The 70,743-nt window shown below is 39.3% G+C and overlaps 5 protein-coding genes, 1 long non-coding RNA gene and 1 other non-coding gene across 15 annotated transcripts in view; 4 read left to right on the forward strand and 3 right to left on the reverse strand.

Annotated features, from left to right (window-relative positions):
• LOC137128235 (keratin, type II cytoskeletal 8-like) overlaps nt 1-3,545 on the reverse strand; it is a 5,225-nt gene extending 1,680 nt beyond the window's left edge. The window contains exons 1-6 of the mRNA XM_067506065.1: nt 2,991-3,545; nt 1,399-1,607; nt 969-1,029; nt 743-838; nt 430-594; nt 21-146 (exon numbers count right to left, since the gene is read on the reverse strand). Coding sequence (XP_067362166.1) covers nt 21-146; nt 430-594; nt 743-838; nt 969-1,029; nt 1,399-1,607; nt 2,991-3,434 — 1,101 coding nt within the window. The 5' untranslated portion in view covers nt 3,435-3,545. The remainder of the gene's footprint in view (nt 1-20; nt 147-429; nt 595-742; nt 839-968; nt 1,030-1,398; nt 1,608-2,990) is intronic.
• A 4,903-nt stretch (nt 3,546-8,448) lies between these two features.
• Nucleotides 8,449-12,190, forward strand: LOC137128238 (keratin, type I cytoskeletal 18-like). The gene is made up of 7 exons (XM_067506074.1): nt 8,449-9,010; nt 10,188-10,270; nt 10,589-10,745; nt 10,851-11,015; nt 11,139-11,264; nt 11,515-11,735; nt 11,932-12,190. Exons 1-7 carry the CDS (start codon nt 8,546-8,548, stop codon nt 11,969-11,971), a joined length of 1,257 nt encoding a protein of 418 aa, XP_067362175.1. The 5' UTR covers nt 8,449-8,545; the 3' UTR covers nt 11,972-12,190.
• A 1,200-nt stretch (nt 12,191-13,390) lies between these two features.
• On the forward strand, nt 13,391-24,097 carry eif4ba (eukaryotic translation initiation factor 4Ba). Of its 2 annotated transcripts, XM_067506071.1 has the most exons (15): nt 13,391-13,515; nt 15,475-15,615; nt 16,909-17,114; nt 17,757-17,873; nt 18,070-18,124; nt 18,235-18,387; nt 18,761-18,919; nt 19,160-19,303; nt 19,860-20,124; nt 20,217-20,305; nt 20,580-20,859; nt 20,979-21,016; nt 22,292-22,421; nt 22,763-22,835; nt 23,099-24,097. In XM_067506071.1, the coding sequence occupies exons 1-15, from the start codon at nt 13,503-13,505 to the stop codon at nt 23,174-23,176; spliced, it is 1,941 nt and encodes a 646-aa protein (XP_067362172.1). In that variant the 5' UTR covers nt 13,391-13,502; the 3' UTR covers nt 23,177-24,097. The 2 variants fall into 2 exon arrangements, with proteins under 2 accessions (XP_067362172.1, XP_067362174.1); XM_067506073.1 differs by lacking the exon at nt 22,292-22,421.
• A 147-nt stretch (nt 24,098-24,244) lies between these two features.
• Nucleotides 24,245-52,472, forward strand: LOC137128236 (tensin-2-like). 5 transcript variants are annotated; one of them, XM_067506066.1, is made up of 26 exons: nt 24,245-26,462; nt 33,002-33,107; nt 33,273-33,310; nt 41,495-41,527; nt 41,613-41,662; nt 41,802-41,985; nt 42,089-42,139; nt 42,249-42,371; nt 42,479-42,543; nt 43,083-43,166; nt 43,253-43,365; nt 43,550-43,610; nt 43,826-43,901; nt 44,390-44,519; nt 45,112-45,177; nt 45,272-45,388; nt 45,491-46,885; nt 47,029-47,179; nt 47,291-48,147; nt 48,237-48,368; nt 49,459-49,551; nt 49,927-50,004; nt 50,204-50,281; nt 50,420-50,588; nt 51,219-51,287; nt 51,693-52,472. In XM_067506066.1, the coding sequence occupies exons 1-26, from the start codon at nt 26,340-26,342 to the stop codon at nt 51,835-51,837; spliced, it is 4,587 nt and encodes a 1,528-aa protein (XP_067362167.1). In that variant the 5' UTR covers nt 24,245-26,339; the 3' UTR covers nt 51,838-52,472. The 5 variants fall into 5 exon arrangements, with proteins under 5 accessions (XP_067362167.1, XP_067362169.1, XP_067362170.1 ...); XM_067506068.1 differs by lacking the exons at nt 24,245-26,462; nt 33,002-33,107; nt 33,273-33,310 and adding an exon at nt 33,333-35,325; XM_067506069.1 differs by lacking the exons at nt 24,245-26,462; nt 33,002-33,107; nt 33,273-33,310 and adding an exon at nt 33,333-35,325 and having other exon boundaries at nt 41,618-41,662.
• LOC137128239 (uncharacterized) lies at nt 50,820-53,649 on the reverse strand. The gene is made up of 3 exons (XR_010914525.1): nt 53,601-53,649; nt 51,748-51,860; nt 50,820-50,951 (listed from the first exon to the last, which is right to left on the reverse strand). It is a non-coding gene; the product is annotated as an uncharacterized lncRNA (long non-coding RNA).
• On the reverse strand, nt 53,124-53,195 carry trnaq-uug (transfer RNA glutamine (anticodon UUG)). The gene has a single exon. It is a non-coding gene; the product is annotated as a tRNA-Gln (tRNA).
• Nucleotides 53,650-58,104: 4,455 nt separating the features above from the next.
• LOC137127303 (vitamin D3 receptor B) overlaps nt 58,105-70,743 on the forward strand; it is a 28,254-nt gene continuing 15,615 nt past the window's right edge. For 2 of the 4 annotated variants that reach the window (XM_067504116.1, XM_067504118.1), the window contains exons 1-2: nt 58,105-58,647; nt 58,911-58,983. The gene's annotated coding sequence lies outside the window, so the exon portion shown is untranslated. The remainder of the gene's footprint in view (nt 58,648-58,910; nt 58,984-70,743) is intronic. The other 2 variants (XM_067504115.1, XM_067504117.1) reach the window with 1 other exon arrangement.

Genomic DNA, 70,743 nt, shown 5'->3' on the forward strand with positions numbered 1-70,743 from the left:
CTGGCATCCAAAAACTTCACCTGTGCTTTAACTAGGTCAATTTCAGAGTGGAGCCTCATTATCCTGCGGTTGATGTCAGCAATCTCAGCCTTGGTTGACTTCAGGTCATCGCCGTATCTACCTGCTGACTGCTGCATCTCTGCATACTGACACAGAAAGAATTATGTCAGACATACACTTTATAGAGAAAATTAAAGTTATGGTATAGCCAGGTCAGGTGAAATGAGGAGAAGGAGTAAAAAAATTATGACAAAACATAAAAAAAGAAATAAGGGACATATTAAATCATTTTACATTTACAAAAGTCACCTATGAAAAATCACGTATTGTGCAGCTGAGAACAAAAGCACTAACATTTTTCATCCTCACACATGATGGCATGCTTATGTAGTAGGTTTTATGTTTAAATAACACAAAATGTAGTCCTGCCTTAGTCTGATACCAGGACTCCGCCTCTGCCCTGCTGCGGTTAGCAATGTCTTCATACTGGGCACGGACTTCTGCAACAATGGCGTCCATGTCAAGGTTCCGGCTGTTGTCCATCTCTACAACAACAGATGTGTCCTTGATCTGGTCCTGCAACTCATGAATTTCCTACACAAGATAAAACCAGAAACAGAGGATAAATAAACATGTAAACATGCATTTTGAATAATTTTTATATTTTGCTTATAAGGTCTAAATAGCTAGATAAATTATTCAGGACTAATGAATAATGTATTTATTGAAGCATTCTTATTACTGCATCATAAATCTGCCTCATGAACTCGATCTCATCAGAGAGCCCATCCAGCTTGGCCTCCAGCTCAGCTTTTATGATGTAGGCTGCATCCGTGTCCTGCAAAGGTAAAATTAGTACAGAGAATATTCATTGTTACATGCAGTATACCTCTAACCCCGGGGTGAAAATGGCCATTGTCCTGGCTATAGTTTCTATATTTTATAGTTTCAGTTGAATCTGCACAGACCTTCTTTATGAGAACAAAGTTGTTCTCACACTCATTGCGCTTGTTGATCTCATCTTCATACCTAAAGAAAATAAAGTTTTGAGTTGCCTGTATGTCTTTAGCACCACAAGGCTCAAGTGGCTATGTTTAGTAACACATAAACTCATAACATACTTTTGTTAATTTAATTTCTTCATATGTACTGTAGAAGACAGAAAACTGCTTATTGTAATAAATGGTTTAATGTATGTGGTGCTCACAGTCATATACAGTACATTAAAATCCAACAAAGTTTAGATTTTTTTATAGCTGCAGCATGAAATAGTTAAGGTGAGCTAAGCTGCATTTTATGAGAAGTTCCCCATGGCATTTGAAAATACGGAACTGAACCACTGGCATTACCATTATTACTTCGAGTATGAAAGATATGAAAAAGCTCAGCCCCACTCACTTGGTTTTGTAGTCCTCAACTAGGCCCGTCATGTGATGCAGGTCAGATTCCAGTTTGATTTTTTCGTGACCCAAGTTGTCTAGCTGCTTACGCAAGTTGGCAATGTAGGCTTCGAACATTGCATCGATATTGGAATGAGATGTGGTCTGTTCCTTCAGAAGTTTCCACTTGGTTTCCAGCATTTTGTTCTGCTGCTCCAGGAAGCGAACCTGGAGAAAGAAAGTCAGACATCAGTAAACAAAGAGATAAATAAATATTTCTTTATGCTGAACATTGACAAGTTCATTTTTTTACATGATAAATATATGTATGAGTGTGGATCTGATCTATATGATACCATAGGTAACCCAATCCACATTTTCCCAGGAAGCAATGTAGTGTTGCAAAGAGTGGGAAGTGACACTAAAAGCATGAAAGCCTTTACATTGTTGGTGGACAAAAAAACTGCATGAACACAAACTAGCAGAGAAATGACTACTTGAACTTCTCCCACCCCTAACATCCTCTGAATGTCACATAAATTATCCGTCACTGCGTTCTATGCCAAGTTTCAACACAAAGTATTTACCAATGGTTACACCTTTTCTATTCATCACTCTGACCCTGGGTGGGGTCCCACTACCACTCACCAAGCATGATGAAAAGGACTCTGTATTTGTATGTACCTATGATATGTAGAGGGGTTGGTTTGTTGAAGTGTTTTGTTGTAGGATCAGTATGATTGATTTACAACTTAACTTTTCTCCTACATTACTGCTGCATGCTTCCCTAAACAAGACCACCCATTTTGGAGACACAAAACAGATAGTATTCAATCAATCTCAGGTGGAGAACAGTGGCAAACGCCTGGCATTTAGCTGAACTCTGACAATGGTTGCATAACAGATGTATTCTGTCAAGAAAATGTATTCCTCGCCTTTTACACAAGGGTCATAAAGTGGGCATAACCCACACTCTTTAGAGTCTTCTATAGATATTTTTACACAGCCTGTATCATGCAAACGCTTAATCTAGCACTCCCACTCACTTTTCTTTTCTAAGATCGCAAGCTGTAAATATTCAACTAATGAAACTAACAAAATACATAGAAACCAGAATGTAAGAAGGGTTAAACTTGTAAATGCAAGAGTGCAAGAAGACACCTGGTTTCTTTCATAAACAATCTCCAGCAGGATATTTCTTACATGAGGATGTTCTGTTCTCCGTTTCAGGCCTGTGTGTCCAGGTTGATCCTCTAATCTGAGGTCTCAGGAAGTGAAGCCATTACCCAAAACAGCCAGAATCCCCCACAGAATCACTTTCCTTGGCTTTTAGGAAATGGCATATTGTTATATATAACGTTTTTTTAAAGAATGCCTCACGATAATCTCTACTGTGAATTCACCTTGAACTATTTTGGTTTGTACTACACCAATTTCATCTGCACTGTTGTTCTATACTGGATGATGAATTTAGAGTAGATGGATGCTACGTATGGAACAAACGGAGTGCTGTGTGCTGTTTGTTGCTGTTGCAACTAGAGTGACATGAAAGTCAGATTTAACTGCTGGGACAAAGACTTATTATTTTATTTTAACTTTGAGCAGACTGACCTTGTCAATGAAAGAAGCAAAGCGGTTGTTCAGGGTCTTGATCTGCTCCTTCTCCTGGGTGCGAATTGCCTGGATGGTGGGGTCTATCTCCACGTTCAGGGGGGCCAGCAGGCTCTTATTCACAGTCACCGCTGTGATGGGGGCCACCAATTCATTCGCCACGCCACCTCCTACACCTCCACCGAAGCCCACATAGCCAAACTCTAAACCCCCTCCTCTTTGTCCAGATCCTCCAGCAACATAACCACTGACCACCTTAAACCCCCCAGCACCCACAGCAGCACCACTGCTGCCCACTCCCCCATAGGGGCTGCGCACAGCATGGCTCTGCCTGGCACCACCCATGCCATAGCCCGAGAACGAGCGGCTGCTAAAGCCCTGGGTTGGGCCCCTGGAGGACGATCGAGTGGAGTAAGTGGTGGTCTTCACAGCTCTGACAGACATGGTCACAAAATGAGTGTGTTGCACTGATGTGGTGGGAAAGAACTCTGCTGAAGGAAGGAGAGTCAGGCAGTAGACCCTTCCTCCTAATCAGTGCTATTTATCAGAGCAGGGGAGGGACCCTGTTGAGCTGCAATTGGCTGGTGTCCTCAGCAGCTTGGGGGTGGGGGTGTTGAGGATGAGGAGAGAGGAGCCAGCTGTAAAAAGTCATATTCCAACTTAAAACGTTGCATCAAACTACATTATAGTGACAAAAACTCCCAGCATATTTACGCAGGCTGTACTTCAAACATCCTCTATCCTCTGTACCCAAACATACCCACATGCACACATAAGGCACCAAAATAATGAACAGGCATATGATGTTATGACCTCGTCTTCTCCTTTACAACAGTTCTCATAGATGTGATATATTGCAGTGTAAATTCTGGTTGCCTGGTGTGATGTGCTTTACATGTTTGTGGGCAGGGACTGCATGGGTCATCATTATGGGACAGTCAGATTTACTGACTGAGTATCTATATATCTTAGAAATATTGTACTAAATCCTTGGGTAAAAATATCAAAAGCTTTACAAAAAACAAAAACTAAGAGTTATAAAAATATTTTACTGCAAATACAAGGAAAAACCTGTAAAACTGTTTACAGTGACCAGATTACATGAATGTTTGCTACAGTGTGGTAGTTGTTTCCTTTATCAGCTATGATCAATGGATGAAATCCACACAAACACGCACTCACACACACCTACAGAGACAACTGACATTGCTTTTTATCAGCCAGTTGGAGAGCAAACAGAGCTTGTCTTTCTCTTTTGCTCTGAACTTCATCTTGGTCTTAAAGCTTTCCCCACCCATACTAACAATTACACATAAAACCACTGCATAAAAACCCTAAGACCACACTGTAAAGATGGATGGCAGGACTGATATAGATAGTTAAATAGGTAAACAGATCAATGCCTTTATGTATAATTTAGTTTCCATGGTTGCAAACATTAAAAATCTCATTTCTGGTAAAGCCTTATCATTTTCATGACAGATATTCGAAACATTTACCTCCACCATCATCTCAAGCAATGGAAATCATGACTCGTTTATCACTCACATGCTGATTTATGACTCATGATCTTTTCTGAGCAGTTCAAGGACTGTTGCCTAATTTGTACCAGAACAAACCCCCCTACTCCCTCAACCAACATTTTCACCATACCCCTGCTCTTTTGTTTCCTATATTTTATGTCGCTTCACAAAAAAATTACCTACCAGTTAATTAATTTAAAAAATGAAATCCTCTGTTATGCTGTGTTGGATGTGGAAAACCATGGGAATGAGAAGAAGTGGGTCATTTGTTGTGGAATGTGCTACAACCTGAATGACTTTCAAGCTTTCCTTTGTTCAAAGATGCATGTTTTACTCTGTTTATATCAGTATTCCTAACACTGGAGATGATTTGCAAAACTTGAATGCGAAAGTACAAGTCAACTGGTTTTTGTTGTTTCATCAACTCAGCCTATGTGGCAAATACATCAACTCATGAATAGATGTTGTATTTGCTGAGTGACAGCTTGACCATTATCATTCTTTCTGAATTAGGAGAGTAAGAGGATAATTTAAAAAGCAAAACCCCTGACCTTATTCTCTTCAGATGCCGGGGATGTTTTGGTTTGTATGAAGCTGCTATATGACACGTCAAGTCAGGAATGTGCTGAGAGAGACACCTACATGCTACAAGGCAAAGAGGAGGGGTAGAGAGAAGATGAGTGCGGGGCATGAGAAGACAATTAACAAAGACAAGAAAATCTATTTTACAACCACAGACAGATTAACAGAGATGTTCGATAAGGACAGGGATACATGATATTTTACGGCTATTTAAAATAGACTAAAAGCAATCAGTCATGTCAGCATGCATTTTATATTATAATGCTTTTGATAATGAACTTGAAATGCAGTACTGAACAAGTACATAAATTAAAACTAAGAAATGTAATAGAATAATTATAGGGCAATGAAAGAAGGTATAAAATAATGCTGTGACAACTTTCTTACCATATTAACATGAAATAAGAAATTATATTATGAGTATGAGTTTAAGCTAATTTGTAGGGCTGAGGAGGGTCCTGCCAGCCTTTAAAGTTCTCAGTGACGACAGCTATAAAAGTCACCTCCTGCTTCCACCCTTATGACAAGGGGGGAAGCGGACCCTCAAACACAGAACCTCCACAACAGTCACAAATGAAATCTACACTCAGGCATTGATGGCATAGTTAAACATACTCAATGCACAAGTAAAGGGCGTGGATACGGAAGATGCAGTTGTGATTGGTAAAACCCCTTTATGGTTTGCTTTGAGTCTCATGCCCCCTTGTGCCTTGAACGTAGAAGTGTACGTTTTCTGCCCAGGATTCTGCAGAGGAGGAGGGGAATCATGTGGTATCATAAGGTGTCATAACCATTTCTCACTGACAACCATGAAACACAGTCCACAATGGAGAATATTTTTTAGCAGCACTGCATTGGTCGATAGGTTCTTCAACCATTTTGGTCCAAGCTGAAAATGTTTAATTCTGCATTGATATTTGGTACAAGCCATGATACAAGCCATTATAATTCACAAAGATTGTTGCTGGTTTTGCAATAATTGCACTGATTTGCATTTATTCCAAGTAGAAATTGTAGCAAATTTGATGATCTCGAGAGTTTTATTCAGTGTCAAAATTAGTCCTAAGTATGCCGACATACAGGCAAAAACACTTCAGCTGCACTGTGTTTAAAGCTATTCAGAAAACCAAGGTGTTGTTTAAACAGTTTTGTGCATATAACTTTATTCTAGTTTGAAATTAAATTAAGTAATTTCTCTCCATATGAGAACAAGGAGTGTGGGTGACTCTGTAGTGTATCACTTCTAACTCACTGCTATTTTTATGTCTTCCTGTGATACAACTTTGTATTAGAAATGAACATGACTTCCCAGAGAATCAACCCTGTAATGTGTGACCCAGACACGCTGTATGAGTACATTAAAGTCCTTCTGACATTTGTCTTGTTGCACATATTCACATGCATAAAGATGTATATGCATCTATGCAAAAAGTTGTTCTTGACTTTAAAAACAAGTATATGAGGGTTGTCATTCTGCATTGAAAATACACTGAAGCCACAGAGGGAGGAAAGTGAGGTTCATTCAAGGCCACACAAACTGAGAGCGTAAATAATCTGACAGTTGTCCAAGATTTGTTAAGCAAATAAATTCCTACATTGGCTTCCAGATCCCAGCTGTAGTATTAAGAGTTACAGACTTCAGCTTCTCCTCTTATGTCTGACATTTCTGTTGAAAATGTGTACGATTCAGAATCATTTATATATATACACACACATATATGTACACATATATATATATATATATATATATATAGAGAGAGAGAGAGAGAGAGAGAGAGAGATAGATACACGTATATATGTACATATGTATATATGTGTGTATGTGTGTGTGTGTGTGTGTGTGTATGTGTGTGTATACACACACACATACACACACATATGTATATACGTGCATGTATATATAAAACCGTTGTCAAGGTAAGTTCCTGTTTGTATTTCCTGGTCCTGACAGGCGAGGCAGAATGTTGCCAACACACTTTCAAACAAATAATAAGACATTGTACACACTGTCATGAGGTATGAATCATACAATTATAGTTCCTCTTTATATCTGCCCGCCCTCATCAGAGACCAGACTCATTGGTTTTTTCTTTGCTTTTTCTGTTGTTTGTCTCTATGTGATGTCTTTCGTTTTTTGAGTATCTCTAAAATAGATCCCTAAACCACTGCACACTGAGGGACTGGTTTGACATGGTGAGAAGTGTGAAGTGTGAGAAACAGTGCAACTTGATCACCCATGAAGGTGAAGTAAGCTCGGAAAAGAAAAGACCTATATGGGAGCACAAGAAGCTGTTTGCCATTTTACCCTTGGGGTGGTTCGTTTGGTTTTGTTATGCAGTTCTCTGGTGGCCAATGTGAAAATCTGCTCTGAGCATGTTTTTACAGATAGTATCAGGTAAATCCTAAACAAACCCAAAAAGGTTATAGTAGACATAACTGATCACAATGTACAGACAAAATTAGTAGAGCAAAAGAAATTAAAGACATGATTTTGTGCTGGTGGCTTTTGTTGTTCTCTGTGTTTAACAACGAAGTTTTATTCACAGTGACATGTCAAAGGTAGTGAAAATGTCAGGTACCACAAGATGATGAGAGGGGATTTGTGAAGATAATGGCCTATTATAAAAGTGGTAAATGAGGGCAGCTATTCTTTCCATTCCATTGTACTCTGGTGTAGCTATCAGATAACTTTTGTTTTTTGGTGTCATTAGGTTTTTTTATTTTTACCTGGGTGATTTCATTGTTAATACTTTTGACAGTATTAACACTCTATAGTTTTGAAGTGTGAATGCAATTGTTACTGTATATAAGTTTGACTTTCATTCCCAACAGCTTTCTGATTTCTGACAATTTTGTTTTGCTGTAAATACTCTTCCTAATTATTTCACTTTTAGCTACAACTAAAAATATCTGTTATTGTTGCATATCTTGCTTTCAGTTAAGTCTAAAGAGGAAGGTTAAAAAAATCTGTTTATTTTAGAACATGGCTGACCACAAACTGACAAACTATGCAGGCTGCCTTTTATAGACAAACCAAAGGAATTTTGTTGTAGGCTTACAAAGTCTCTCTAATCTCATTTTGAAAAGAACAATCTGCCTTTTAACTTTTTTATTGAGCATTTACACTGTCTTTGGTTTGTGTAATCTCTTTAATCCTGTCAATTAAAGTGTTACTCTGGTTGCTCAGCTGTAATTGCTTTTTTAAGTGTTTTCACAACAGAAAATGCCTCATACTTCCTTAGAGACGGAAAACACAATGTAGGTTTAGAAAAAAGGAACATGTGGGTAAAAGAGAGCAGAGAGAGCAGGGAGGGGGAGCAGATGTGGGCAGGGTCTGAGTATAAGTTCTCCACTTTCCGTAGTCTGCGTCACTTTCTGAGCCGGCCAGCAGTGAGCTTCCATATCTCTTTTTATTTACTCTGTTATCTGCCGAGACTACATTTCTCCAAAATGAGCAGAAGATCTAACTTCCAGATGATACCTTCTGCCCACATCTCCTTGACCCGCTCTACACCCAACTACCGTGCTGCCAGCATTTATGGTGGTGCTGGTGGAAAGGATGTCCGCTCATCCCAAATGTCCATGTCTAGTCTGCGCTCCAGTGCCCCAATCACCTCTTCTTCAACTGCCTTCAAGCTGAGCAGTGGAATAGGTGGTGGTATGGGTGCAGGTTTTGGTGGTGCCGGTGCATCTGTGGGAACTGGTGGTAGTATTAATACTGGCATCCTGGGCAATGAGAAGGGAGCCATGCAAAACCTGAATGACCGCCTGGCCAGCTATCTGGAAACAGTGAGGAACCTGGAGCAGGCAAACAGGGAGTTGGAGATGAATATCAGAGAGGCCCTGGAGAGGGGAGGGCCTGAATTGAGAGACTACAGCAAGTATGAGAACATCGTTGATGACCTACGGAATCAGGTATGAAAATAAATGTTAGTTATAAAAACGACCTGGTGGAAGTTGACATGTTATCAAAAACTGCTTTGGTGGTTGAAAGATAGGAGATTTGAGTGTTGCTTAAGAACAGGCCCTTGAATATGAGAATCAATGAGTGCGTGTGACTGGGCAGTAGTTCTTTTGCAGGTTATCAAATTTCTAGCAAGAGAATAAAGGGTGTGGTCGCCATGCTCAACCCTCCCCCAACTATGAAATTCACAAACTGGCCATAACTTCCTCTGATGATTCACTCGCACGAGTGTATCATCACAAGAAGCAGACAGAAACATTCACCAGACAGAAAAGCATTTCCAAATGGTCATGAGAGTAACTGGTGATTCTAGAAGCATTCTCTGGTGTAGGAGGACCTCAATGTGAAACAGATGTTGGGAAGTGACACACACACAACACACACACAAAGGATCTCAGATTGCCAGTGGGAGAGAGTGTGCATGCATGCGCCTGTGTGTGTGTGTGTGTGTGTGTGTGTGTGTGTGTGTGTGTGTGCATATGAGTGTATAACAATCAGCTCCAGTCAGCAGAGTCAGATATCACATTCTTCTCCAGAGTCCAGCTCTTCAGTGTCACATGATGACTTAGGATACCATGGTCACAAAATATAGACTCACAAAAACATTTTTCACCTATACAAACGTGGAGCCTACATAAAAAGAGAATGGCTGGCAGACGGAGGGAGATATTGGAACTGCATGAAAATTGTAATATATGAAAAAAATTTCAGACAGGAAATCCCTTCTTCCAACACTGCTAAAAGAAACCAGATTGTGTTCTGGCACGAGTACAACCCTCCTTCCTGTTCTTCAGTTTGCAGTTCTACTTTAACTGGATGTTACTATGGATTCATCCATGTTGTGGCATTATTGTGCAATATAACTTTTAATTTGCTTTTGGTACTTGAGTACAATATTTTTTTTAGATTATATGTTTGTTCCTTTCCCTGAAACAACAAATGAAACAATGCTGTCTCATAGCACATAAGGGTTTGAGCCGACCACTTAGTTATGCAATGAGTCAGGAGAGTTCTCATTAATGAGCTGTTTTCTAACCCTCAAAACCAACAATCCTATTTTTTTGGCTACCACTCGTAAATGAATAACTTGTAAAAGTAATTGTATCATAAATTCTTTATTCTCTTCAGATCTTTGATAGGATTGTGGACAATGCTCGTCTTGTGCTCCAGATCGATAATGCCCGTCTTGCTGCTGACGACTTCAAAGTAAAGTAGGTTGTTTTAATCTGTTTTAATCCATAAATTCATTCTTCACATCCTCATAAACATAGTCCTTTTTGGGGTTTTAGGATGTTCCGAGTGGAAATTCATACAGAAATTAAACAGTTTATGCGTTTCAATATCTACAGTATAATATGTGAATAAGATTTATGCTACAGCATAAAGCATAAGTCTGCTAAATGACTAAATGTAATGTAAATGTACAGCAGGCTTTTGCTGTATTTCATTCACTTATACAACACAACACAGTGTGATTATAGGACTATGGTTGTGTCTCTAACAGAAGTTGTGTCTGCACACTCCTACAGGTTTGACAATGAGATAGCAATCCGCCAGTCTGTGGAGGCTGATATTGCTGGGCTGAAGAAACTCATTGATGACACAAACATGAGCAGGATAAATATTGAGAATCAGATTGAAACTGTGAGGGAGGAACTCATGTTCCTGAAAAAGAACCATGAGAATGTGAGTTTACAGTATATTTTTACTTTACTACATGCTAAACTGTTAAAAGTTTGTGGAGGTGGGGTTTATTGTTTCTTATTCTGCCCTGCCATGTCTGCCATGCAGGAGGTGATGGAGCTAAGGAGTCAGATCTCCCAGTCAGGTGTGCAAGTGGATGTAGACGCTCCCAAAGGTCAGGACATTGCTCAGATCATGGAGGATATGAGGGCCAGCTATGAGAAGATTGCTGGGAAGAATGCAGAGGACCTTAAACAGTGGCATGAAAATCAGGTAATGCATTGTAAGAAAGGACAAACCAAATGAAAGTCATGAAAGGGTTATAATATGCAAATACACCCATCAAGTGTCTTGGTTTTTAGCATCTCAACATGTTTTTTACATTTTCTTGGCCAGATTACAGAAGTACAGGTACAGGTATCACAGAACACAGAAGCTCTTCAGGGAGCTCAAATGGAAAAGAGTGACTTATCGAGACAGCTACAGACTCTACAAATTGAGCTTGCATCCCAACAGAACTTAGTAAGCATATACTTTACATGTGTTTTGTTTATTTTAAATTTCAAATATTCAAATCATTTAATTTGATTCTTTTGTTATGCAACATTCAAGTCTGCTTTGAAACAACAACCCCTATTCAGAATTTCTGTTTCATACTTTTGTAAAACAGAAAGTTTTTAAATGATCTTTCCTACAAAGATTTTATATTTTTTCCCATGGTCCCCTAAATAAGACATGTCTAAACTTCTCATTCTTTTCCATCCTTTATCAGAAAGCATCTTTAGAGGAGACATTGCGCAACACAGAGCTCCATAACAACATGGAAACAGAGAAGTACAACAACATTATTTTGCACCTGGAGGAGGAATTGACCAACTTGCGTGCAAACATCCAGCAACAGACCCAAGAGTATGAGGCTCTCCTCAACATGAAGATGAAACTGGAGGCTGAGATTGCCACTTATAAGACTCTGCTGGATGGTGGAGACTTAAAGTAAGTTATAAAGAGGTGGAAGAGAAAAATATATAAAGGCAATGTAATGGTGGTGGTGGTGGAGGTAAATACTAAAGCGGTTGTCATGGTTTGCATGACCAACCAAACTACTTGAATTAATTGGAGTTAGCAGTCGTCACATAACCAGTTCAACACAAGTATTTGAAAGTCTAAATCTTTCATCTGTGTTTTGCAGGCTCCAGGATGCACTGGATGAGCTGGTAGACACAATCTAATTTGGAACAAAGTATCTGGGACCATCCCAACAATAAAAGCAAAGAAACCCACAGCTATAGATTATGGAAAAATTTCCTTAAACAATAAATGATTTAAGCAATCCGCAATAAAGGCATTCTTCTACACCACAGTGAGACAGACTGGACTGTTTCAAAGGAAAGCATTGCTCAACCTGGCAGCAAAATAAAAATGAATAAAACCACTTGTTGATCCCCATAGTCACAGCTCTTGTGCATTTGTTTTACATGAGGTAAGAATGTTTTGTGTAAGGTTGCTGAGAGTAATCAAAACTGATTTAAAAAACAATGTTTGAAGGAACTATATGATACAGATAGACGATTCTATTAAAAAAAAATCCACAGTCCTGAAATGTAATAGATGTCAAACTGCATGATTTCATAGACCATTTATTTATAACAAAAAAGTTCTCAATCCCCCACGTGGCATTAAAGTGGTATTAATTTATATTTGGCCACTAGGAGGCAGAATAACCACTAAACAAGTTATGAGACATAGTCCTACAATATTATCACTTTAAACATTTGTTATGGTGTGTACAGGCATGAAAACATGTTTCATTGAAGCTACTGCTCAAATGATAAATGTCAATGCTTTGGTTTTAACTCATTCAACTACTTTTACATACATCTTTAACTAACTGATTTATAATATGAGGAATGTGAATTGAAATTCTTTGTAAACATAGATTTTGTTAACCACATCTAAATATTCTCCTGAATATTTGAAAAAATTATTAGACTTTATGGTGTTTATATAAAGTTATTATTACAGAACATGGGCATAAAAACACATACAGTACTCCTCAGTGGTTGAAAGTAACTAAATTAAGTGCTTACTAGAACTTTGGTTCACCTGTGGTAATGTTTAAAGTATTCATAATCTAATGGATTAGCTTCAATTTTGTGCTATTTTGTATTTAGGTGTCAGAAAGAAAAGCGTTATATTATATCTAATATATTTATGACATTTATTGTCATTTGACAGCTTTCAGTACAAATGAAAGAACGTAAAAATCATTAATGAATCATTAATGTATGAATATGTCTCAGTAAGAACCAACACACAGCCTTGTAACATTTCAAATCCTACATTCAACAAAATGCAATCCATCTTAAGGCTGCTAAAGGTTAGAGAGAAACATTTATTACTATATTCTTATCACTCTACAGCCTTAAGTACTTTACTTACTTTCACAGGCCATTTGTATTTGTTTATAATTTCACCACTCATTCAGGGAGATAAATAACAATAATAAAGACCACTTTATTATTGTTGGTGCTTTATTTGGCGTATGCATTAGAATAGTAATAAAATAACAAAAGTCACATCTAGTTGAGCGACAGCTGCAGGAGAAAGGTAGAGAACAGAAAAGTCAGTACTGTAGCTGAGCAGATGTGGTCAGTAGCCAACAAGGGAGGAGACGGACAGGACAGTGAACGGCGAGGCGCGCTCCCGATGATAAACCTCTGACGCCTTCATCCGGGAACTAGTACGAACTCGCTCTCCAACATGGCGGCGGCAGGTGAGGTTTATGTGGGTGAACGATCTCTGTCCGTTGTGGGGATATTTCGAGGGTTAAACGTCGATTCGGTTAAACCCATTGAGTTTTAAGAGTGTTATTGCTTTATGTCTTATTGGTCGGGGTAGTTGTCTGCGTGTATAAATGGGTTTGTCGGTTGTTTGGGCCCGGTAACGGCACATCGGCTATAGGAAGACGAATGAACGAGGCGACTTGCACAATCTGAGCAGTTTAAGCTATATATTACATTCGGGGTATTTTTAGTTTTATATTACTTTAGTATTCTGGTGTTTGGGATGTCTGTTTTCGAATTACTACAATAATATATATAAGTCAGTGCGTGACATGTTAGGAAATGTTTCTAACTGCGTGCAGAGCTGGCACATTGTATGTCCGTAGCGGAGCCCTCGCCGTGGCGCTCAGAGTAGATAGCACCGGGCGCAAGCGCGCTTCTGGAAGGAGGGGTTGGGCCGAGGAGTCCGGGCTGCCCGAGGAGTCTCCCCACGTGTGCAGCCTGCCTCCCTGGGTGTCGGGGTTTGATGAAACGGGACAACTGGACTTGTTGGGTCCCATCCTAAACAATTCCCTGGCATCTTCACAACTTTGAGCCGTTCCATCCGGCCGGCCAAGTCTAGCTGCATTGATGGCGCACTTGGATCCTGGTGCTGCGACGTGTGCTAGGCCTTAAAATCTATGCGGCCAGGGTAGCAGGGATACTTCCCACCCCCCAACCCCATCAGCAGTTCTTTGCTGACTAAGCCCGCATAAGCATAAAGACATAGACAAAGAACTAGAGACCTATGAAGAGAGCAAGAAAACAACTTGTGTGGTTATGTTAACGTTAGCTTCGCATTTAACAGTTAGCTCTTGCAGCTAATGTAGCTTCAACATAAGACAGCACGACCAAAAGTTGCACAGCTCCTAGCTGGCTAATGTCATATCAGTGCGGTGCCCTAAGAAAACAGCAAAGAGAATATTATTTATTTTCGCTACAGAACACAGTCGATGGCAGTTATTTAGATGTCATTGGTAAACTATGACGTTATTGCCCTGGGAAAAAAAAACTCAAAATCGCCGGTGTTGCTCTCGACGTGCAGGTTTTGTAACTGTGTGTAAAGAATGTCCTGACAGCTGGCATTTTCACAAAAAAGGTCCCAGGCAGCTTTGTCGGTCCCGTTTTCTGCCTCAGACCAAAACAAACCAGACCCGCTCTGTAAAGTGTGGAGCCCCCATGGGCAAAGGTTTCCTATTCAGACAGGCACTATTCTCTACAGTGGATTTCCATCATTCATTAATTTAAACTCCACAGGACATTTCTCCAATCATGCAACCAATAACATTTTTATTCACTTCTCTCCTTGAGCTAAACGGATAGAAGCTGGCTGGCTGCACAATGACGGTTGATCATGTAGACCACTCCCTGTGTATTTACATTCAAAACCACAATAAGTCAGTGTTTTTGTTATCACTCGTACACTGCAGTCCTATCTGTCTTGGTTGGTCCTACAAATAGTGATTGTCAGTGTTTGTCTGTTCAAAGATGCAGCTGCCCACATTAGTGGGGATGCTATCTTTTGACTGTTGTCTTACTGTTAATTGATTCAATCTTTCGATTGGTGCATCAGAGCGACTTTGGTTTAGACTAAATTGTGCCTTTTTTCATTTTTAGTCGCTTAAAAAAAATTGTTAGAATCACTGACGCCATTGCAACACTGGAGTTTCAAATTTTACATAATGTCTGCAGGCGTATGTGTTTTTTAGCCATCTGTAATTTCCAGTCCAATACATTAAATGTATCAAAGAAAGTAAACCTTTCTTATCAATAATGGGCAGGCTGGTATTATAATATATTAATATAGGCTTTAAACACCTCAATGACATATCTATATTAGGTGTCAACTTATGCCCTAGCATGTTTGTTCCATTGCTGAATATGTATTTTGTGTTTATTTTTCCATCTAGGTAAGAAGAAGAATAAGAAGGGAAAGACCCTCACTTTGACTGACTTTCTGGCAGAGGACAGTGGAGGCAGTGGTGTGGCGCCCAGCTACCCGACAAAGTCCACTAGCTGGGCTGATGAGACTGATGACCTGGATGGAGATGGTGGGTTCAAACTGAAATACGTACAAAGTCTTGCATGACTTGCTTCTGTCTCAGACTTTTCCATCTTAATAAAATCTCTGTTGCTTGGAATATCTCTCACTGGAGTAGAGATAAATTAATTACGTTAAAGAATGCAGTCAAACTAGTAGTACTATCATCATAAGCTGCCTAACTGAATATTAAAGAAACAACAGCAATCGAATGCTAGGGAATTAACCAAGTAGTGGGTACACCTAAACAATAGGTGTTTTACTTTAAGTTAGGGCTTGGCAATTTACCCCAAAATTCTAATTTCAGTTTTTGACAGTGTGAAAAATGTGTAATTGTGGGAGGAAAAAAAATTAATTAGTGGATCCTCTGCCGTGACTCAAACTGCAGCACCACCAGCTATTTGGAGTTATGACTGTCATGTCAGATATTAGTGTTTTTACTTAGAGATGTCTGCACATGGGTTGGCTTTACTAGTAAAGTTGGAGTAATGACAGCTGCACCAGGTGAAAACATCAAAATTATGCCAAAGAAAGGTAATAACGTTATGTCAGTGATATGGAAATGAGAGACATCTCCTTTCTCTTCCTCTCCCCTTTGTGTGCATGCTTCCCTTTAAAGAAAGTACCGCTTCTTAAAAGATGTCTTTATGGCCAGCATATAGCTTAGATATTATGTTTTGCTTTGAGTTCATGTAGAAAACAAATCATTCAGAACGCTGAAAAAAATCAAGTTAATTTTATTGTTTAAAAACAGTAAAAAAAAAAAAAAAAAATTCTATATTTACAATACATAACATGTGTTAATCTGCTATTAAGTCTTTTTGTGCATCTAAGAATACAAGATCACCAGTAAGTGAACCCCCAAGTATTAAAAAGAAAATGCCCCTTTATTTTTCAGAAACAAAGTTTACAGTTAGACCTGCAACAATTTGTTAATTAGTCTCTCAATAGTAAAATCAACAACGGTTAATTGGAAAAAAAAAAGAAAGAAAAGAAATTAAGCAAAAATACAAAATATTGACTACTAATATTGACAAAATATTGACATTCCAGCTTCTTAATGTTAATATTTTATGCTTAACCTTGTCATATATGATGTTAAACTGAATGGTGTTGGAATGTTGGTTGAAGTAAAAAAGGTCTGTTACCTTGAACTGTGCCAAACAAAAATGGTATTTTATACAGATTTTCTGACATTCTTATAGACAACAGTTTTTCACTGGCAGATGAATAGTTATTGGTTGACTATTCATCATATTGGTGTTAGCAATTGTTTAAAGTTTTCGTCTGCTCCTTTGTCCAGTCTCAACTTCATGGCACACAGAGGAGGATTCATACCGAGCACCGCCCATTGACCGCTCCATCCTGCCCACAGCCCCTCGCTCAGCTCGAGAACCCAATGTCGACCGGTCCCGACTGCCCCGCAGCCCTCCATACACGGCTTTCCTGGGCAACCTGCCCTATGATGTCACTGAGGACTCGATCAAAGATTTCTTCCGCGGCTTGGCAGTAGGTGTAACAAGCACATGCTTTGCTGGGCATATAACACATAGCACGGTGGTTACAGATGCTGCTCTCTTTGTTTTGCAAAGAAAAAAAACATTGAAACTCAAGCTTCAGTTTCTGTTGCAAATCATTGCTCTTTACAGGTGCTAGTAGTCTTGTATATTTAGGTGGAAGTGTTTTAGACTAGTGTTTTGGGGGTGGGGGGGAGCAAATTAATTTTTTCATAACATCAAACCTATCTAAAAAAAATCCTCACATATTCTCATGCAGCATCCTTAGTATTTCAGCAATACTTGTATTTTATGTATGTGTGTATTTATTTATAGTAAATAATTACTTTGGCTAATAAGTTACTTCAGTAATCTATCAGCTGATGTGCACTAATATCTGTAGCTAAGCAAGTAGCTAAGTAGTACTCTTTGCATTAAATGGAAGTCACCTATTTTTTGTGAGAAAATTGAATTTATCTATCATACTGGAGTTACTGGTAACAGTACTGGTCACAGTCTTGACCTTATTTGTTTTTGTTTAGGGTCATTTTTTGTTGGTTTTTTTTTTTTTTTTTTTTTTTGCGTAATTCTCTTATTTTTTATATTTGTTCATTGCTGAGCCCAGCAACATATGATGTTGTGTCTTCACCTCCAGATCAGTGCAGTGCGTTTGCCTCGAGAGCCCAATAACCCAGAGAGGCTGAAGGGCTTTGGCTATGCCGAGTTTGACGATGTGGACTCCCTCCTGAGAGCGCTCAGTCTCAATGAGGAGGTGGGAAAATGCAAAAACAGTTATTTTTGCTTTTTTAACTTCTGCACATCTACAGTGTTGTATTTCACATTTACATTTTTTTTTTTTTTTTTTTTTAATTAGTTTAATTGTAGAGGACGTAAATAATCTATAGTTGTACTACAATGAACTAGATTAGGAGATAATCACTAAATGTTTTTTCTGTTTATGCCAACAGAACCTGGGAAACCGAAGGATCCGTGTGGATATAGCAGACCAGTCTAATGATAAAGGTACTTCCCTGACTTCTTTTCCCATCTGTATTATTGCAACACTTTTTTTTTTCTGTCTATTGTTAATCATTCTGTTATAAAACATAACATTATCTTTTTTTATACTTCAGAGAGAGATGGAGGATCTATGGGAGGCAGAGACAGAGATAGGGGTGGGCGAATGGGGGACATGGGTCCAGACAAGACCGACAGTGACTGGAGAGCTCGGCCAAGTGCAGACGCTGATGAAGGACCTCCAAGGAGGGATGATGCCTTTGGAGAGAGTGAGTTAGACATGGTTTTGTGCTTGAACACCAGCACCTATCACACTTAATCCTAGAACAATTTTCTTTACAGAATTTTATTGTTTAGTATCACTGGTTTTAATTCTAATTAAACTAGGATAAAACTGATGCTAGCTTCAGCTCCTCGAAGAGCACTACTCATAATCATTTGTTTAACTGCTTTTGGAAGATTTCATTAGATTGTTATAATGTTCAGATTTTCTTATGTGAAACACTGCAAGATTGTCAGAATTTCTTTTTATCCTTAATTGATTGGCAGAAATGCATTTCATCATTTAAATCTCAGTTATATACAGTCAGTACCTAGCAAGACCAAATAATTATATTTATTGTTTTTTTGCACTTGTTACAGGATCACGGGATCGATATGAGTCAGACCGTTACAGGGATGGGCCACGGCGAGACAATGACCGTTATGATGGAGGAAGAGAGCGCTACCGAGATCGCTATGGTGACAGGGAGGGCAGGGAGCGCTATGACGACAGAGACCGCAGAGACTATGACAGAGGAGGTTACTAGTTGCACTCATTTTGACTGTTCAACATTTGTCAGTGGGCTGATTCTTCCAAGAAAATCTTTTGCAATCCCTAAAAACTAAATAATGTTTTTTGTTTTGTTTTTTTGATAACCTTGTGTCTTGCAACATTGAGTGTATATTTGTCTCCACTTTCCCTAAACGGCACAATTTCTTCAGGTTTCTATTATTTTTTTGTTGTTGTTTTTTCTTAGCTATTTTCTGCTCCCCCTTCAGGTTACGACTCTCGCGGTGGAGGAGGTCGTCGTGCCTTTGGTAGTGGTTTCCGTCGTGATTATGATGAGGGTCGGGGTAGTGGTGATCGCTATGGTGACCGTGAAGAACGTTACGAAAAACGGGATGAGAGGCGTGAGGAAAGAGGTAAAAGTTTAGTATTTTAACTACGTTTGATCACTATTATTTATAACCTCAGATGGGTTATTACAATGATTGGATGATTATTTGTCCCTAATTTTGTTTTTTTATCAGCTTGTTTCTGTCATAGTTTTGACTATATATCCCTTACTTTATTATCCTCAAGGGGAAATTAAATTGCAGAAGGCCCCAACAAATGCTCAACATATATCGTCACACTAGACAAATCTACAGTCAGTACACATAAGGAAAAAGTCCTGCAGATATTTAAAATGTAAAGAAAATGCTATAAACATAATTAAAAAAAAAAATCGTATAACCACATCAATACCTTCGAGCAAATCTAAAGTGGAATAAAAGATATGCCCGGAATTTAAATCCTTGTAGTTTAACAATACTATCATTCCAAACTTTAACAGCTCTGTGTACGTGTTTCTCAATTCGGAAGACGTGTATGTGGGCATTAAGTACACAACATTGTGATCTGTGCCCCCACATCCTAAGAATTTTTTCATGTGCAGCCACTCCACAAAAATATTACCTTTCCCTGTGCTCAATCCAGCTCCTCAGCAGAGACCCAAGCTCAACCTGAAGCCCCGTAGTGTGCCCAAGGAAGAAGAAGTTAGCAGTGGGGGTGGTGGTACTTCCCCCGCAGCAGCTCCAAGTCCCAGTAGCAGGGCTTCTTCCATCTTTGGTGGGGCCAAGCCAGTTGACACAGCAGCCAAGGAGAGGGAGGTAGAGGAGAGACTGAAGAAAGAGGAAGAGAGATTGCAGAGGCAGCTGGAGGAGGACAAAAGCCGGGGACCTGACAGAAAGATGCGAGACAGGTCGGGAAATAATTGTTTTTATCTTTATCATGTCAAAGTACAGTCTTCAAAGGTGTGAATGTTATTGTTATAATAATTTTTGTTTTTCTCAGGGACCCAAGCTGGCGCAATGAGGAACCTCAAACTGAGAGATCTCGCACAGGAAGTGAGTCTTCTCAGCATGGAAGCAGTTCTGGAAGAGGTGAGATGCTGCTTGCATTCAGAAATCTCATTTGTCCTGTAAACCCAAAGAAGCAATATTGCACTTTGCAACTGTGTATTTAGTTTTGTGTTCTCTACATAAAACTTTCAGTACCCAATTTTTTTTTTTGTGTTCTATCAGTCTGGGAGTCAACTGGGACAGAAATGGCACCTACTTCTGGACATGGAAAAACAGAAAATGTTTATGTATAGCATGTTTATAATGGTTTATAATTTTAAAAACAGAATTAAATATGATGCTCCCCTTCTACCAGGGTCCCGGTGTCGAGACAGTGAGCGCTCTGGGGAGAATGAGGTTTTCAGTGGGAAAGAAGGTGAGCCCTCTTCCCCTGGGCATTCCTCACGTCCCTCCTCTACCAGCTCTTCCAAAGAGCCACTGAAAGTGATGCCTGCGCCTCCTCCTAAGGAGAATGTTTGGGCCAAAAGAAGTGCGGCCTGCACACGCTCTAGTGAGGGTGATGGACGGCCCTCGGTTTCTCCTGTTTCCCCTGTCTCCCCTGTCTCCCCAAGTGGTTCAGGTCCTCCCAAGCTCAGGTGAGAATACAGTGCTGACATATGTTAGAAAGTCTGTTCAGAAAAAAAAAGGTGTAACAGGATTGTGTGAAGTGAGAGCTTTGTATACCTCATCCTGACTGTTCTTACTTTCTCTTTAGCTCCTCAAGTTCTGCAGATGAAAAAGGATCTGGAAAGGGTAAGGTCAACTGATTAGTGCTGCAGTGTACACAACACAGTGTACAAATAAATCAAGAGCAAGCAATTTTCCTCAAATAACAGACATCCCTAATACATACATGAGAATTTTTTTTTTTTTTTTATTAAATCAAAACTCATTTAGAAGACACACAAGAAATCTAAATTGGCAGATGGCTCAGCTCTTATTAGTTTCAGTGCTTCTGGTGCTCATTATAGGTAATGCAGATGAGAATTAAATCATTGGACTTGGATGTATCCTAATCAAGTGACTAGGGGGAAAAGTACGTACTTTGGCTCGTTTGGCAATCAGCTTAATAAACATCAATCCATGAGGATAAATGTCTTGGGGTCCATTAACTGTATTTCATGACAGATCAAGAAATTTTTAAATGAAGGTGGTTTCAAAGCATCTAAGGATTTTAGTTAATTCAGTAAAATCAAAGGTGTAAAAATAATAATAATAATAAATAAAGAAATAAAGTTGTATATTTAAAGTAGAACATAGATCAGGCTGCATTTTTCTGACTAAAGCTTGAGGGTGGTGGCCGAACCAACCCAATGCAGCTGACTGTGCTGTTTGTTTTTGTTTGTTTGTTTTTTTTACACTCTTATTAGAACAAAGAAGAAACAGGTTTTTTATGTACATATATTTCTCCTAAACTATGTGATTTCTAAATGTCTTTTTGGGTACCCCCCTCTAATTTAAGGGCCTCATACCTTAATATATATACATAACGCAGTGTTATTACATATATATTAGAGGTATACCCTTATGATGAGGTGTAGGAACAGCTTTTATGCTTCCTTTTACATTTACTACTGTACCATTATATTTTATTAATGTCTGACTGAGCAAGTCATGAGCTAATTTTTGCAGCTCAGTGTGTTTTTCAAAAGGGCAGCCAAAAAAGGTGACTCATATTAGTAATCTGCATTGTTAAACATATAATCCAAGTGACACACGTAGTGCATAATATGACCTGTATGCAAGTGCAGCATAATTCGTGCTTAGGGGAACATCTCAGGTTTTATTTGCAGTGCTGTGTCAGAACAAAGCTTAAATTTCTAGTCATTACTTAGAGTAATAAAATCGGTATCAAATTTAAATAAAACTCTTAAGTTTGTTGTGCACCTCTCATTTGGCCCTACATCAGTGACTACCACTTTTTTAATCCAACCCAGTGGCTATTGATGCTGCAGTGTGTTGTGAGAGTAGTCTACTGTACAAAGTCCAACAACTCCCATCACTCTACTGTCTGGCTTCTCCTTTAAGATGAGAACAAGGCTGACGGTGTGCGTCGGGACCGGGGGCCCCCACGAGCACGAGGGGGTCCTGCAGGGCCGGGAGCAGGGCGGGGCAGAGGAGAGGGGCCCAACAGAGACCGAAGAAAGGAGGCAGACAGGTCAGCCATACATAGCTAGCGTACTTAAATGTACTAAAAAAGATTAAGTAAGACAAGACAGGTGACCTTTGCTCAGTTATACAACTAATGGTGCGATTGTTCTTGGTGGTATGGACACTAGGAATACACCAGGTGCGCTGTGAACCTTATTGCCTTACCTTAAATAAGTTCTAGTCCCTATGATGTAGAACACATCAACATTACAGCATAATTTGAGGTGAAACTTAATTTGGTTCCTCCTTCTGAAAATTGGATGTGGGTGTGAGGTTTCACAGCAAGTTAACTTTCCAGCAATGAGTTGTGCCAATAATTGGTAACCTCTGTGGGCATTCTGATTGTAGAAAGGATAACCGAAGAGACCGAGACCCCAGACCTCCTCCAGAGCCAAAGAAATACGAAGAAACCCCAACCCCTGTAAGTCCCTGACTAAATGCTGTTCTTTTAAACCCGTTTTTGAACTTTTGTTCAAAAAGGCTTTCACTGATGCCATAATTCTTTCACCAGAGCTTTTGCTGTGCGTTTTTGTTGTTGAAAATATCTATTTTACTGTGAATAAACAGTCTATCAGCCAAAAAGTCGTCTGTAATGTTTCGTGTGTCCTGTGAAAGTTAACACCTTGTGTCAGCATCTAATGCTACCGTACTGATTGTTATGCTGTTATGTTTTACCTTTTTCAGAAGTTCAGCTCAGCCAGTAAGTACGCCGCTTTGCTAATGGACGGAGACCAAGGAGATGACACAGAGGATGTAGAATAGAGAAAATTTTACAAGACCAGGCCTGAAAGTGCAAAACAAAGGAGAAAATGACGATTGCAGAAAAAAGGAAGAAAAAAATCACATAGCTTTTGAAAAATGTCCTCACCTGGAAGATGCTCCTGGGAGTCACACCCTCCCTCCTTTTCTCCTACCAACTTGTCCATTACTTTCAAACCTACAACCCACCCACTCCTCCCCCCCTCCCCCCTTCCTGCTTCCCTGCCCCCACCTTCAGGACTTTTCAGGTTCTAAAGAATAGTCACATACTGGACTTGTTTTAAATTGAAAAAGAAGTAGCTGGAAAATATGGGAAAAATGATGGATAACATTGAATTAATTGTAATAAATAAATGGAAAAAGTGGGGAAAATGAATTTGTATATTTGTGGATCAAGGTTGAAGCTTACAACAAAACATGTAGCTTACTAAGAGGAAGCTTTTTTATTTTTAACGATTGGATTTGTTGACTTGCATAATTCTTTCATTAAATATATTCACATATTATAAGCCCTTTGTACTTATTAGGGCTTATTTGACATTAAAATCAATCTCTTATCAAATTTATTCATGAAATTAGAAACATTTTGTCTTATACTAACGGTAGTTGTTAAGACTTTATAAACATTTATCAGTCATGAATTAACCATTTAGTGAATCGTCAATAGTTTGTTTTTTTGTTTTTTTTACCAGTATTATAAGTGAGGAATGTGTAATATCTATTCTACAGTAAAACTGTTAAAACTGGGGGAAAAAAAAAAAAAAAAAAAAAACAGCCGTGACACAGTTCTTACTCCAAGAATCGATCAAGTGCCGTCAATATTCTCCCAATCATTGTACAGATGTTTCTCTAGTTCTACACCTTCTGATGAAATAATCACATTCATTAAAGGCTTATCATGGTCATGGTTTGAGACGTCTTAAACATTCTCTGCAGCTGTCTAAATCATTCACGCCTCCTGACATTATGAATACAAATATTTGGGGAAAGCCTGTAAGTTGCCTGTAATAGGCTGAGAGTGAGTTGTGTTTTCCAAGAAGTTACACACGCTCGTCTTCCATTTTATAATAACGTGGGGTTATTAAGTACATTCAAATACTATGCAGTTTTTGTTTGCTTTTTTTTATGAGAGATGCTTTACTGAAGGGATTCAGGCTAAAAGTCAAAAAGTGTTTTTGTGCTTAACTAGTAACATTTTCAGACAAGTCTTTCCTTATATTTAGACAACACTTTTGCAGTTACAGCAAGGCAATTTAAAATGGCCATGAAACAAGAAGGCAAACTGCATTAGTAGGCGCTTATCATTTTTATGTGCAATAGCAACTTTATATTTATTTTTGTTAACTGTGCTCCTGGTGTGGTCTCTGGGGGCCCTCTGCCTCTGTGGGGGGTGTTTTAAGAATTAGCCCCCTGCTGGGGGCCAGATTCCTGGTAGCAGCTGTTAAGGAACCTGCTGAGCCCCACATCCCACACACACTAAGGGGATTCACTTTTCTGTAAGATGGTACTCTTTTAGACAACAGCAGGCAATGGTTTACAGCACTATTTGGGAGATATTATTTTCACAATTTCGGTTTCCACACAGGAGGAATCAAGTGTTACAGTGAAGCTATTTTGATGTTTATCACAATAGCATCACGAGGTTTAGTCTGTATGCTGCAGTTATATTCTTTAGGTTTACAGCACTTGCGTCCTAAAATTTGCTAATTAGCTCTGAAAAGATATATCTGAAACTGATGGGAATGTCATTAGTTTGTAGGTATTTGGTCTTAAACCAGATTTCAACCTTGTCACAGTGCCAATTTTTTTTATTGTCTGCTGATGTCTTCATCTGAGTCTTAATGTAGAGGCATCTCTGCATGCATTAAGTAGCCAAAAATCCTCACTTTCAAATGGAGTTTGATGACTAGTTGTCTAGTTTAATTTACAGCCACATATGTTTCATATGTTAAACCAAAGGCAGCTTTGTACAGTCTAACCAGGGGCTAAAAATGTAGTTTCAGAAAGAGCTTATTGTTGAAGATTTTTCTCTCGCAACTGTAAAATCTCTCACTTGAAACAGCAGTTTGTCTGGCAAAGCCAGTTGGATTAAACACAGTTGTGTGTATGTACAGTATGTGTGTGAGATACAGAAAGGGAGAGCGAGAGCTGTAGTTCGAAGGAATTTAACTAGGGGGACGCAGATCTAAGATTCAAGCACAGAGCCCAGCATTGTTTTAATTTCAATGGAGAGAGCAGTGTGCAACTGGGGGAATAAGAGAACATTAATGTCATGTGTCCTTTCACAGAACTTTATGGAATTCATTTTTTCTCCCAAAAGATGCAGATGTAGAAAATGATTAGACTCCAATTGAGAGAAGGAAGTCAAGTGTCAAACTTGTGCCAGCTTGTTCCAGTTGTTTACTTAAAACAAGCAGTTAAGTCTCTTCACATCCTCACAACAAGTTGAGAGAAGGGAGAAGTGGGATTAGGACTATCAAGCCTCCAGTGTGTTCTCATGTGCAAAGTTAGAGTCTAGTGGGATGACGTGTGTCAAAGAAGCCCCATCTAATCACTGCCCCATGAGGAGGAAGAGAGTGAGAGGGGCTGAAGTGTAGCCAAAGAAAAAAAGGAAGGGTCTGACATCAACAAGCCAAAACAGCTGCCCCCTTCTAGCCTATGGAGAGTCAGCAAGTAGAGCCCGATGGAAAGAGAGAGAAGGGAAGACTGGAGGGTCTGTAAGTGTGGAGTGTGAGAGAGAAAGGTATTGGCAAGTGGAAAAAGGGGGAAATGAAGAGAGGGTGGTGAGTGCGTGCTTACATGCTTTCAGAGTCAGGATCGCCAGAGAGTCAGGGACGGGAAAGTGTGAGGGGAGAAAGAGTGGAGGGTCTGTGCTTGGTGACAACGCTTGGACTGGAGAAGAGGGGCTGTAAGAGAAGAGGGGCTGTAAGAAGAGAGGGGAGGAAAAGTCATCTGGGGTGGATTTCAAGGCAAGGCAAGCTGTGCAAAAGTGGGCAGAGGTGTTAGGAGTCACTGGTGAAGAAGGACCATGTTGAAGACAGAGACATCAACAACATAAAGAGAACCATCAAAACATGAAGTGTTGAGAGGAGTTGGGGAAAGAGAGAGCGTGAAGTGGAGTAAAACACTTGAGCTAAGGAAACTATAGATTTCGCTGCAAAAAGAGATGGGCTGCATTCACAGCTCGGGCACTGACAGGATGAAGAAACAAAATGTTGGTACAGACACAGCAGGAATCCCCATAAAAACAGAGCCTAATGTTCATCCTGAAATCCTTCAACTTGCTGAGGTAAGCTACTAACTGCTCTGTCTCTCTCTCTCTCATAAACATGCAGGTTGTGCACAGCAGAAATGTGTTGCTCATGAGCAGGTGGGGAGTCCATTCATAGGTTTTATACACAAAGCAGAAGATCTTGGCTTTCATGATAAATGGATCAAACATTCCTGATGGAACTCTCCACCATTCTAATGATATTGAAGCAGACTTTAGCAGCATTCATGCTCCTAGATTTGGAAGGATATTTAATTAGACCGAACTTTAATCGCATGCTAATTATAAACATAAACCAAAGGAATCCAAAAAATCAGGCCTGGTCTCCAAAGAAGCTCCGTTGTTCTTACAAAATAGTCCTCCTTGCTGTGTTTGTGTTGCCATTAAATATAACACAAGCACCTCATGCAGCACAAGCTTGCATACCAAAGGATGTTGCAGGTCTGAAAGAGACCTGCAACAAAGGAATGGATCATATTCACTGCTAATGTTTAGCTATGACCCTAAGTTAATATTCAGCTGTTAGTTTGCAGAAAGATATCATACAAAAGAATCGTTGGTGATGAAAGAGAGGAAACGCATACAAGAGACAAGACTTTATCATGTCCCTTGGGATCAAGGTTCAAGAGGAAGTGGTTTAAGTTACTGTGAGGTTTCAACCTGCCGTCTGCCTGTCTGCTGGCTCTATTTAAAAGCACGTATGCATTTAGGAGCAAACTGCATTGCTGCACAAATAATACTCTGGAAGAACTTTTAAAGGTCTGAAATAAAAACGTCTCTGTTGGTTTAACTCCAGGGGTACACACCAGAATGTGTGTGTTCTCACATGTCAGAGTAAATCACACTCTAGCGTGTGGTATGACAAGGTTATAGAAGCAATAGAAAGACACTAACAATATACTGAGAATGTTTTCTTTGTACATAATAATAGTAAGTAAGTTCGGACATTTGTGTCGCGTGTTGGTTAACCTTGAAATGGTTTGGTCAGGAATTGGTCATGTTAGAACGAAATCATCATTCAGGTCACTCAAATTAAATAAAGCCTGTATTGTGTGTGTCAGTCCTCATCTCTCTGTCTCTCTGTGTTGTGTGTGTGTGTGTGTGTGTGTACGTGTACATGTATGCATGTTTGAGTTAGTGACTGAGCCAATTTATGATAACATACTCCCAACTGAATGGGTGGACTCTGTAGTGGTAAGGACTGAAATTTGTCATACATATAAACAGTCCAGTAGTTCTTCTTTATTTTATTTGTCTCTCCATTTTCTTCTCTCTCTATCACACACACATCCACACACAGACACACACACTTGTTCCCACACATATTTCCACGACTGTTAAGAGGTGACAGCCCCTGTTGCAGGTTATAAATACCCATCCAGAACTGGAGCATACCCATGGGTTGCCACCTGCTCCCGTCTCTTCCTGGGTAGTGTGTGTATGTGTGTGTGTGTGTGTGTGTGCTTGTTGCAGTACTACATATATACTTACTATTTGATCACATTTGTACAGTGTGTATATCCCATAAAATATTTGTTGTTATGCATTCTGACACATGACAATGTTGTACGCTCTCTTCATTGTTGTTGTGTTGGAATACCCCTGACGCGCTCCTGCTGATGTCCTCACACTAATAAAAAGCACAAGCAGCCACAGTCATAAAAAGAGCCATTATGCTTCTTTTGGTCCCCGACGGTTTCTTCATCTCTATGTTAGACATGGAAGTGCTTTAGGCTCTGTGCAGTGGTCAGAGATGCTTGGAGAATGACATAGACATTGGCTACAAAAATCTACATGGGGTGGGGTTCTTACAATTCTGCAACACTGCTGATACTATAGTTACAGAGCCTCTGGAGATTGATGTCAAATCAACCAAAGTTGCTTTTTACTGGTATGAAAAGTACCGAAAGGAGGTGGACACAACATCCTGCACACCTATAGTCCAGACACTCTCAAAATATATTTTCCTTTGGAGAGCTTCAACTCTAACATTTAGAGAAGTGTGAACATTTTATTTTCGTTACAGTATTAGTATTTGTTTTGAGTCATTTCATTGGATGCGTCTCATGTCCACTCGTGCTTTTCTATTTCTCCCCAATTAACAGATGGTGAGAAATGGAAAGAATAACAACTGGGAAAACAGTGTAGGAGCAGCACTATTGTATAAAAAGACATCCCCCACACAGTGCAATCCATGAGTCATTTTCGCTGTTAGTAATACTTTTACTAATGGCTCTTTTATTCCATGTGCTGTAATTGTACAGATGATTACAGCTGTAACTAAAGTGCTTAGCTCTATAAAAATGTTTTTAAGAAAAGTTTCTCTCATTTGTAGAATGTAAAATTTTCATTGTCAACTTTTAATCTCTCTTGATGTTGGCACTAAGAGGAAAATCCTTAATTCAAGACCTAAAAACCTTACCAACCTTTTGTTTAGGGTGGCTAACAAAAAATGCCATTAGTTGTGTTAGTCAGACCATCACCACAGTGCGTTCCCAAAGGCCCAAAGGCAAAGGAAATTACATTAAGCAACCTAATTACGTCTTTGTGCAGCACAACACAACATAGCACTAGATCTGCATTTCATTAGATAGAAAGCTGTAATGATTTAGAACCATTTCCACATTTCTCTCAAGGATTACCCACATGCTCTTTAATATAAGATGGAATAAGTTTGCTCGTAGTTTCAAACTGTGCTGCAGTGACACTATTTTACCACTGAGTGCTGCTCTTGACCTATCCTGTGTTTTAAGTTTGAACTTCGTACTGACACACTGGCATTTCTGGTGTGTTTTCAGCATGGAACCCATGAAATGTTCATCTAAAATCCAATGTTAAAGTTCTTATTTGACATTTTGACTCCTAAAACAAATTACAGGCCTATAAAGCGGAGAGACCTCTGTATCCACAGTAACTATAGAGTCATATCGGCACATGTGATACATAATCAGATGTAATCAGATGTACTTGTAATATGCATCATGTCTCTATAAAATATTCATTTGAAGTGGTTTTTAGTCGAGTGCACTACAAACCCAGATGCAAAAATAAGCGTGATGTAATCTATGTGATTTTGTGGGCCCAAAGAAAAACACTGAGTGTTTGTTATTAACTCACTATAAAGTCACTTACTCAGATCAGATTTTTTCGAGACGGTGACACCATAGATCATTATATAAGTGCAAAAGATTCAAGTTTTAAAATTTATGAGTTATGTAATAACATTTAAAATAGCCCTCATTCAGCAGTCAGGTTCATCATCTTGCTTCCTAAATCCACCACTAAAACCCTCACACACAGACATGCACACACGCTAAGCAGATCCCACCGTTTACGGCAGTGGTCCTTTGTCATAACAGTAGAACAAAAAATGCCAATAGTCCAGTGACTTGTTACTCTGCTGTTTTCCAATAAGATCAATACACACAGCATTATAAAAATAATAATGTGTCACATCAATGCCTGCAAACATTTATTCAGTCCATGTCTGTGACTAAAATACAACACAGGAGTTACATTATGAAAATGGATCCACTAGTGAACATATTATATAACTGATATGTTTCATGTGGTGGAGCACCCCCTGCAAAACCGTGGACAACCTTGGACCTGTGAGGCTGTCGTGCCCTGCATGACTGTAGAATCCCAGCATTTCTGGTTATCATGTCATATCATGTTATTCAGCATAATAAGCATCATGTTAACTTTCTCTACAGTAGCTCGTAGAATCCATCTGTTTTTCTTTGTTTCATCACTTGACTGTGTAGTTAAAGGGATAGTTTAGCACTTATTTACTTTTTTTGCTGAGAGTTTAATGAAAAGATCAGTACACTCTTGTGTCTCAGCTTAGTTCGATGGGAAAGTGAGTCTACAGCTAACCTGGCTCTAGAGTCGGCCTATCAGGAACCTCACTAATGCTGAAAGCAGCTATGTGTTTAAAATTACAACACATCACACAAACAGTGTGACGTTGTGAAAGGGGTAGCTCATAGCTTAACAGCACATTACAATAAGTCTCAGCCCATTGTTTAGTTGTGTGACCTGTAAAGTAGCTGTTTTGGTTCTCACTGATCTCAGAGCGTTCTCAAAGTGAAACACTGAGCAACTACAGAGCCAGATACTTCCTTCAGAGTACGCAGCAACTACAAACACACATAAACTAGGATTACTGCATTGGGGTTTATGCCACCATAAACATGTATGCAACAAGTCCATATTCTTATCAGTTCATCCAAAGGGATGTTTGTGCCAGATGGAATGAAATTCCCTCCAGGCATTTCTGGGATATAGTGTTTGACCACCAATATCTAATTAGATTTTTCTTGAGTCCTGGTTTATGCTCTATTACAGGTGGATGCTTGCATCAAATTTGAAGTTCCCTCAAGGTATTTCTGATACGGTATTGTGGCATTCACAAGAAAGCAAAAACAGCTCAGTGCAATGAAAAAGAAAGAAAATTACCTTAGATTTATTAATGAATGATAATAAGTCTCTGAAACTACTGATTTTGTTAACTTGCAGATGTTTGCTATTAGGTTTGGCATGTTAAGGATGTAAGTATTGTTGTAACCGTTCCCAGGTGGCCTAAAAAATTACTTACTCCATGTGAAGTACACTATTTAATATGTCTCATTTTAGTATGTTTATATGTACAACATAACTGTTTCTTTTTACTTGACTTTAAATGAGGCTGATATTGTTCGTCTGATTAATCTCTAAGATAAGAAATTTTTTTTAGTTTTTAGTAATTTCTGTACATATTTTGCCATTATTACAATAATCAGTATTTTTAAAATACTGATAAGAAATAAAATTTCTTAGTGGAGTACTTTTATTATCGTAAAATGTAGATAATACGCTTAGTACATTTACTTGAGTAAAAGACTTGAAGTAGTATTTGTAGTGGAGACTTCTTTAGGCCAATACTTGAGGAGTTTGTGTACTTCTACAACCTCTGTACAAATGTGTCACATTTTGCTGTGTAACTGCAGACTGCTCAGAGTGGCCATGCTGACCCTTGTCCTCCAAGACATTATTGAGATCACCAGTGTCAGTGTTGTGGCTGATCGGTGTAAATGTTGAGACACTTGAATTTAGCAAAGAGTGAATATTAAGGAAAAGAAACCTAGTCTTAAAAGAAACAAGTACAAACTTCAGTAGAGCTGTTTTGTTGAGGGTTGGAAAGTGGTGTCCTGGTACTACATACAATATGAATTATAGATTTCCAATCATAAATCATTGAGACTGTCTACAATCCTCTTGAGAGACTAAGCTGCCTTTGAGCACTTAGTGGATGCAAGTGAGTTTGCTTCCAAAGAGCGAGGGTGTGGATGGTGGGTGAGGGGTCGGTGAGTGTTTGTTTAACAGTGTCCAAATCAGTGTTCATGCATGCACCTTCACCTTCAGCACATTTATTCAATACTGCTACTGTTTGGAAAAATCCTGTCTTTGGAAAAAGCAAAAATGGCCGAGCAGAGAAATGTTTTTCCAGGAAATGCATCATGCAGTTTTGTAGGATAAGGAACGCCAGTGTGTTCAGGTTTGGTGTTTGTGGCCCTCTAACCCTACCTCCTGGTGTTTCCAGACACCACCTCCTTCTCCACTAAAGGAAAAAGTTAATGGTTTAATGTGTTTAACACTACGTCTCAAGGCCCTGGGAGGGTTTTACCTTAAATGTATGTAAACTCCAGTATTGGTTTATATCAAGAAAAGGGCACAGGGCAGCACATTTCTTTGCCTCAGAGATCTAAATGAAAATATATTCATGCTTTGTTATTCTCCCCGGGTTCATGTCTTTTTATCAAGTATCACCTAGTTAATTTAATTCATTTCATTTAGCCTCAAGATGTATGTGTTCATAAAACTTTAATTCATTTAAACAACACAAGCAGAGTTTTTGCAGAGAGAGTCCGTCTGTGTCTGATTTACCTCTATAATAATCTCATGTGTCTTGTTTACACAGCTGCTATGAAGGCCCAGTGTGGTACCACTGTGAGCTGTAGAAAGAAAACTTGCCATCTCATTGTTGGATATATGTATTAATCATTAAAAATTAAACTATTTAAAATGTTTTAAAATTTTTGCACAGGAGGTTAGATGAACGCAAAAGCCTCTCACCAGCCTAAAAGGGCATTACTAAAGCAATGACCAAACCAAAATCAGTGACCATGCAGCATATTAGAGGGAGCTGGCAGAACAGACTGAGACAGAATAAGGACGAGTTAAAAGATAAAACAACAGGATGCCTTAAAACACAGCATGATATGACAGGTGGTTTTAGTGGGGGAAGCTGAACAGCAGGTAAGACATCAGTACTCATGTCAGTGTACCTGTACTGACAGCAGCTGCACAGGGGACAGTGAATGTCCTGCTCTTCAGATGGAGCATCAAATGAGATAAGATGAGAAAACCTAACCACAAATTGTGCATAGTGACATAAAGGCATTTCATTGTTTTCAGTCATATAAAAGAAAGAAGCATATTTGAGCAGCTAGTTTGAGCGAATTGACAAATTTGTTGTGAGAATTTTCATTATGGACTCCTCTGTGTGTCTGCAGCTTGCCAAAGCAGGGAGCCACGCCTTCACAGATAAGAGCTTCAGGAGGAAACGAGTGTGCGATGTGTGCAAGCAGAACATTGACAACCCTGGGGCTTTTTGCAAGGGTGAGTCCACACCTAAGTCAGGTCAGGCAGCAGATTCCAGAGACACAACTGACCAGCACTGACACTTAAACCTGACATACTTATCTCACCCTGAACGCCCCGTCTCTCTCTGTCTGTCAAGCTGATTTCCAGAGTAAAACATGTTCCTCTCCCTACTGTTTGCAGAGTGCAAGGTTGCAGTGCACAAGGCATGTGAAGCCAAGGTAAGCTTTATTATACTTTTCCTTCTGTCCTGAGCAAACAGAACTCTTGTGTCAAAGGTTCTAGCGTAGCAATGTTAATGTGATGTGAGTCTTAAGTGAAGTATAAGCCTTGTGCACTGACCTAGATGTCAGGTTAAAGAAGGCCTCCCCCCATGAGCTGCAGTCAGCTAGGTTGCCATGAGTAATTCAGTCATGTGGTAAGCATAGCAGCAGCTCCTGCGAGTACCAACCAGCAGATCTCCGTGTTCAAAGTGACTCTTTAATACAGCTTGATTTGAAGCATTTGTGCTTATTAAAGTATAATATGTGCTACGTACGACACCAATGCTCTGTGCTATTGTGTGTGTGTGACGAGTGCTGTCAGTGTGAGTCAGGGGTGGGAGTCAGCTGTCTTGTGGTCTTAATGTGCAATAAGCGATCAGAAGAAGAGCAAGAAAGAAACTGTGCAGCTCAAAGATGTGGATTTAACTGTACGTCTGTCAGGTTGTAATAGAGCTGGAACTGTTTGCTTTTGGTATAATTACAGTGGAAGCTGGAAATGTAGCTTCTTAACTGGCCTGACTGACAGCTGGAAACTCTTTGTCTGTAGCATGCACTCACATAGCAGTGTGCCCGCAACTTGAAATTACACAAAACAAACCCTGCTCACATTCTCCAACTGTCCAACTGGTGGTAATAGCCTTTTAGTCGACTGAAGCCCCTCACAGAGACCCTAAAAGCCCCTTTAACAGCTAGTGAGTTCAACATACATGTCTATGTGAGTCTTGAGTACAGCAAAACTTTCCTTGGTTGTATCATTAAATCCTGGCGTACACTTAAACACGTCGGTTAAACACACTTGCGAGATTTTAGAGTTCATGGACAGGCTCTTTTCTTAGTGCTTGATAGTTGTTTTTTTTTACTTGTGTGCTAAATAATGCAGAATTACTGTGACAGCATTAAGGAATTCAACCACTGGAAGAGTTTTGTGACATTTTATTGACATATTGCAAGTGCAGATATTTTTATGCATTGCATCACTGATACACTTTTCCTTCATGGTTAAATTTGTAGAGGTACAGTTTTCTCTGCAACAAAACTTTGTTTTTCGACCAAGAGTGGACATTGGTGGAAAGTAGCACAGTAAATTAATCTAAGTAGGTCCTTATAGTATTACTTCAATATTCTGCTACTTCCTACTTTGACTTCACTGTGTTTCAGTGCCAAATACTATACTACAACTACTATTTAAATACTACCTCTATATACTTCTTACTTTTCAGAATAATAATACAAAAAAACAGTGTGTGAAGCACACAAACCAATCAGCAGCATGTAAAGTAATTGAAATAAGAATTAAAACAATTATAAGTAAGTGTCTCTACTTTTCAATGATTTGGAGCCACATTTTTTAAAAATATAGTTAATGAGAGTTACATATTGTATCTTTAAGTAAAAGATCTGACTTCTAATTCCAACACTGTACTTTCTACTATTGCACATGTGTGAAGTGTGTAAGAGAGAAGCACACGCTCTGACCACAGCTTATGTCAAACCTTTGGCAGAGGTTGCGTCTGCTCTCATGTGACCTTGCTCACAGCGACTCGGTATCACACATCACCGATTTGAGCTCACGGCTCTGCTGTCACTGTGCTGTTGTGCTTTACTGTCTAAAAAGCACAAATCCAGATCCACATTTACTATCTGACTATCTGGGAGTGAGATCCACCACTTTTATTCCCCAGTTCTTCAGGTCACCATAAATCCTGCTGGATTTGAGACAGTGTGTGCGCCCCCTCCTCTTCTACACACACATACACACTCTGTAATAGTGTATGACAGGGCCCTACCAGCTGTTGTGCCTTAGCAGCATGTATTAAAAGAGTATTATTATTTTTGTCATGCTGGTCCCCCTGGTCACCACGGTGATAGCCAAAAACAACTCTTGGTGGCTGCAGGAAAGGCAGGCGCCACGAAGGAGAGTGGATATCATCACAGAGGATGATGATCAATCTGGATAGAAGAAGTCTGTAAAGGTAAATATAGAAAATAACAGGAGTGCCATAGATGCCTGTCAGTCAGTGATCATGGAGTGACACAAATAAGTGAGAGGCAGCTGGGGAGAGACTGTGTGTGTGTCCCACATGAAGGGTTTTCATAAAAAAGGGAACCAGTGGGTCAAAGCTGCAAACTGTTGTCTGCTTCACGTCACGCTACCCCTCATCTCTCTGTTTCTTCTATGTGTTTTAGTCTCATCACATGTCAATACATTGCTTTCTTTCATTTTTCCTGCTTTCATCTCTTGCATCTCACTGTCATCATCTTTGTTACTTTTAATCTCTGTGAGAGTTGTCCTTTTCTGGTGTTTTATAGTCACAGTTGAAGCTTCTCTCACCTTCTCTTTGGCTGATGTTATGCCTTTTTCAGTCTTCAAAGCTTTCTTCTTTGTGTTATGCCATCTCAGTTTTATGACAGTAAAAGTCTCACATCTTCTTCCTGTTTGTTCTTAACTTTTCCCTTTGTGCTGTTTCTGCTTGAATGCATCTCTCTGTCTCTCTCAGCATCAGGATACTGAAGAGGTCACTTGCCACCCTGTAACCTTGCAGAGCAGCCCACTGTGTGCATGTGGAGCGCTGGTGTGTGTGTGTGTGTGTTTCACAGTTGACATGTTTCATCATCTCTGTGCATATAACACAGGCTGAGTGGCAGAGGAAAGCTATGTTATATGTGCTGCTGGCACACTGGGAGTGTGTGTATGTGTGTTATGAGAGAAGGAGGGAGGTAAAGAGAGAGAGAGAGAGCATGAGAAGGGAGTTTGTTAGAGGGAGAGAGGGAGTTAGTGTATCACACTCTACAGACAGGACTGCTCAGAGGCAGGGGGAAAGACTGGAGCTGCTTGTTCTGAGGTAAAAAACACATTCTGCTCTACATTAACCAAGTAAAGCTTCGGGTTGTGTTTCATACACGCACACAACACAACACATTTTACTTCACTTGTATTGTTGTATTTTTCTCTTTTTACTGAGTAGCAATCGAACATCCTTTCCACAGTGTCTGATAATGCAGCATGTGATTGTGAATATTATCCCATTAAAGCTGTAGCCAGAGTGCTCTTGTGTTGTCTACAAAGAGGATTTGGTTTACTGTGATTAAGGCAAGTGCAGATAATTAAGCTGAGACTGCTGCTGTGACCTACAAAAAAATACACCAATTTTAATTTTTAATATAAGAGGCGAAATAAGATTTACGAAGAAAGATTTACTTTAATGAGATTTTTGTCATGTGCAGATTAATAAAACTGTACAAACACTCCTATTCTAAATTCTAGTAATTGCTTATAAATGTAAAATATTGTCAAACTTACTGAGTAGTTCCAGGATGTCTTTAGCATAGATATAGTGTGTGCGTGTGTGTGTGTCTGTATGTGGGCATGTGTCTAGGTTTGCCAGCTCCTCTGTCTTTGCATGTGTGTGCATCTGAAAATGACTGAATACTTCGCTGTGCATTTAATTTTGAGTCTCCTCCAGCTTTATACAACCTACTCTGTACAGGTTGTGTATATTGTTATAACAATGAAACTTCTATTTGAATGGTACTCTATGTTGTAACTTTATCTAAAGGCCACCTGACAGAGACAAATGGCTGTCCTTTTATCATTTGTTAGATCATGATGTTGCATAGTGACATACAGATGGTTACAGTCTCTGCTCATACACCACCAGCTGTTCTTTTAATGTTTAATGCTGATACATGACTTGTGATTCTCTGTGGACTATAATCATATGTAATAGGTAGGTTTTATAATAATAATAATTAATTTTTTTTGCACATAATACTGTCGTCCATTTGACCTAATTAGTGCCAGTGGAGCTGGAACAGATAAACAAAGTTTCCTGCAAAGCTGTGAGCCTCTTTTGCAAATTCAGTTCAAGTGCTGTCCAGATGTTTGTGAGGATTTGTGGCTTCTCTCTAATCAGGTGGTGACTTAAGTGTCACGCTATTAAACCTGACCAGTAGTAGCTTCAAGTGTCATAACAGATCAGTGGAAGGTAAAAACTGCAAGTCAAAAGAAATATTTAAAGAAAAGTCAAAAGGACAGTGATAAAGCGACACGAGGACCAAAAACCCTGTAACAAAAAACAACTGGATAACTTGATTAAAGTGGTGACTGATTTCTGTCACATTGTTGTTGCTATTTATAACCATCACTGGCATGATGTGCTGTGTAAAAATAATCATTATGCTTGATTACATTTTAGTGCTTTAGTTATCAATAATGAATTACTACAAGAACAACACACGTGTACACACACAGAGATGTGTAAGAATATATCATTTATTATTTGCCCTTTGCATTTTATTTTCTGCGAGCTAAAACAAAATGAAAGAGGCATAGCAAGCTTTGTTAAATATTCAATGAATAATACTATTCACATACTGTAATTTTATATTTTTGGATGGTCATATCTGTGTCTTTAAAACTATTTGAGCTTAATAGGTGTCATTATGCAACAAAATAAATATTTTTAAATTTTTATTTTGTTAAATATTTTTAGTCCCAAAGTTCCAAATACAAATGTGTGCTAACTGACTGTGGTGTTGAAGCACTCGAACAATCGCCAGATTTCTTGAAAACATCACTGCTGCTGCTTCCAAAAAGTGCAACTGCTTCCAAAAGACACCTGATGGAAAAATAGGCTAAATTAGCCCCAGGTTCTATATCCTCTAAAAGCAAAATAGCTCTGTGTAATTTCTCTTCTCTGCAACACTGGTCAGGACACACGTTCAGCTGCTGAAATCGTCTTCCATTCAGTGCTCATACTATCTTGTAGCCTGTCTTCTTTTTTCTTACTGACTTCTTCTCTAAGCTCTTACAATCTTTCTACTCCACAGACAGTCTGAATTTTTTTGCTCCTCTCCTTGCCTGTGACTTGACCTGGCGATGCTTATCGGGGGGAGCACATAGTTGTATCTCACGGCAGGGATGATTGTGGTCATCCTGCCCCCAGGCACATAAAGTTGAGAAATAGAGGGTGTGAGATGCTAGGAGAGCGGGGAGCAGAGCAGAGTGACAGACTGACGGGGGGAGGAAATTGGGAAAAGAGAAGATGAGAGAAGGTGGATGAGCGAGAAGAAAGAGAGGGCAAGTCATACTTTCATAAGCCTTCTAAATATTTGCCCTCTGGTTTCCTGAGTTAACACTCAGAAATAAAATAGCCTCAGAGTTTTATTTAGGTCATTATGGTGTTTTTGTGCGGCTATGGAACTTAGAATAAGCCATGGTTATTTTGCTTTTCCAGTCTGAAATGGGAAAGCTTACTCACTTCTCCCTGTCCACAATGTGATGTCAGCCTTGATTTGCCCGTCAGAGTGAAACTTGCTCCTCCTGGATAGCATACCGGCGCCTGTGTCTCAAACGCTCACATTTATCTCCAGCTTCCCTGTAACTGACTCAGCTACTCTGGCAGATTTCTGTGTTGGATTTCCTCCTGGAATAGGAGTGATGATTCAAGATGTGGCACTCAAAACACTTTACTCTGTTGTGGAAGGGACTATCAGCCAAGATCCTAACAATGATCCTCTGTTACACTGCAAACATTTAATGGAAGGCGGCAATTATTGTTGATTCATCGGACAGTGTTGTTATTTCCATCACACATTTCCAAATTCAAGGTAACATCTTAAAGAGGAGTTTGGCATTTTGGGAAATACAGATTTTGGCTGATTTGCTGAGAGCAATGTGAAAAGACCTTTCGTACTGTATGTATGTTCATTCAAGCAAACAGCTGCTTGGCCAAGCAAAGTTCACCTACTAGCACTAGTAAAACCGATAAGGACTTTTGAAGATGTTGAAGCACAGATTTTCTCCTCTCAGACAGTGCCGAGCTACAGTAGATGTTTAAATTTGTCATACAGTATGCCACCCTCAGGGACTGACTCTTAGTGCACTGGATGTCTGGTCTGTTTAGTTGGTTTGCCTTGGTTGGACAAACATATAATTTAAAGACATTTCTGGAAACACCCCTATGCTTTCTCACAAAGAGAGCACAATATCAACACCACTTTTAATTTTCTGAATTAATATGAAGCTGGAGCCAGCAGCTATTTAGCCTATAACAAGAGGAAACACTGTAAGGTCAACACAGAGTGCTACAATAGTTGTTCCTCTGATGCTTGTTTTTCATGCTTTAGCTTTACAGTATTTGTCATGAAGTCATAAATTTGGTATCAATCTTCTTCAAGCTATTTCTAAAGCCAAAACTAGCAGACTACAAAGAATTCCTCAAGAGATCAACCCCCAAGCCTTTGCTATATTTGCTTATCAAATGAATAAAAACCGTTGCTTGGTGAACAAAGCAAACTGAACCACTAACCAGGCATCCGGTCCACAGCAGTCGGTCAGTCCCAGAGGGGTGGATTGAGTGCAGTCTCTGGCACCTCAGTTAATGTTATGAACAAGACAAACTGAACCAGATGGCTCAGTTCCCGGTGGCTTCAGCATACAGTGCACATGCATTAATAAAGACCCTGCGGCTGGCAGAGCTACCGGAGACACGTGTATAAGTACACTCTGCATGTGTCTGTGTTTGTTTGTGTGAACCAAGGTTGACCAACACTTACATCCTGTTGCAAATTGCTTCCTGTTGCCTCTACCGTGTTCCTCCTCTGCCTTCATGCTGCATGTCAGTGCTCTCTGACTCAGTATGGGTCAACCCTGGACTTCTTTTGTGTGCAGACATTCACACGTGTGTGTTTTTTACGACTATGTTGTGTCTATCTCCTACTATTCCTTCTTAAACCCAACCACTTTATCCTCTTAACTACTTTTATTAAACCTTCTAACAGAATAGTTCTCCCCTATTGAATTTAATTCCCTACTATAGGTTTTAGAATGTCCTTGCGCATTAATACCGGGAAGGGAACACTGAACCCTGACTTAGATGCTCCTGGTGAGTGTTGGCCAGCGGCATAGCAGCTCCTCTATCAGTGTGTATGAGTGCGAATGGGTGAATGAGAAGCATTGTAAAGTGCTTTGAGTGCCAATAGGTAGAAAACGTTGTGTAACTGCAGACCATTTACAAACCTGTTGCCATACACCTGTCAATACCAGTCAGCACAGAAAGCAGCTCAGCTGTCAATCATCATATAGGAAAGTTCCAATGCCAAAAAGGTCAAAGGTTTTCAAGGTGTGTCACCTGTTTTACAGTCTGAGCCCATACATAGCTCTGCCATTTTGCTAAAGTGTTTCCCTGCCTCAACTCATGACTTTTTTAAGAGCCAGAGCCACTATTTATGTGTTTTGTTGTCTATTTTTCACATTGTAGTTTTTAATCACTTGATCACATTTGCAATATAAATTCCTTAAATTTCATGTGACCATCAGAAAAGTAGCAGACTGCATGCACTTCAGGGTAAACTATTATCCTCAATAATATTAATCTAGAAGAGAGGAACCTACAGGAACCTACTGAAGCTTTTTTGGATCACAGTGGCTCTAGTCTGTTTGAATTACCTCAGCTTCCCTCTCTCCCAGTCTCTCTCTCTCTGTGTACGTGGGTTAGTAGTTTGGTGTGTTATTGCTGGCTCACTAGCAGAATAAAAGGGCTGTACACCACATGTAGAGTTTTCCTCTAGTAAAATGTATCTGTCTCTCTCCTTATTTTATATGAGGCAAAAAACAATTTGTTTTATGTCACTCATGATACTGTCCTCTTCTGCTCATTGTTGGTCGGCACAAGTTATGGTCTACAATGTGAGAAAAAAGTCAAAGAAGATATTGCTCATTGTTTTCAAGTTCTTTATATTTCTATAGACATGCTTGCATGTTTTTGTTTTTGTTTGTTTCTATGTGCCCATGTTTGCCAGTGTGTACCAGCAATTGTGTATTCAATTTTCTGTGTACGTGCCTGAAATGATGTGTCACTGGTCCATCATGTGGAACAATCACATCTTTGCTGACAGCCTCTTCTTCAAACCAGCTGCTGCAGATGACAGATAATGAGTGGGAATTAATCTTACTATCCTTCATCCTTCTTCCCTATCCCCCCATCCTTCCATTCCTTCATCTGCGCTGCTGGAGGAGGACCAAGAGCATTAAGCCAAACACACAACTTGGTATTTGCTGCTTTAGTCCCCATGTGTTTGTGTGTTTGAAAGTGTGCATATGGTTATGTCACTTTTAAACACGTGTTTCTTTTCTTCCAGGTGATTCCCACCTGCATCTTAACATCAGATCTGGTAAGTTTTCACAAAAAATGATTTGGTATTATGTAAAAGAAAATAATCAATGTGGCAGTGTTACTTACTTCTGTCTGTTTTCTAGCACAGTTCCACTAAATCTACATCCCAGAAGAAAAGAGGCTCCATACAAAGGTACCAACATTACAGGAAAAAATAAAACTATGTTTGATATGCATGGCTGCAAAAAGTAAAGTCAGCTTTAAGGGCATGATCTGTATCATTGAATGGCCGTTTTAGCTGCACTAAAAGAATCGACTCTGACAATGTACAGGAGTAGAAGTGTGGAACAAGTGATGGAGCATGTGATGGAGCACCACTATGACTTTGACCTCACCTACATCACTGAGAGGATCATCTCTGTCTTCTTTCTGCCCGGACTGGAGGAACAGCAGTATCGCAGAAACCTACAGGAAGTGGCATCCATGCTGAAATCCAAGCACCAAGACAAGTTTCTGGTTAGTCTCAAAACATTTAAGCATAAAAAACAGAAGAATTTTTTCCTCCATTTGCTAGTTGATTTATATTTGTGATACCTTCTCATGTGTCTCTGCTTTTCAGCTTCTAAATCTATCAGAGAAGAGGCATGACATCACCAGACTGAACCCAAAGGTTCAAGTATTTGCACCTGTCAAGTACTAACAGACAGTACTATGTACATTACTATGTGATTAAAATACTGGAAAGTTTTGACTCAGGTGTATCTTCCAATGCGGTTTAGGTGCAGGACTACGGCTGGCCTGATCTTCATGCCCCACCCTTGGACAGGATATGTGCCATTTGTAAGGCCATGGAGACCTGGCTGACCTCTGATCCCAACAATGTAGTGGTTCTCCACTGCAAAGTGTGTGCATCTCGTAACCACATATGATGTCTTTGCTCTTGAAAACTATCATTTTAGGACAATAGAAAAAAAAATATTGATTGGTGATTTGATTTGTGTACTGACAGGGAAACAAAGGGAAAACTGGCGTCATCGTGGCAGCATACATGCATTACAGCAAGATTTCAGCAGGGTAATCTGCATTTCCTTTACTATTGTAACAAGGATATCACTATACCAACATATGCAATGATCGAATGTGCACACTGACTTTACAACTGCTATCAAAGCGGCATTTCGGTCAAGAACAGTTGGATCTCATACGAATATGCAGGGCCACAAGACTGGCACTTAAAACAGTTTTGTGGCTCTCTAATTTCTGCCATCAACATGGCCAAAACAAATTGTTTTATCAGTTAAGTCACTATAGAGCTGCAACTAATGATTGTGGAATAATCTTTGTATTATATTTTGTATACGCTACTTGATGTTTGAATAATTTTTTTAATAATTTTTAAAATAATTTTCATCTTCACTTCACTTTGCTTGCATTCAGATTTTTACTGGCAGGCTCTATATAAATAAAATTAAACATTCCCAAATAACAATAAACATTCAAGATTTTCTCTAGGTATAAATTTCAATGTACAACGCACTATATGACTTACCATGTTTTGCTCGCACAGACCTGTACTAAAGCCCTTACTAATCCATTTGCGGTTGTGTCCACAGGGCAGACCAGGCTCTCACCACACTGGCCATGAGGAAGTTCTGTGAAGACAAAGTCTCCTCTTCCCTACAGCCCTCTCAGAACAGGTCTGTATTTTCTCCTCACCCTCACCCATATATGACATCTTGTGATACTGCTGTCATCACATCATTTCCTGACCTCTCTTCTTTAGGTACATCTACTACTTTGGTGGTTTACTCTCAGGTACCATCCAAATGAACAGTAACCCTCTGTTCCTCCACCAGATCCTCATTCCCTCCCTGCCAAACTTCCAGGCTGGGGGAGGTAAGTTTTACACAAACTAATGTTGGTATAATAGCTTGCAGTGTTGTAATGGTATGCTGAGCTTTGAACAATAAACAAAAAAGTGTTTCCCAATGTACAAAAAAAAACAGCAACAATGTCTTTGTCTGCACACTTTCCTTCCTTCTTTAATACTGTTCTCTTCAACATCTTTCTGTACTTGCAGGTTTCTTTCCTTTCCTGAAAATCTACCAGTCTCTACAGCTGGTCTACACTTCAGGGGTCTAGTAAGTTGTCCAGTTTAACCACTGTCAGCTCACCTCCATTCCTTCCCTCTGTCCCTTTGACAGATGTTGTCTTTACAAGCCACTGTCTGTGTTTAGGTATTGGCTGGTCTTTGCTTATGTTAAAGTTAACATTGCTTCCCAGTGTTTTACCGAACGGTGACATGTTTTGACTGGTCTTATATATCTTTTAAGCTTTATTTTCTGTGTGTTTCCAGTGATCCCCAGAGCTCCAGGGCGAGGAAGCTATGTGTCACTATGGAGCCAGCACTATTATTAAAGGGGGACATTATGGTGAGAAATACATTATCAGGAACTGCATGTCACTAGGTGGCAACCTCACTTTGAGTTAGAGCCCATCGCTATCTACCCGTACAACCAGTAAAATAATTGGGATGCCTAAATACTTTTTATGTCCAGTCCTGTATTTAAGGACTTTCGTGTCCAACTGCTGTAAAGTTTCTCCTGACTTTTATGTGCTTTTGTAACTTATATTTAAACCACTTCATCTACAAATGCCTGATAGACTATAAACATGCATGCTCGATTACTGTGTTGTACGTCTCTTTGAGAGGGTAAACACACTCAAAGCAACCTAGAAAAATGTCCGTTCTTTATTTTTCCCAGACGTACTGGTTGCTTCAGCAGAAACACACTCCGATGTCATAACAACAAGTCATATGAAAATTAGATTTACAATTTTAGCACTCTGGCAATCAATAAGTCTAATAAGTTTGCGTAAAATGAGCCTTTCTGTTTTTGCTTCACTCTTTTACCTGAAGGTAAAGTGCTACCACCGGCGCAGTCGAGCAGCAGAAAGAGAGGTCATCTTCAGAGTCCAGTTCCACACCTGTACTGTGCATGGAGCCCAGCTGTGGTTTGGTAAAACTGAACTAGACCAGGCCTGCACAGGTACAAAAGCAAAGGCTCAGAAGTTTACGTGGAAATGCATAAAATATCAAGTAAAGATTTTATTATTGAGAAAAATGTACCATTAAACAATATCTAACAGGCGATACACCTAAATTTGAATATAGTCTATTGTAAACATTAGACCGATCAAATGAAACCCCCCTTCTCAGTATTTATACATTGTTGCTACCTTGAAATAGTTGTAATGGCTGCATAATTCAAAAGCCATTTTCCTTCAGTCCACTGTAGTGTTTCAGTGTGTTTTGAGGCAAATAGCAAATGACAATATCTATTTACATGAAGCTAAAATACTTGCACATGGCTACACAGTGACATGTGCATACAAACAAAAATCTCACACATGTGCTACAAAAAAAAAAAAAAAAAAAGCTCATTTCACATGCTACATTTCTTTGAATCTATCATGCTCGGTTGGCTTTGGCATTTGTCTGTGTTATCATCTTAATTATTTCCATTATGACAAGTAAAAGAAAAGGTGTTTATTATTAACTCTCTTGTAAATATTTTTATCACTCTCTGTAGTTACACTATGCATATTTTAGTCACTGCCTTTGTGCTCATCTGTCTGCAGATGACAGGTTCCCTCCTGATGCTGCAGTCGAGTTTATCTTCTCCCCTGGGCCAGAAAAAATGAAAGGTGTATATTATCTGTCTGTCACTGCTTCCTTTTGTGCATTTCAGATTTTTATTTTATTTTTCTTTGCTTCATATAAAAATATCTGCTTTCTAAGGTCAAGAGTACTGCAAAAATGATGCCTCTATTAAAGTGGACTACAATACTTCAGATCCAGTGGTCAGATGGGATTCTTATGAAAACTTCAATCTGCATCACCAAGATAGCAGGGAAAGTAAGACATATAGACACATCAATCTAAAATGTGTAACATTAGGAACATCATTTTATTTTAACTCTGAAAATCAAACATCATACTTTGTTCTTCCTTTTCCAGATATCTCTCATACCAGGGGCCCTCTGGATGGGAGCCTGTATGCACAGGTGAGGAAGCGACGTGGGCCAGGCTCGACTGCCTCAGCAGCATCACCTAACGGATGCCTTACCAGTAGCCCAACAGTGAAACCTCAAAGTCCAAACCACCCCCAGCCTCTCACCTACATCTCTGACTCCAGTCGCTCGTCAGTGCCATCTAATCATTCAGAGGACACCTCCTCTGCCAGAAACTGCCCTGAAAGAGAAAACACAGACTCTCCATGGAGAAGAGGAGAAAGGGAAGAGGGAACGAGAGAGAAAATGAGAGGGAAAGAAAAGGATAGGGAGACAGCAATTTTAGATGACAGAGACCTGTCAAGTCCAGGGGGTTTGAGAAGTGAGCGCTCTTGTTGTAGTCAAGCAGGCACAAAGTGCAGCAATGTGGGATGGGAGATAGGAAAAGAGCCCTGCTATCCTAATGGTCACTCTCTCAGCTGTTGCAACAGCATTAAAAAGCATTCAAAAAGTCAAACCCTGCCTGCTTTACCATCCAAATCTGTTTCCTCTCCACCTCATTTAACTCATATGGAACTGTGCCATCGCCATAGCACCCATCCTTTACCAGAGTTGCCATGGGAACGTCCCTCCCGACCCCTACATCCAGCCTGTATCCACAGGCCGTGCTACGCTTATTCCACCCCTGACCACACACACACACACAGCCACACACTCCCAGCCTCAAACAGACTCTGCAGTGGGGACGAGTGTCATCTCTTTCATTATTCGAGCCAGAGTCCATCCTCTCATCTCTCCCATCAATCACTGCCCTCTAGCCCTTACAGGGAAATGTTCTTAAGCTCCTCAATGCAGTCCTCTACTTGCCCTTGTCGGGATTGCTCCAACAGACGAGAGCATCAGTCAGCCTCAGTCAGAACTTTCCACCCAGACCAACCAGACAACCCACACTGGTCCCAAGGAGCAGGGCTACAACGAACAACAGACGCTCCTCCATTATGGCAAAGAGAAAATCAATTGGAGGTGCAGAGAGAGGCAGAGTTCTGGCAGTGCAAATCACCTGTGCCAGCATTCCGGGTCTGCCACTCTTCTTTGGATCAGAGTCCAAACCTGGAGCAACCTAGGTTCACTCTCGCTCCACAGCAGAGCTACCTCAGTCCTCTCTCTCTGGTGGATGTGCGAGATGGAACCAGCAGTGGCTACCACACACCCCAACAGCCCCGCCACTCCTATCCCTGCACTCCTTATCAGTCATCCCCAGCCGAGAGCAATGAGAGCCGGGGCTACGCCTCTGGATATCACTCTGGCTCAGCCTCACCTTTGCCTGTGGGTGGTTCGTCTCCTGGGAGAGTGATGATGCCCGAGATGCCATCCAGATCCAGAGAGCAGGAGCATACTGAAGGTGAATAATGGATATAGCATAGTATAATTGTTTGGATTTTTTTTTTTTTAATTGAAATAATATGGTTGTTGGTTCCTATATCATTGTTTATCATTGTTTTATTTTAAATGAATCCTGTCTGATCATATTCTTGCTTCCTAAAGTGGAAAAGGCTGAAACTGACGTAGAGGATAACATATCCCAGGGTTCAGAAGGTAAATCAGACTCTAATGGCCAGTCAAGCACACCTGGACTAGAATCTGATCATGACTATACACTTATCGCTAGCAGTAGCCCCACACAGACTGAAGACAGGTGAGCAGAAGTTTTATTTTTGACATTCACTAATACTGAAAATGTAATCTTTTTCTACAGACATAGTTATTCTATTTCTTTCTCATTTTGTCTTCATTTTACTGCTGATAGCCCTGCCCGAAGCCAGGAAACCTCTTCACGACTGGAGTCCAGCACAAATGACGACAAACCTAACACATTAGTACAAACAGAAACACAAACCCATGTTTCTAGAAAAACCATAAACTCCACACAACCATCAAGTGAAACTTGTCAGAGTTTGAGCTCTGATGGTAATATTGAAGCAAACAAGATCACAGGACATGCAGATGGATCAATCAAATCAAATGCTTCAAATTACGCTGCTGTAATCATCACTCCAATCCAAGTGCAACTCAATGGTTCTGCCCTTTCTAGCAATACCCCATGTGACACAAGCAGAGGTGATTCCGTAAACCCTCCAGCTAGCCTCAGTTCTAGTCCTTCCACCACTTGTCCAAATTCTCCCGTTGGTTCACCAGAGCTGCAGTCTTCTCCCCAGCTCTCCCCACTGGCTACAGACACAGCAGGGAACAGACTAGCTCCAGAAAAAGACAGCTCAGCTGACCACAAACCTCCCTCACCTGTGCCTGATGGATATCACACACCCACCTTTCCCTTAGCATCCTATTACTACCCATTACTAAATGTCCCCCATGTCCCATACACTGGATACACTGCTGTCACTATCCCTGCCGTCCAGCCACCACTTCCAGAGAAGAAACGCCTTTCCTCCACAACAGGATCCCTGAACGGACACAACTCTTTACTTAGAGTCTCCTCTTCTCCTTCTCCTACAAATCATGTTACTTTCTCCCCTTCTGTTGGAGAACAACAAAAGGTTTTAGCTCAGTCTAGTTATAGGGAGGAGGCAAACATCAGAGTGAATGCCAAGTTTGTCCAGGACAGCTCCAAGTTCTGGTACAAACGAGGCATCTCCAGAGACCAAGGTATGTATTTAACACTAGCAAGCTATCCAGACTTCTTGGAGCACTGATGAGTTGGTCATGTTGTCCCTGTCTTCTCTTTATTTCTGTAGCCATAGCCGTGTTGAGGGACAAGGAGCCAGGATCTTTCCTTATCAGAGACAGTAACTCTTTCCAGGGAGCCTATGGTTTGGCCCTTAAAGTGGCCACCCCCCCCCCTAATGCCAACATCACTGGCAGCAAAGGTATTTATATAACATGTTCAGTCTACTGGTCACAGTATTACTCTACAAGTGAAAACTGCTGTATAATATCTTCTTTTGCTTGTGAAGGGGCTTCATTAAAAATGGTAACTGTGAAGGTGTCATCAGGATTAATTTAGTTTGAGTTTAATGACAAGATAGCCCCTATATCTCTTCATGGCAAACACACCTTGGGATCTAATGTTTTTGAAACCTGAGGCACAGTGAGAATATCTCATCCTCTGCTGCTTTGATTTTTCACCCACAACTTTATGGACTTGTATTACCAAACCCCTGCTGTAGCCATTCAGTGGAACACCAACAGCAGTTTTTTTTTCATGGCATCATTTAAACCAAATCATTCTCCCATTGACCCAGCAATGTTTAAAAGCCTGGAAACAATATAACATGCAGTGTCTGAGAAGCAGCAGGGCAACTTCAAATTAATAAATTGGTTTGCAAGGTTAACGCTGTAAGAGCACAATATCAGAGAAACCAATAATCCAGGTTTTATAGGATTTTAAAGTACAATTAAGTACTGTCCATTTTAACAAGTGTTGAATTTATGATGTGTGTTGCTAGATTGCAATTTGAGTTAGAGTACAGTTTCCACAGTTCTGGCAGGCCTTTTTTATTATGATAAAATATGGGCAAAAATATACATCTATAAAGAATTTAAATATGTTTTAGTTGAAAAAATTACAAATTCAAAAGTGCATCACATCACATAATAGTTATATAGAACAACATTTTTTGATAGTAGTATCACATTTAAGGTATGGTTACCAAGACATTTCAAACTATAACCAGATCCTTGTATACATTCTTCTGTATTATCTGCTTTTGCAGAAACAAGTGCTGATAATAAATGATAAATTAGCTTATATATTTTTCTGATGCAGTCTGTTCATGCATGAAATGAAAAACACAAATGAGGCGTGGTCATATCCCAAAAAAAAGGCAGTGATAAGTCTATGGTAATCAGAATCTGTTTGCTCGTGCATCCTTATAGAATATGCTCTACAGCAAGACAGTATGCCTAATTTTTCATCCTTACTTCCTCCCATCTGGCTGTTGTCCCTTTTTTTTCCAGGGGATCCTCTGGAACAGCTGGTCAGACACTTTCTCATTGAGACTGGGCCACGAGGAGTGAAGATCAAAGGCTGTCAGAATGAGTCCTATTTCGGTCAGTTATGTAGAAGAAACAACTGCTGCAGTATGTTTCGCATATTTAGTTATGTGCAAGACAATTTTCACATTTTCACATAAGAGAATTCAGATGTAAAACTATTAAAAGGAAAAACTGTTCTTTCAGAGTGGCCAAAGATGGCATATTGATATTTCAATATGAATCCGTATTAAGCAGAAGATCATTTGCTACTTTAGTATGTGCAGCTACCACATAGACAAGCCCTGTACTTTCAAAATATTGGAAGGTTAGAAACTACTCAATAATTACTACAAGACTCGGGTTCAACGTGTAGTTTCTGATGTAGAGGTTTAAACACAATAGTGTTAATGAATCTATTTTAGCTATTTCCTCCATGTGTCTTGATCTCAGGAAGTTTATCTGCCTTGGTATACCAGCATTCAATTACTCCCATTTCACTGCCGTGTGCTCTTCGCATTCCAGAAAAAGGTAATTTTAATATTATTACATTAAGATGTAAAACATTTTCCCCAAACTTTCAAAATTCACCTTTTTAAATTAGCTACATATATTTTAGCAAATGGTTTAAAAGATTTAAAAAGTAAAGAAAAGTAGGTTGTTACAAAAGCTACAGACTGGATCCTCAATAATTTAACCAGCTCGTTTATGTAACCGAATGATGTTTCAGATCTGGTTGGGGAGCTTCAGGAAATGCAAAGTGCAACGAACACCAGCACAGCAGCAGACCTCCTCAAACAAGGAGCAGGTAGCATGGGTTGACTGATCACCTGCAATGCAATTGTTGCATTTGTACATTTTGGCCAGCAGGGACTGCTAAAGCCTCCTGCAGGACATAACACATGCTAAACTTGATCCGTATTTTTTCACCTCTGTGATGAACCAGCTTGCAATGTGCTGTACCTGAACTCTGTGGAAACAGAGTCATTGACTGGACCTGAAGCAGTTTCCAAGGCAACAAAGTCTACTTTAGCTCTGAATCCACGTCCAGTGGCAGCTGTTGTCCACTTCAAAGTTTCTTCTCAAGGCATCACTCTAACTGATAGCAAAAGAAGGTATTTTTGGGCACTAAAAGCAACATTATCACATTTTCAAGTCGGAGATTTTAAAGGCCACCGTCACTGATTTTGAACTTGCATCTTTTAGTTCTAGTTTGGGTAGTACGTGTACATAAATGCCAATAACCTTCCCTCTGATTTCCCTATATTAAAATATTTTTCTGGTTCTATCTGAAAAACGCCTCTGGATGACATCCTTGAGGATGAGGAAACTTCAGTTCAGATTATGTCATTTTGTTGCTCACGCTATGGAGTTTGTAATCATGTTCAACCTGCTTTTCCAGAGCTCCTTCAGATAGCATCATTTGAACTCCTAATGATGAAAAAATCCGGGTGATGTCATCTGGAGGTGATTATCAGCTAGAAGCAGAAAAATATTTTAATATTGGGAAATCAGAAGTTTAAAAGTATTAATGTCCATTTACACAGTAAACAATAGAAAGAAAGTCATAAAAGAAAGTTGAAAATTTGTGAAGTCACCCTTTAACTGGAGATGGTATATAAAACAAAGTGGCATTTGTTGTTGAATTAAATGTTTGATGCAAGTCAAAGTATATGCACCACCAATTTGACAGAAGAGTTAAATCCAAAGACAAAAGACACATGCTTTCATTTTTGTTTACACAGGCTGTTTTTTAGGAGACACTACCCAATCCACAGTGTCACTTTCAGCAGCGTAGACCCGCAAAACCAGAGGTGGGTCACTGACACATTTCTAAAAGTATATCAATAATAAAAACTGCAATATATGTGCTTGAACATGTGCTTTTTGCTTTATCTTTAGCAGTGAAGTGTGTGCAATGCACAAACATTTCTTGTGATTTGCTCGTTAGTTCTTTACTCTGAGTGCTGAATCAACAGTCTCCAGCCCTGTTATTTATGTCTTGTGTTTTGGGTCTCTACCCATTAATTCTGATAGCATGTCAGTGTGGCTTTCTTGGGAAGTAATAATACCAACTGGTACATTGTGCTATTTTCCATTGCAGCTACTCAGAACCCAGTTCCTCTGATTTGCATGTCAGAATTTGGTTTATTTTAGTGTCAGATATTGTTTATTCTCTAAGTCTTTCAAAAACCTTGCTCATTTTGTTTTTGCTGCAGGATGTTTGGATTTGTGGCCAGGCGGACAGGTAGTGCTTCGGAAAATGTGTGTCACCTTTTTGCAGAAATGGACCCTGAGCAGCCAGCTGTTGCAATTGTCAACTTCATCAACAAAGTCATGCTGGGACCACAGCTACGCAGATGAAAAAGCAGGAGATGTGAAAAATCCTGGAAAGAGATATTAATATAATTCTGACATGTTGTTTTAATAAACTGTGTAGAACTATGCTTGCATTTGTGCAGGTGGCATCACTGTGCTATGCTATATGACTATGTAAGAAACTCCAGTTCAAATGGATCACTGGTGTGTAGGTTGAGGGTGTTTGTTAAGCCAAAGCTGACCTGACTTTGTTAAATTTGCCAAATAGCTCCAATACTCATTCTATTTATGACATTTGTTCTCACTCACATGATATACAAAAATCTTGACAAACTGCATAAAATTACTTAACAATGTTTAAAGTTATGGGAACGCTGATTCATAGGGTCTTCAATGTAGCTGAATTCACGTTTAAGAAGCGAAGTAAAAGAATGAAGGAAGTAACTAAATAAATTGGATTATAAAATGTTATTATTCAAAAATTATCTACGGAGATACTTATGCCTTTGACTATATTTTGACTGTGGATACATACTCATTTGTAAACTATACTTTTAAAAGGTGTATTTTTGTTCAAATGTTTATTCAAAAGATGGTAGACTGGATTTGCAACTGACAGTTATTACTAATATAAAGCCTTACTTTGTGAAATTAAATACATTTTGGAATTAAATGACGTTCTCCACTGAGAGAATATTGGTTATTTCAAAAAACAGCCAGGCATAAATATCTATCACTTGTTAGTATATACAAGGGTAGTCTATTACACGAATGTTGGGCCTTTGTTTCCACTAATACCTTAACTGATACCAACTAACAACACAAATATAAATGCCTACACATAGGTAAATTATGTTGTAGAGGTTTCACTATAAGCCAAAGACTAAAGTATTGTGTCACAGTTTTTTAAATGTTAATGTTTTGTTATCAATATCTTTTTGTTGTTTGGTATTTATGTGCTTTCTATAAATCGAGACAGAATCATTTCAGCGCAATAATTATTTTTCATAATGGAAAAGAAGTAATGTATTTTGTGTCTCTGTGCTTGATGAGAAAATAAAATGGCATTTGTCATTTTGACAAGACAATTTATACAATAAAATCAAACTAAATACAAGTGTACACTTTATTAACTAAAGTCTTATTGCAAAAATATGCAAAAGATACTGAGATTTGTTATCCTATTATATGCTTAGAGTACAAAACGTGAAAAAAACGTGACTGCATGTAATGCGACACTGGGCTTTTTTCTGACCAGATTTCCACTTCGAAACAGCATTTTTCCATGAAAATTATATGGATTCGTGAAACCGTAACCGGATAAAAGTACGAGGTCCCACCGAGATTTGAACTCGGATCGCTGGATTCAAAGTCCAGAGTGCTAACCATTACACCATGGGACCGACTACTGACAGCCCTCGACACAACTACATTTATAGTAAAGCGCAACAACTGATTGGTTGTTTTTTCGGTTACAATTTTTCTTGAGTCCAATTATCATCTCCCCTCACTAAATGATGCGCAATCATTTTGGTTTAGCTCTAAACTACTGGCACTTACCCCGTGTTTTGCTACTGCTAGTTAGCTAACTAGAGCTAACCTAGCTAATACCGAGAGGCTAACGAAAGTCGCTGTGTGTGGAACGAGAGCAGCGACTAAACACAGGTAGCGTTAGATACACACTTCCCCCTACAGGTGCACATAGTCGACAACGTTAGTCGACAACGTTTGTAGAGTTTACATGTTCACTACACTGCAACTGCATTATCAAAGACAAATCTGAAGATTTTGATGAAGGCGTCATTTACTTTCCAGATTGATCTGCTGATGTTGGCTAACCACTCGTTGTTCGATCAGCTTCCGAAAATAAAAGCGTTGTTTTCAAAATAAAAGTTTAAGTTACATCATTGACATGAGGCGTCAACAGGCTTCACTGTTTTGTTTTACTGTTTTGTTTTGTTTTTTTACTATTTTTGTGGAAGCGATAAGTAGCCTGCCTGTAAACGTGCTCAATGTAAAAACCGTGGTGGAAACAATGTTAAGATCCACTTACTCCAGTAGCTTAATGGTACGTATCTAAAGTATCCGGTATGTGAACTAAATGGTTTACATATACTATAAGTAAATAAAGGATTAAATCAACCAAGTACAGCTGCTAGTACTTGGCACTAAGCAGCACTTTTAGGAAACAGTACATATAACCTACACTATTGGGTTTGGATTGTTGGTTGCGCAAAGTATTGTAAAGGTTTGTTTGTACTCATTATTTCCTGTTTTATTTTTTATTTTTTTTATTTTGTTTTTACAAACTGAACAATCAAATAAGTAATCAAGCAAATTAATCCTTAATAAAATGTATAAATTTTTTTTGCCCTTTTAAACTTGTTACAAACATGCTTCATGTGTTTAGATTCACCCCTAATAATTGATGTAGTTGACTTGGTTGAGAGAAATAATGAGTTGTAGCCACTTATCTAATATACTATGATATCATGAGATCTTCATGCTTATTTGTTTTTCCTTTGTTGCTGAGAAACGATAAAAGCTCAACGTTTAGTGTAATTGCTCGTAACAAGCTTGGCCACGTTGCACAGCAGCACATTTTGTTGGCAGGCACTTAAAGCATTTATGGCAGATTTCCTTTGTGTCGTTTTTGAAAAATGCCTTAATGTAAGATTTAGTGCTGTAAAGTAAAAGCACAAAGACCTTGTGTAATAATTGAATGGGTGAAGAGTGACTATGTTGTCCTCCATCCTCCCAGAAGAGGGAACTGGTGAGTCTTTGATTGACTGTATCTCTGAAGTAGTTAGATAGCCATTGCAGCTCCCAGCAAGCCTTGAGAGTAAAATAGCACAGTATGAAGTTTACAAGTTTACTGATTACATATAAAACATCACAGTCAGATATGCACAATAAAGGGTCCCTGGTCGAAAAATGTCCTGGAGGATTATTTATTGCCTGTGAAAAAATATGTTGTTTACATCACCTGCTCTACAGTCCAGGGTGACACAGCCTGGACGCCACACAGTGATGCAGCTGCTACAGATACTAACATGTGAAAGGTTGTTAGGATCAGCAAAGCCATGCTGAATTTCCATGTTAAGGTTTCTCTGTATTGCTGACCCAAAGAAACCTGAAACTGCTGACTCTCTCCACTAAAGGAATATTGATGAGGTTGGGGTGTTTCCTTCTTGTCTTTGATGTGTTGAGAAATCTAAAATCATCTATTTGACCTATATGCCCTGGCACTGCATTAACAGGGATCACAGCTGATTTGCTCATCATTTGTATGTTTTAAATGTATTGAAGAGTTAATATTATATAAGTCACCTGCTACTCTTGAGCATATGTATTTATACAAATGTGTTATACAAATATACAACAAATGCAAGTACTGCATATTACTGTTTAAGGAATGATATATCATAAATTAGGTTGTTGCTTAAAGCCATAAATTCTCTTATTTTCTCTCTTCCCCCTTGTAAACTCAGTATGTGATTATGGTAATAACTGTGGTGTAATTCTCAAACACAGTGGAGCTTTGCTATGCCACATAGCTAATGTGTGATCAGAGTGCTGGCATGAGATTATCACACAGTCTTTCTTGTCTTCAGCACTGAGAAAAAAACAGAGGAAGTGCCTGTCTTCACCACGAGTCCATTCATTTGCTCAGACATGGTACCTAAAGATGAAGGAAATTACAGTGACTGCTGCGCTGTAGTCAAGTATCATGACAAGGGAGTGTGGGGTTAAGGTGATGGCATTAACAGTTGATCTAGTTGCGCCTCATCATGACAGCTATAAGTGGGACAGAGGGGCAGTCTCTCTGTTTCTTAACAACAGAAATGCATGTTGATTTGGGGTGACATGCATTATAAACTGCATCATGTATAAACTGAGTTTAAGAATCTGGCCAGACATGCTGTCAGGTGTTTTAAGTGGGTTGGTGTGCATCAAGGATGTGTTCACAGTAGCTCTGGATACAGTGAGTAGTCGCTGATTATTACTGTATTTCTCAGAATGTGTGTAGGACATGTTCAGCGATTATTCTCAGACTGCCTGTCTTCTAACATACTATCTTTTTACAGTGCAGTACACATGTCTGTAAGGAGTGTGTGATTATGCCACACAGGAAAATGTTTTCTTTAATATTTGGTTAATCTTATAGTCACTAGAATGACAATGTCATCATGCACCACATGGGACCAAATATTCCTCTTTACAATAAATGCATGGCTTCTAAATTGTCATGTCGCTGCTGATGTGCTAAAATGTGTGTTCAGCAACTGTATACATGTCATGCACTGTCCTTTTGCATTAAAGAATATTTTAAACCAGGCTGTGCTTAAGGCATACTCTATATCAGCATGAGCTCTGTTAATATTCAAGTTATTTGTCTCTGCACCAGTGCCACGAATACTTATTCCTGTAGTTTTAGAGGGTCACGTGTTTCTGATTTATGATTTCCACTCTGCTAGTTTCCAAACAGCAAGCCAGCTCACTGTGAAAGGCTGAAGCATCTGAGGACACAAAATGGCTTGGCCAGAATACATGTCTGACATGGGTGTTGTGGAGCCAAATAAATCCCTGTTAGCAGAACGGCTTGATCCTGCACTGGTGCCAGACTTGGAAACCTCCCAAGCCACAGCACAAGGATAAACTCTCAGTAAGCATGAACCTAACACCTACACACTTTACTACTATTTACGGTACATGAATCAACTGTTAATAGAATTATGACACGTCTAAAGTGCTGGTTTGCTCATGGTACACAAAACTGAACATACGGCAGTTTGACCTTTGCACATGCAACCACTAAGTGTTGAGTGGTCTGTACACACATCTGGTATAATATGAATAACTGTTTAACGTGGAAAGGAGTGGAATATTGGGGGCATATTTGTTGTGAACATTCTTGTCATTTAGAAGGCAAGGCAGAGCTGTCAGGGGATTTAGAGTAACTCCACTGACTGGTAGATTAATGCAAGGAAAAAATGCCTTGTGTTGTAAGATTACAAAATAAAAATGCAGGTGTAAACAAAGCAATAGCTAGCATAATACATTTTGAAAAATCCGAGAGAGGTAGGTGCAATACACTATGGCTTTGACCTACACCTTTTTAGTTATCAATATAAATTGTTTTTTAGATCGACGCATGATGAATGTGAACCCTTGATCCCATTGCTATTTAATACAAAATACAGATATAGTAATTAAGTGTCAGAAATTAACATACAATGCTTGTTGGCAGCTTATATCTTACATAATAAAAAATTCACAATCATTTGCCAAGCCTCTGTATGTATTGTCATTACAATGTTTCTACAGCCTGCAGGAGGGAACAACGATTAGTTGGAGGAGGATATATGGGACAGGATGGGGCCCTTCTCTCTTTCCCTCTCCCCATGCAATCTGTCGCCTTTACTGTGTTTACATTATAGACACACCCCTGACCTTCACCCAGGCCCCTTCCGTTGGCCCTGCCACCACACACCCACCCACCATTTCCACCACATACCAGAGCCTCTATGTACAATGAATGCAAAAATGTTGCCTAAACAAATAAGTGACCGTAAAAAGGAGAGTTTATAGAACTGAAGAATGGCATATTAACAATCTTTTGTCGATGTAACAGTGTGGTGCAGATGTTAAACTGTCTATTTTTAGCCATCTCCCAGGCATAGGAAATGTATGGCAACATCACCATGCAGCGGCATTGCTTCCCAGCCTACCACTGTACTGCAGAGTAGACACACCCCTCCAATACACACGCTTCACCGCACACATTTGCAAACGGTCAAAAATAATGATGCAAAACTGCACAAAATGACAGAGCTATAAAAAGACGGAGCTCGTGTTTTTATTTGTACTGCGTTACATCGACGGTGATCGTGTAATAGCCTTTGTAATTTAATGTCATATGTAGGGCTGTGGCTGCAAAACAAAGACGCTGCGGTGCGTGAAAAAATACAGCCTCGACCTGCCGATGTCCACCTATTGAAACGCCACGCCGCGTCTAATGTTTAAATTGTAATGCCCACACCGGGTCTCCGTGGATTCAGGGATCAGAGGCGAAACAGTGTTGCTTTAAACCTCACGCGGTCAAAGTTGTTTACCTCTTCGTTACCTCTGACGTCACGACACACCCCTGTTTGAGGGGGGCGGCCCTCCCCATTATGAGCACCGGAGCCGGCCAAGCAAAGCCAGGCTGTGAGGAAATGTCACCAACCACAACACGGGAGACACGCCAAGCCCACCTGTGATTGGTTACCGGAGGGGGAGGGGGGGAATCCCTTTTTCCCCGTAGAGGTCCTGAGGAGGGGCGGTGCATAACAAAAAAGTAATGGCCATCTATTTGGGTTCTAGTGAAGGAGGAATATTTGTCGTCGGACTACCGTAGGTGTGACTGAATTTTCTTCTTGTTACCTCGCACGTTTGTCCGTCAGTGCAAAAGCTGCCTGCTCCTCGACAGTTTTTTTTTTAATTGGATTCTCGGTATCAACGGTTGCGGAGCGGTTCATAAGCTGGCAGAACTTGGTGCCGCGATTTAGGGTTAAAGCAGGCAGCTAGCCACGCTAACGTTAGCTACTACCAGCCAACGTCTGGAAGGGCGTACGAGTTTGACGTTTTCGCCCCAAGTCTCCTCACATTTCTGAGTTTAGTACGAGGCTGGCGTCTCTCCTCAACGCTAACCGAGCGTAGTCAACATGGTGGGGACCCACTTTGGCGGAGTATGAAGACGACGACTACGACGAACGGCGACTAAAGAGGATTAAAGCAACTCCGTTCTTGATGGGGAAAAGTTGAGCTGAGGTATGAAAGTCGCATGCACAGCAGGAACGCGAAAGTCGAGACGTGAGTTATTGTAATAGTTGGAACAGCTGCTTAAAAACACGTAAACGTGTTTATCTCAACGTAACTGTCGCTTTATCTCTGTGTTTGCCTGCGTAGTTAGCCTGCTGCCTAACTGCCATATGCTTTTCACAGTGGAGTGTGTAACTTGTGTTGCTGTTGAAAATTGTTGAGCGTTACATAAACAGAGCAACTGCAGGTCGGGTACTGGGGTAAAGGCCCACTTAGTGACTTGGGACGTGCCATTTTGCTTTTGTATTGAACAGGAGTACAACTTGGGATAAACTGAAGACAGATTTCCAATCGTACTGATTGTACAAGGGCATGCTAAACCCTCAGGTGAGACATTTTTCTTTTCCTTTATACCTGGGGATGTGCAGTGTAAACTGACACTATGCTGTTGTTGTTTTTATTAAGATGCACTATACTGAAATTGTTGTAATTAAATGATCATTTATGTTGCATTATTTCCTGGACTTTCGAGTATAGTTGCAATACATTGAATTCACAAATTGTTCCTATAATACACAATTTTATTGTCATCATACATATGAAAAGTAATGTGTGAAACAAATATAAATATTTTATTTAAAAGAACTGTAATATCACAATGTTAAAGAGATACATTTATTGTCTGAATGGCAAATAATATTTTTGTAACTTTGGCAAATGTAATGTGGTTTGTCAAAATGTGATCTAAGTCTGTGACACTCATAAACCCAAATAAAATCCTTTTTGTTTTGTTTTTTAAGGCTGTGTAATAGAATATTGAGAATTGAAAAAGAATTTGTCAGTACAATCAGGTAGAGACTTTCTTTGCAAATGAGGACAGTACCATGGAGTTGATCAAAGGAAAAATTACCACATGACGTAATATTTACAACCTGCTGTTACCACTGTATAATATCAAGTAAGTTTTATTTCATTGATAAATACTAATACACGCATAGCTGCTACAGTTATTCCAACTCCTACTCAGCTTTCTTCATGTGCCATACAGTTCCAGTTTGCCTGTAGGAGTCCATGTTCTAAACAGGGAGGGGGTCATTTTCACAAACAAACACTGTTGCGCAGTTGCTGGAATTATTTATGTCTCTGCACATAGTTATATTTTTGCACATTAACCAGTCATTTTATAGTCTCAGACTGCTGAGCCAGTGCCTGATAATGACATCATTAATTTGTTACAAGCCTCCTGTCTTTCGGACGTCTTAAAAAATAACCTCCTTCCCTGCCCTCTTTGCTTCTAATCCCTTGGGAATGAATCGAAATGGACCAAATACAGCCTACTTCGATGGGTATATATTCCTACCTATCAACCTTTCCAGTAAGCTCAGTGCTATATTTCTCACATGTATCAATTTCTGTTTATGAAACAGTTTGACACTTGAAAAATAGGAGGTAGGATGTTGTTTTTATGTTAACTGCGTCATTTCTTGGTTTTTCCTCTCAACATCTTAGCTGACTTAAGATCAATGGTCACATATGTTGTGCATTTAAAAGATGTGGAAATTTACAAGAGAACATCTATTATTTGGGACAGGACCTTAAACTTTCTCCAAATGAGGACAGATTATGCTTCAGTTTTTGAATACATTTTCTGTCAGTTTGTCTAAAGAAGCAAGCACATACCTGCAGTAGGAATCTATGAAATAGGCTCGGTTTTTGTCTTTATTGACTGTAACTGTAGCAGATTGTTTATGGAGCTGTGCGCTATGTTGATGGTACAGTCCATTATGTCTCCTATACAGTGAAATAGCCCATCCTCTCCCCCCTTTCGTGACTACAGTAATTGGTTCCTTCCTCTCACATGTAACCCTATAGAAAGAAAGAGGCTGGTGTACTTGACTGGAAAGGCCCCGTTGAATGCATGTGTACATGTGTGTTGTTTGTCACACACGGTCATTGCCATATTTTCTCAGGCCACTCAGTTTCCTGTTGTGGTTTTTAGACCCATCACATAAGCAATATTTATGCATTTATACAGTGCTCATCATGCAGCAGAATTTCAAAATAAAATATAGGTTGTTCTTTAATACAGTGTATATAGGCAAGTAGATAATTGCTGATTTTTGTTTTCTTTCCAATTTCATATCGGTGTTTACCTAGGATTATGTATGAAGTTGTAGTATTAATTAATATATTTCAAATGCAAGAAATTTCTTTAAGAGATGTATTTCCTGAATGAAAATACAGCATTTTATATAGTTTTTTGGTTTTAAGTTTGACTTGTGGGCTAACTGCATTTGCACCCACATGTCTCTTGTCCGTACAGTTCTGCTAAGTTGGCTTTGTGCATGCATATCTCTATGTGATTGAGAATGTACATTCACCGTCAAATTCAGGATAGACATAAACTTTTGGTGTGTGTTTGAGTGGGCCTCTCCCTGCCTCGTCTCTTTCCCCTCTCCAGAGTCCAGCAAGGGGCCCAGCATAAGGGGGCAGGCTGCCGTCACGGCCTCTCTCTCTTTCCCCTAGCAGGCCAGCAGTGGGGCCTGGGTGGGGGGAGTGGGAGGTGATGGTGGTGGTGCAGAGACCATAGGGTTGGACACGGGACATGGGAGCCCCCTCTCCCACCCCTCCTCCATCCCAGCTTACCCCATCCTGTGTGGGGCACAGGTCACCTTGTCATGTGCTGTTACTGTGGCTGTAACATGTTCCCTGTGATTGTAGGAAGAGAGCATGAGATAGACCCGTGGAGGCTGCGGGAGGGGGGAGGGGGGAGGGGGGAGGGGGGGGACAAGAGAGGGAAGCGACAGGACAGGACTGAACTAGTCTGCTCAGCCAGTTGTTTAGCTGCATTACAGACTCACTTTGTGTACTTTGTTGTTTGGTCTACATTGTCTCTTTTTGTCCATTGTTCTCATTTGTCTATCTGTTCTCTCCATGCATTTTTTTCCAATAGAAATGTTATAATACCAAACAGATTTCAATTAAACATCAGTCTCTAATTGCATATCTTTTTTTTTTTTTTAATGGCACTTTCACTTTACCCTTCCTCTTAAACTGACTTTATTCACCTTCTTTTCTGCCGTTACTGTGGGCTTAGATTTGTTGCTGCATGTGAAACACAAGCCAAAGTACCTGTACATTCACTGCAGACCAGTTCTCTTTGCAACTGGGGTCATACCAGATCTGATTTGTTTTATGTCTCTTCTGTACTCGTAGTGACCCAGCCCGAGGTATGCAGTAAAACACATCGTCTTATGTTTTCTCCCTTCTCCCTCCAACTTCTCTTCTCTCTCACATCCCTCTTTTATATCTTTTTCCCACTCTCTTGCTCTATTTCTTTCCTTTAAGAAAAACTTTTGGCAGCATGGAGCAATTTCAGAACCATTTGTGGGATTGCGTCATGTGATGTTGATGCAGGATGCTCATTGGAGAAGGCCTCCTTCTTTCACTGAAGCATTCCACAGCAATCCCTTTCTTTCTTCCAGTGCTGTTAAAGGTCTGGATGTGATTCCGAATCTGACTCGTATATGTTGGGATGTGGTCTGTGAGCTCATTGCTGACATTCTTGAGATGTGATGCCAGAGGTTTTTTATTTCCCACTTTCCCCTTTCCTGCATGTCTGTGTGCAGTTAAAATGATCCCTCCTTGAAGTACTGTCTGTACCTTCCTCTTCATCCACTTTGTTATATCTTGCTTTGTCCTCAATCACATTCCAATTCAACGCCCAGGCGCTAATGGCGCTACTTAATTACGTTTGTTAGATGTTGGACCATGGTGAATGGGTAGGCTTTTATAATAACTTGATATCAACTTTGATGAAAGTTAATCTAACGTCTGGGCAGCGTTCCAAATCTTTTCTACAGCTGAGATCTCAGTTATGTCTCTTAAGTAAGTAACTGGGCACCTTACAAGGAAAACCAATGGCCCCTTTTCTGTTTGGTAATCACATACTTAAGTAATGGTGCAGCTGAAAATTGAATGACAAGTAGAACAGAGGGAAATAAGGTACCATATCAGTGGTTTTTCCTGCCATGGTCCACCTTGGTAGTGTGCAAGTATCTTTCATCACCTCGTACTACCTGAAGATACAGTAACTACTGCATGAGCACACAGACTAACAAATAACTATATACTAAGAACTATGCTCATCACACAATGGAATTTGGCATGATGTGTTGCTGTTTCTAATATTAGCACTTCCACATCTCTACTCTCTGTTGCTCAGGCTCACACCATCTTTAATCAGTACTCAATTTCACTTCAATTGATATCCGTTGTCAACTAATTAAAAGACGCAAGTTATCCATTTGGGAAGATGGGATAGAGATGCTGGAGACAGTTTAAAGTGATAAATGTGGCAGACATTGTGTCATGTCCTGAAGACTTGATGCAAACTTTGGGTTATTCTTCAACTACGCTTTGTTAAAATCCCTGCTAGGTTTTCCTAAATACATATTTAATTAGAAAAAGCATTTCCAAAAAGAAAATCTACTGTGAATGCTTCAGCGCTGAAACAACTGTTTTTGCTGAAAGAGCTGAAATGTTGGCTCCGTCATCAAACCAACCTGAAAATGACAATGCGTTAAAATTGCCATAACAGCCATTTGTCATATTACAATGTCATTATATATCATTTATGTTAATAAAGGGAAAGTTTGTGTATTTTTTTTTTCTGCACAGAACACCAACGTTCAAGTATGCTTCTAAAGCTTAAGATTTTAGATTTTAGATTGTTCCTATGTAATGACTTTCAATAGAAATTAAGCAACCTGTTTTCAGCTGGGTCTGGTTGAGAAATGCGGAATTGTGGATAAAGGTCTATAGCTGAGGACAATGTTTAAGTCAAACACCTAATGATAAGTAGAATTTATGAACTACTAGGACCAATTCAAAACATAAAGTTGAAATCTCAGTAGTTCAAAGTATGCAGATCCATTTACATCTCAATGTGGAGAAAGTTAAAGAGATTGTAACAATTGTCCAATCAGTGAACCTGGAGCTGGACATTTCACCACTTACATGCTAAAAAAGTAAAAGCTTAAAAGGCTTTTATTTTGAAAGCATCTGTGTGTGTCCACTGTGTATCATGTAGGAGAAAAACAGCTTGTTTGTACGCCTCTGAGGCTGATCACATGACCTGATTCAGCTGTGTGCATTACCATGGCAATGGGATGTTTTCAATCTGCTGAGTCACTCACATTTGCTGAAGACAGCTTATAAACTGCTCAGACTTTGCCCAGCAAAATGTGAAAAAGTGTTATTATTAATATATTTAGAAAAATATGAGCGGCAGAAGGCTTCACAGAACATGGTGATACTCAATGAAATGAGGTCAGGGTGGCGGTTTTTGTGATTTGAGGAGAATTTCTGGACCTCCGTTATAATAGGGTCCAATAGGAGTTTAAGACTCAGCTTCTTGCCAAATACTGAAAGAACCGTAAGTCCTGTTTCTATGAGAGTTCCATTTCCTGACAGAACAAAAAAAAAATATGTTTCAATTAATATAATTTTTGAGGAAAGATAAAAGTTGACTTAAGGATAAATTCTGATAAAAGTTAAGCTTGATGTTTGAAAGGGTGTGATGTCACCCACAAATTGCTAAGAAAAGCTGAATACTTTAAATAAGAGATAATAAAAGATAATAAAAAGCTGAATTGAAAAGCACATGCGCCAAACATGTATGGAACATGGAAATGAGAAGTAGAATAATAATAATAATAAAGATTGCAATATTGTTAAAGATTAGGATAACATATTGTGAAGATTACTAAACTGTTTGGTTAGTGTAGGCTAGACTCAATGTATTAAAGGGATTCTGTTTTATGACAAGATGAGTGTGAGATGAGGTTTTTTTTTTTAAATTCTCTGCTTTCTTTTCCAGACATGTTGGACCTAATTCAGTCCAGACCACCAGAAACACCATTTATATCAGAATTGATGAGCTATCTGTCTGCATTAAGTCTTCTGTAGACAGTGTCATATCTTTAAATCCAACCTGGGAGCACTTCTAACGTCAGTCCCTGGATTATGAGACACATGCGTGTCATTTCAGCCATAATGTGAATAAATTAAATGAGGGAAAAGATGAGTCATTGACCCACTGCATGCTAAGCAGCACTTGGTCTTCTTTGGCTAGTTTGCTGGGTTAAAAGAAGGGAAAACTCCCTGTCCTCTCCTGCAAATACATCAGCAAAATTAGGGTTATGTCTTTATTTTGAAGGTTTCACCACCCAGTTGAAATTACAAGCTAGAGCCAGTTCGTGGTTCCCTGCATAATTACAGCAGGCTTCATCTCTTGCTTATCAGTCATTGCTCCCGTGTTACTCAGACACCCAAATACATGTGCTTTTGAGTACTTTTTTTGTGTTTTTTTTTTTTTCACTTGATTTCTTATAGTCAATTATTTATTTCTAATTCAACTGATTGATAAGCTGTCGAGGGTGTGGTTTGGTTGGGCATTTAAAAAGGCACTTAATTTACAGTACCTTTATAAATTCTTATCTCAATTTTAATCTCTTGAGAGTTGTCAAACCTTCACTAAAGATGAACAAAGAAGTTGATTCATCAGTGATTCCATCATCTATGGTTAAGTCAAAAATTAACTTTTTTTGCTTCTTCTGAGGATTGAGGATGAGGATATGAGGATTTGCTGAATTTCTCCATCTCTTCTGTCTTGATAATGAAAACAATTTTTAGATGCATCCTCAGTTGTTAAATTGTCGGAGTTTGGCCTCCCAAATAAACATCCAAAATAATGAATAACTGTCCTGGTTTTCTGTTTCCCGCTGGGTGAGCAGAAGAACTGGGTGGTGGTTGCCACATCTGGCTTGTCCCCGTTTACCACATCCAGTATTTCCAGTGTCTTGAATCTAAAGGACTCTAGTCTAAAGGAGAATTCCATTAAGATTAAATTTACGAATGCATGTCTTTCTCATAAATAACTTGCTAGCTTGTCAACAAATATTTCTTGTGATAACAGGTCACACAGATAAATAACACAAATGAGGTTTAAAAACAAAAGGAAGTGAACGAGCAACAACAGAAGTATTTTATTCTATAAATGTGATTCTAACATGAATAGCAAATTTTTCCTCTGATGCTTTTTAGGATGAGGAGCTGTCAGAGATGTGATATGTATTTATATTTAGCCAGTAATTGAATTGACTGTGTATTTTTAGCCTGCTTTTAAAAAAAACACTGTCGACGGCCTCTCTCTGGGCCTAATTCTGCCTGCCCACTACTCATACTCCTACTCCTGTCTTTTATTCACAACATCCAGTAAGTAGGGCTTTGTGACACAGAATCTCAGTGTGACAAAGATATCAGCCCTGCCCTACTGAATGTATCTATCTATATATCCATATCTGTTTTTACTCCATCTCTACACCCTACTTTTCTGACCCACTCCTCCTACACTACTCTCACCGCCCTCTCCGGTGGGCTGGCACTTTGTTTCTCTGTCTGCAAACAGAAAATGGCCATTCACAGGGTAATAGATGAGAGCTTGTATTGGATCTCTGTGTAGTGAAGAGCAATGGGACAACGTGATTGTGACGTTTACAATATGAACACGGTCAGATACAAAATCCACAGAAAGATTTGCTGCAAAACATATTTAATAAAAGAGATGTAGTCTAATTTCACTCGCTGACTGTTCATGTTTTATCTCTCCTTTTATACTTTTCAGCTTATCTCATATCAAGTTCAGGGTTTCCACAGATGATCATTGGTCCGCATGTTGACTTAGCACTTTTTTCGTCTGATGTCCTTCCTGATGCAACCCTCCCCAATTTCTACCAGGACCATTACTTGGCACTACACGGATTGGGAGGGGGATGGGTGGGGGGCATTTAGTGTCTTGCCCAGGGACACTTAGACCCTGGGCATGTGGTCGAAGAGAGTGGGGCGCAAACCTCCAGCTTTTTACTTGGTGGGCCGCCACGCTACCAACAGATTCAATGCCAGTTCTAGATATAGAGCGAGTATAGATGATTCAGTAAATAATGAATCATGTTCAATTCAACTTGGCTTTTTTTAAATTATATTTAGAAAACTCTTTTATTCAAACCGATTTTCAAATGAGCAACAGCCACAACTTGGGGTTTTGGTGTTTTGCCCAGGGACACTTCGATTTGTAGCCAGGGGGACTGGAAATCGAACCACTGACCCTGTGGTTTGTGGATAACTGCTCTACCAATTGAGCTAACACCACCCCAAATCGACAGGTTTACAAAAAAAAAAAAAAGAGTAATGTCAAAGTGGAAACCTCTACAACATATTATCAAAAGTATAAAACTGAAAATAACAGATTGCATGAACATTCAATTTAAGTAACTCAATCAAACACTGGTACAGCCAATTGGTTTGCAAACTTACACAATTAGTTACATGGAGATCTGAGGGCAGGGAATGTGTTTAAATGATTGTAGTATTGAAATAACCAGTATCTGGGAGGTCCAATTAGACGCAAATATCTATTCTGACCAGAATCTACAACATGAAGACAAAAGAACAGTCTCATCCATCTCAGCTGCTTAATTTTGTGACTCCATCAGAGGATTCATAGGTGCCTTGGTGGCCTCCCTCTCTAGTCTCCTTCTTGTGAGATCACTGTGTTTTTAAAGACAGACTGCTCTAGGCAGATTTACACATGTGCGATATTCCTCCCATGTCCTCCTGATAGATCTACTGTACACCAAGACATATTATTTAACTAGGAAATCTTCTTGTACTTATCCACTGACTTCTGCTTTTCAGTTATCTTTTTATGAAGCGGACTGGAGTGTTTTCATTGTGTAGATGTTGGCCAGGATACTGATTTGCATGTAAGTGGACCTTCCAGATACAAGTGTATTTGTACAACAAGACTTTAAAGACAATCACTTGACTCCGTCATCTCTACTTAACTAATTGCAACCACTTGGCTGCACTAATGTTGGCTTAGGTGAGTTATTTCAAGCCCAGTGAATCTTTTTTTTTTTTTTTTTTTTAATTAATTTATTTTGATTACATTATAGAGATCTAGACATTCACTTAGACATAACTTTTAGTGGATAACTGACATTTTTTGGATAATTGGAAATTTGGCCATTGTTGCAGAAAACCTTCATCCCATTTTCAAATATTGTTACCTGTGTTAAAAAAAAAAGCAATTGTTTAAAATATAAACATATTGTATATGCCTTCGCAAGCCAAAAAGTTGTTTAACCAGTCATGGAGTTCAGTACTTTAAACTACATCTTGAGTTTTCCTGGCTTTTAAAAGGTCTACCTTAGGACCAGGAAGTCATGCAATAGAAAGCCAGTTTATTAAGCAGCATTGTTAATCGGCTATTAGTTTTTGTTCATCTTTAAAGTAATTATAAAATATTTGTCTCCCGGATTATCTTTTATGGACTAATGTTCTCTAGTTTCAGTGGGTTTGTTATGTTTACCGGATATTGAGCACCAGCTCCCTCAAGAAGGTACAAAATATTTGCATTTGTGTAACTTATTTCCAGCATTTGTGTTTTGTTTTGGGTTTTTTTTTGTATTTTTTTGTTCATGCTATATCATCAAAATGAAAAGTCTTGCTTTTATTATGTTCCAATAATTTAAACTTTCTGGTTTACAAGTTGGATTGACATTATTGTAATACACAGAAGTTCCATCTAATAAATGATTTAAAAAAATGTTTAAAGGTTTCATATCAAGGAGAAATCATGGCGAAAGTAAAACTGATAACTAGTGCAGATACCATAGAAATGTTTAAAACCACATCTACACCATAGCCCAGTTTTCAGTATCTATATGCTCAGTCTGTTCTTATCATCCTAACTTTTGCCAAAACATGTTGCGCTCGTTTGCAAGGAGAAACAAATCTGTTTACCATCTGAAAAGTTCTTAGTTCCAACATGTTACAGTTCAGCAGTTGTAATTCTAAAAGTTGCTGGGCTCTAAGTTATTAAACTAATACAGCCAGTACCAGTGCAAACGTTCCTTCTCTTAAATAGTCTAATTATAATCTACATGCACAGTAGTTTTAGATCCTGTTCATCGAACATTGTAATTATACATAGCATCTTCTGGTAGCCAGCCATCTGGTAAAAAATTCATTCTTTGGTGCTCGTCATGGATGTCAACACCACCCTTGTAAACCTAAGGATGCTTAGGCTTTGTGCCAGTGTAACACACTGAAGCAAGATTTCTGCATTATTACAGCAATGACATATCGATGCTTTCAAATGGCATATACACTGTATGCATATCCTCTGAGTGCAAGACACTTGGCAGAAACCTAAGGCTCAAAACCTTTGCAATTCCAAGACTGGAATGAGTACAGATCTGGTCTAATAACCCGATGCATTATTTAGAGCTCTCTCAATACTACTGTGCATTTAGTGTAATGGCCTGTCAAGGCTGAATGTAATCACAAAGGACTGACTTCACTGATTAGTTGAAGATATAGTAAAGCAAATGTGTGTTTTCCCCTTGGTTCACAGTGAGTGATAAGTGTGAATGCCTGCAGCGATTAGTCTGCCTGCTTTCAGTAGATCAGATTTTATGTTTTCTGAAGGGCTGTCCTAATTATATTGACAGTGTTGTGTAATGTTTCATTATATGACAACATTTTAGAATATTGTACCTAATATGTTCGACTTGCCTAATGGATTTATGAAATCTTTTAATAGGCTATAGATACTATAGTTTTACTTTATTTTATCAGAATTACATGGTTGGTAATCTGTGACCACTTAAAATGCAAGCAGGTCTCATTTTAACTATATTGACAAGAATGACGAGCCCCACCAGTTTTTTGTTTTTTAGTTTTTCCTGACGACATCTCACATTGTCTTAATGTGATTTGCATGTTTGTGGACCAGATTATACTGTATATCTACTCACACTACAAAGCCACCACCGAAGTCATCAATGTTAATAGCAGCCATTGCAGATAAGGCTAACAGATTAGGATTACAAAAAAGGTTTTTACAACCTTTTAGGAGGAGACGTTAAAGACATTATTCAGGCTACAAATTGTTGGAAATGTAAAGCCTGTCTAGTCATATCACATTGCTTGAATAGCAAATGGTTTTACATAGAAATATCCTGCAGATCTTATCTCGATTTGCTTGTGGGTAGGTCTTATTGTACTACTGTCATGAAGACATGAAATTTGTTTAACATGATTGATGATTATAATGACTGGTGCGTCCTTTATGTCATTATGGGATGCTATTGTCAAGGACTCAACATGTTTATTTTACTTCTGCTCTCTGAAAAACAAGGTGTTTGTGAAAGAGCATGAGAAAGAAAGAAACATAAGAGAGAGTTTAGAATTCAACTTGTTCTGTTTCATCAAAACTAACCAACATAGGTAATAAAAAGCTGTGAACAGACACAGTGTCGCATGACACGGTAAAATGTGTGTTAATTTTACAGTATAGATTTAATTTACTACATTTGTCTTTTTTATTCTGTATGTGAGAAATTCCTGCTCAGATTTAAATTTTACATGAACTGGGCAGAGGTTACTTCTTTAGGAGCTCCGTGATCCAGCCAACTATTTCCATCCACCTGTATATTGTTTTGTTTGTTGGTTTGACATTTTATTTTAATAAGAATTAAACTTCCTGTGAAAAATGTGACCAGCAACAGAAGTTTTTTTTTTTTTAGGCAAAACAGTTATAATGTTAACGGTAAGCCAGGTTTATAGATTTACAGGAGTAAATGAGACTTTTGGCTGGAACAGTGTTGTTTTTTTATTTTATTTATTTATATATTTTGTGTGTGTAGACATGAATGATGGAGAGCAGTGTCAAACCATTTTAAATAATTCAGCAGGGCCCTCACTTCATTCGCTCTTGATTTGTGAGTTTGTTGAGGTTTCGTTGCTCTCTCCTGACTTACCTTGGCCCTCCATCTCCTATCGTTTGCTTCACGGTGAAAGTGAACAACAGAAAAGAAAGGAGCTTTGTGGTAGAAACACTTATTGCTAATGAGGATGCTAGCCTTGCAGTCACTTGCAGTTTCCCTCCATGTCACAAGACTGTTGAGTGTAATTGATATTTAAAACTGAATCCCAGATTCAGCATTTTGGAGCGGAACATGGATTAATAAAGCTTCAGTTGGTCTATTACTAAAACACTAGAATTTACCTCTAAAGCAA

This window comes from Channa argus, chromosome 5 (assembly GCF_033026475.1).
Source record: "Channa argus isolate prfri chromosome 5, Channa argus male v1.0, whole genome shotgun sequence".
Taxonomy (NCBI): domain Eukaryota; kingdom Metazoa; phylum Chordata; class Actinopteri; order Anabantiformes; family Channidae; genus Channa; species Channa argus.

Coding starts and splice junctions, on each gene's coding strand:
- LOC137128238 (XM_067506074.1), top strand. CDS start 8,546: ATGAGCAGAAGATCTAACTTCCAGATGATACCTTCTGCCCACATCTCC. Junction 10,746..10,850: donor TGAAAAAGAACCATGAGAAT/GTGAGTTTACAG, acceptor TCTGCCATGCAG/GAGGTGATGGAGCTAAGGAG. Junction 11,736..11,931: donor CTGGATGGTGGAGACTTAAA/GTAAGTTATAAA, acceptor TGTGTTTTGCAG/GCTCCAGGATGCACTGGATG.
- eif4ba (XM_067506071.1), top strand. Junction 18,125..18,234: donor AGACCAGTCTAATGATAAAG/GTACTTCCCTGA, acceptor TTTATACTTCAG/AGAGAGATGGAGGATCTATG. Junction 21,017..22,291: donor TGAAAAAGGATCTGGAAAGG/GTAAGGTCAACT, acceptor TTCTCCTTTAAG/ATGAGAACAAGGCTGACGGT.
- LOC137128236 (XM_067506066.1), top strand. CDS start 26,340: ATGGGCTGCATTCACAGCTCGGGCACTGACAGGATGAAGAAACAAAAT. Junction 50,589..51,218: donor CTAACTGATAGCAAAAGAAG/GTATTTTTGGGC, acceptor TTGTTTACACAG/GCTGTTTTTTAGGAGACACT. Junction 51,288..51,692: donor GTAGACCCGCAAAACCAGAG/GTGGGTCACTGA, acceptor TTTTTGCTGCAG/GATGTTTGGATTTGTGGCCA.